Source organism: Lepidochelys olivacea (assembly GCF_965140295.1).
Source record: "Lepidochelys olivacea isolate rLepOli2 genome assembly, chromosome: 2".
Lineage (NCBI taxonomy): Eukaryota > Metazoa > Chordata > Testudines > Cheloniidae > Lepidochelys > Lepidochelys olivacea.
The window spans coordinates 119,846,272-119,918,360 of record NC_140412.1 but is presented as its reverse complement, the minus strand read 5'-3'; the positions used below and the strand labels follow the sequence as shown (position 1 = coordinate 119,918,360).

The 72,089-nt window shown below is 42.1% G+C and overlaps 1 protein-coding gene across 1 annotated transcript; it reads right to left on the bottom strand.

Annotated features, from left to right (window-relative positions):
- Nucleotides 1-23,313: 23,313 nt before the first annotated feature.
- On the bottom strand, nucleotides 23,314-53,213 carry PXDC1 (PX domain containing 1). The gene is made up of 5 exons (XM_084619084.1): nucleotides 52,950-53,213; nucleotides 39,010-39,101; nucleotides 36,560-36,677; nucleotides 32,028-32,139; nucleotides 23,314-24,989 (listed from the first exon to the last, which is right to left on the bottom strand). The coding sequence occupies exons 1-5, from the start codon at nucleotides 53,203-53,205 to the stop codon at nucleotides 24,872-24,874; spliced, it is 696 nt and encodes a 231-aa protein (XP_084475210.1). The 5' UTR covers nucleotides 53,206-53,213; the 3' UTR covers nucleotides 23,314-24,871.
- Between the last annotated feature and the right edge of the window lie 18,876 nt (nucleotides 53,214-72,089).

Here is a 72,089-nt window from a genome sequence, read left to right as displayed (position 1 = left end):
GATAATCATCATAGACTGCAAAAGTCCACATTCCTGACCAGCCCTTGTACTGGACAGGCAACTTGGCTGTAGGCAAATTGAAAGAGTTGGACTTGAAGGGTTGAATCGTCACTTGGATCTCTGGGTTGATTAAATTGGGGTCCACTAAGGAAGCATGGATAGCTGACACTTGTGCTCCGGTGTCCCTCCACGCGGTGACCTTCTTCCCACCCACACTCACAGTTTCCCTCCGCTCCAAAGGTATCTGGGAGGTATCTGGGCCTGTGGACCTCTGGTGTGATTCCGGTGCAATGAACTGTAATCTGTTGGGGTTCTTGGGGCAGTTGGCCTTTACATGCCCCAGCTCGTTACACTTAAAACATCGTCCAGCTGACGGGTCACTGGGGCGAGGAGGGTTGCTGGAGAACGGGGTGGTGGGACGATAAGGGGTCTGGAGGGTTCTTTGGGAGGTAGGTGGGGCTTTGGGCGGCCCCCGGTAATAGGGTGTGGTCTGGGGTGGTCCCTTCTGGTCTCCGCTCCAACTGCGACCAGTTTTCTTCTTCTCAGCCACCTCCACCCATCTGGCTCCAATCTCTCCTGCCTCAATTACAGTTTTGGGTTTCCCATCTAGGATGTATCTTTCTATTTCCTCAGGAACACCCTCTAAGAATTGTTCCATTTGCATTAGGAAGGGCAAATTTACTGGAGATTCAACACTTGCTCCTGATATCCAGGCATCCCAATGTTTTACAATGTGGTAGGCATGTCGGGTAAATGACATGTCTGGTTTCCACCTTAGGGCTCTGAACCTCCGACGAGACTGCTCGGGTGTTATCCCCATTCTGACTCTCGCCTTGGATTTAAACAGTTCATACTTGTTCATGTGTTCTTTAGGCATTTCAGCTGCCACCTCAGCTAAGGGTCCACTGAGCTGCGGCCTCAGCTCTACCATGTATTGGTCAGTAGAGATGTTGTACCCAAGGCAGGCCCTTTCGAAGTTTTCTAAGAAGGCCTCAGTATCATCACCTGCCTTGTAGGTGGGGAACTTTCTGGGATGGGAAGTGGTACCTGGAGAAGGATTGCTAGGGTTTGTTGGTATATTCTGCTGGGCCTTTATCCTCTCCATCTCCTCCACATGCTTCCTCTCTTTTTCCTTCTCCTCCTCCTTCAGCCGCATGAGTTCTATCTGTCTTTCATGTTCCCTTTGTTTTTCCTCAGCCTGAAATTTGGCTAATTCCAGCTGTAGTCGAGCTGAGGATTTGGCCATTCTAACCTCTCTGTTTTTAACTAACTTTACACCCGAGGTTTAGAAATAAACAAACAAAACTTGGCTGTAAAATTTTGCTGTGCTGGAATAGAATACCTATTCTCTGATAGTGATTGTCAGCCTACAGAAAAAGACAATTCCCTTGTCTCTGCTCTGGGCCCAAATTAAAGCAAAAAACCTCCAACTACTTGGAAAACTGCTTACCCAGCCCAAAGAAAAAAAAAATTTCTTTTCAAACCTGTGCTCCTTGTAAAACAAAAAAAAATCAAAATCCTAAAAAAAAAACCCTGCCACTTTTGTCTCCAGGCAAATGGGTAGAGCACACACCCCCTATTTACTTTTAGGAAGAAAAGAAAAAAAAAAAAAACCTCTGGGTTGGAAGACTGTGAATTTCCCTGCAGGAGTTAAGTACCCTGCCTCCAGGCAAGAAAACCTGCAATTCACAAGATAATCCCCTTTTGTCTCTGCTTGGCCACAAAGCAGAGAGAAACCAAGCTGCTTTCAGTTTCAAAGCTGCCTTCTGGACTTCCTAAAAATTCCTTTTTAAAATCTGTATTTCTAGTTCAAAAAATCTCAACTGGATCTCAAAATGATTTCAGGTTAATCCCACCGCTGCCACCATGTCACGGTTCCTCCCCCACTCTGAACTCTAGGGTACAGATGTGGGGACCTGCATGAAAAACCTCCTAAGCTTATCTTTACCAGCTTAGGTCAAAACTTCCCCAAGGTACAAAATATTACCCCCGTTATCCTTGGAATGGCCGCTACCACCACCAAACTAATACTGGTTACTGGGGAAGAGCTGTTTGGACGCGTCCTTCCCCCCAAAATACTTCCCAAAACCTTGCACCCCACTTCCTGGACAAGGTTTGGTAAAAAGCCTCACCAATTTGCCTAGGTGACTACAGACCCAGACCCTTGGATCTTAAGAACAATGAACAATCCTCCCAACACTTGCACCCCCCCTTTCCTGGGAAATGTTGGATAAAAAGCCTCACCAATTTGCATAGGTGACCACAAACCCAAACCCTTGGATCTGAGAACAATGAAAAAGCATTCAGTGTTTTACAAGAAGACTTTTAATAAAAAATAGAAGTAAATAGAAATAAAGAAATTCCCCCTGTAAAATCAGGATGGTAGATATCTTACAGGGTAATTAGATTAAAAAACATAGAGAACCCCTCTAGGCAAAACCTTAAGTTACAAAAAAGATACACAGACAGAAATAGTTATTCTATTCAGCACAATTCTTTTCTCAGCCATTTAAAGAAATCATAATCTAACACATACCTAGCTAGATTACTTACTAAAAGTTCTAAGACTCCATTCCTGTTCTGTCCCCGGCCAAGACGACTACAGACAGACACAGAAACCCTTTGTTTCTCTCCCTCCTCCCAGCTTTTGAAAGTATCTTGTCTCCTCATTGGTCATTTTGGTCAGGTGCCAGCGAGGTTACCTTTAGCTTCTTAACCCTTTACAGGTGAGAGGAGCTTTCCCCTGGCCAGGAGGGATTTCAAAGGGGTTTACCCTTCCCTTTATATTTATGACAGGGCTTGATTGTTCAGCAGCTGAAGAGATGCATTAAACCGCAGCCTAATCGAAACACTGAGATTGGCAAAAAAAAATAATTTATAATTTAATAGCCAGACACGCAGGCAGGGGTGGCACCGGGAAAGGCTTGCAGAGGCAATAGCCACCCCAAATTTTGCCTCAGCCACCCCTCCACTGGGAAGCTACATCTCCCAGAGCAAAGATCAAACATTAAGCAGAAGTAAGTGTGACATGGTACGGCATTGTCACCTTTACTTCTGCAATACTGCAATGCTGCTGGTGGTGGCACTGCCTACAGATCTGGGTGCCTGGCTAGCAGCCACTGCTCTCTGGCTGTCCAGCTATGAAGGCAGTGCCTGCCCCCAGCAGCAGTGCAGAAGTGAGAGTGGCAGTGGGTTGCGAAGTCTGGTGTGAACAGAGATATTGAAAACATTTCTTTGTTGTCCCCCCCGTATTAAACAGTAGCTATTTAAAAAATTTTTGCTTATAAAAATAATTTGATAAAAATGTGTTTTAGTCAATTTAAAAGTGGTGAGAAAAGGTAAATTCATTTTAAACAATAGGGTGGTAAATTTAGCACTTAAAATAGTGGTAAATATAAAAATGTGTTTTTAATTTATAACGGGATTTCACTCAGAGGCTTGCCATGTGAAAGGGGCCGCCAACATAAAAAGTTTGAGAACCACTGGGTTAAGCATACATTTTTTTTCTGTCTGCATGTTTTATCCTCACTAGATAAGAAATAAGTTTCATGGTTACAGAGGAGATAAGGTTTAGCTTTTCCCTACCAAGACTCTGGGAACTCAGTCATAAGTAGGCTTGGCAAAATTAAATTTTATATATTGCAACAGATAATACTGATGATTATCTTTGAGCATTTTTTTTATTTTTAACGATTAAAGCTTTCATAGCTGTGCAAAGTTATGGGCTTTAAACTTTTATTTTTATCCATTTAGATTTTCACAGTTGTGGGAAATTATGGGGCGTAGGCTATGAGGGGGATCAGACAATTATTTAGTTGTTGAGATTCAAAAGGTTAAAGCTCTATAACCCATTAAAATACAAACTGTCAACATAGATATCAAAGTATACAAAGTAAATATCCTTAAATCAAACTCTAATGAGTTCTCAAAAGCACATTTGTCTATCTGTAAATGGATCTATTATCAATGGAATTATTGTTTCATCGGTTTGTGTGTGTATAGTGAAATTGATGTTTACAGACATTTTACTAATAAAAATCTATTCCTTCCAAGCCTAGTCAAATGATAGAAAGGTCAATATGTTTTTCTGAAGCTCATTAGTTTGGGTAACATATGTTTTTTCAGGCACAGAAATACAGAGAAGAAACAAATTACAAATTCTAAAATATATATGCCTGCTTCACAACACATCAAGCTGTAAATCTGAAATATCTTACTTATTGCTGATAAAGATGCTTGAAAATTTTAGAATTTTGTGAAAAGTGGCCTTTTATTGAAATACAAATCTTTGTGCAGATTTTTTTAGCTTTGTTTTTCTGATACTCTTTATAAAAAATAAAAAAGACAATTTTTGTTAATATTCTGCATTTTTCAGTGTATTGTTCATTCTCCCCTTCCTACCTACCTTTCTTCCCCATTTTTTCCTCAACCCTCCTCCTGCCCCTCCCTCCATACACACACCTTTCTCACTGATAAAATGGAGGAGGGGAAAGTGCAGGGGGAAAGAAGAAAAAATAGAAAACATTGGAAACATTCAAAACTAAAAATTTGATTAAAAAGTTCATGAAAAGGTTTAAAGAAACAAAAAATTGTCTGTTTACAGAACCTGTAGAGTAAAAATGTCCTTGAAATGTTATGCTATTTAAAAAGAAAATCAGCTAGATCTGATGACTGTCCTATGCCAGATTCCTATAAGTGCTACTTCCAGTATTTTAAAGCAAGAAATCTGAACACAAATTTCATTATTCCCTATTTTTGGAACATTCTAAGTCCCATACATTTGAAAGTCATTGCTAGGTAAGGCCCCCAGGACATGCCAGAGGAGCTCTTCTATATTCTATTAAGGCTCCATCCAGGCTAGAAAAAAAAGTATATTTTTAATCATAATTTATTATTTGTATTACCATAGCAGCTAGGAGTACTAGTCATGGACCAGTACGTCACTGTGCTAGGCATAGTGCAAACAGAACAAAAAGGCAGTCCCTGCTCCAAAGAATTTATAATCTGGGGCCTGGCCTATACCTGAAGTTAGGTTGACATAGCTAAAGCACCCACAGATATGAAAATTTACCCCACTGAGCACTGCAGTTAAACTGATCTAACCCCCATATAGGTGCAGCTGGCTCAGTGGAAGAATTCTTCCATCCTGCCACTCAGGGAGGTAGATTACCTACAGTGATGGAAAAACCCCTTCTTTCAGGCATCTCTTTGGGGTGGAGAGGCCATCACTTAAACCAACTGAAGACAAAATGGAGGGGTTTTCAGGGCCTTTTATATTCTTTCTCTTGTGGGTGGAAACCCCTTTGTTCTCCTGTGCAAAATCACAGCAACAAGATGGAGTTTGTAGCCACCTGGGCAAGTCACATGTCTATGAATGATTCAGCTTTTTGCAGTCCAACGCCATTGTTTACATGTTAGTTTGAACATTCCCAGGAAAGCTCAGATGTGGATTGGCATGTCCCAAAGTCCATTGTCAGTTAAGTGTTTCTTGATTGGGCACTTACTGAGAATAGTCCTTTCTCAAGAAGCTGACCAAATGCTTTACTGAGGCTACTTAGCATCAAACACATTGAGATACATTGAGGTACATAGCCAATATTCATAACTTCAAATACAAAAATGATACACACATACAGACAGCATAATCATAACCAGCAAACTACAACCTTTCCATAGACACCCCACTTGCCCTCCTCTGCACCAGACCCGGTGCAACCATAGGACCCTGGTTGCAACAATGATCTATATGGTCACAGTTCATGTCAATAAAGACACAGGCAGAACAAGGGAGGAGTAATGGCATCTTTGTCTAGTGTGCCCTAATGAAACAGGGCTGTTGTAGTTTGCTCACCATAAGCCAAAATTCTGCACTCTCTGTTACACTGGCACAACCCTATTGCATGAGTGCAACAGAGAGAGCAGAAGTTGGCCCCATAACTGTAGGGCTAGCTCAGAGTATTTTGAGCCACTGAACAAAGTTGTGATCAAATCCAAAACCTTTTAATATTCCCTACTGTGCTTTATGGTAACAATAGGGGGGACAGCTGTAGAGACAATAATTTCTAGAACTACACAAAATAAATTGTTCTAGTGATCCAGAAAGTTTGCTTGCTCCTTTTGAATTAACAAAGCTAGCTATATGTGTTTGTAAACTATTACTGTAGTATCTAGTTGTGGTATAGTAATTGGAGGTACCTGACTGGTGTTATCCAATTGCATATAAAATTCAGAAGGCATCCATCTTCCATTTAAGCAATTAAGGCATCATAAATTTGATGCCTAATCTGTGAATTAATTTCCCATTGTTTCCCCTTTCCCTCATTCGCTTGGAATTATCTACTGGTGAAAAGTCTATGCTATCAGGAGTTGAGATAGATTCTCATATGTATCAATCAGTATAAAATCGTGAATCTGGCTCTCCCAATCTCAGTCTTATCAAAGGTAATAAACCCATCTTTTCTGTCTATCAGAGCCGCAGAACTGCTTTGTAATTCCCTCTTGACTCACTGAGCTATATATTTGTCTGTCTTGTTGCTTAGTTCACAAAAATTCTGTCTGGCTCTATGGAAAATAAAGTGTGTTTTCCAAGTCAACATTTCAGACAGCTTAAGTCAAGGCATGGCAAATTCATTAGGTACTACTATAGTACCTATTCTTCTGTGCCCCTACTGTAGTCCATGTACGTCTTTCACAAACGTGTTTATATTCATTAGCAACCAGCCTTTTCTCTCTTTAGTTGCATAACTAATGGCCCACGCACATCCCCTGCTCACAGCCTTCATCCTTCATCATTTCTCAGATTGTTGAGCATGAGGGAGCAAATCTCATTCTGTTTACTAATTCTAGAATCTTTTACGGCACGGAAGAGACTAGTTCAGATTCTTTAAGTGGCTGGGTTCTATCCATGTTTTCTCCTTCCCTTGATTAGTATGAAGCCCAGCTACCATCACTGGTACATAGCCCAGCACCAGGGTCTTACAAATACTTTCCATCTGCATTTCAATAGTGAAAGAAGATAAATGGTTAACTCTGGAAACAGAATTATTTATGCACAGGACCAGTACAGTATAGGCAATAATAGTGCAAATTCCATCATAAGGCCCCCAATAGACTACCTTCAAGGTAGGTAGTGGAAGGACTACCTACAAAGGAGCACCTCTATGCCCTTCCTCCTGGAACTACCACATTCACTCCATAGCCTCACTGAGGATATTGCCAATAGGATTTTATTTTGTGCCATTCCGCAAAACGTGGAGAATTGGCCAGTAAACAATTAACTGAAACCACCCACCTATTTTACAGAGGCCTCTAAAGAGCTATCCAAAGAAAATGCCTTTAGGTCTCTACTGACCGGAGTTGGATTCAAACTAGAAGCGGAAGCAAACTTCTTTTAACCTATCACCAGTCTCAAGCCATCTAGACTGAATATTTCTAGAAATATATCTGTAAGTTTCATCTTTTCATTCGGAAACCCATAACCATGTTAATTCTTCATATTCATCAAGGTCATGCCAATATTCTCTCTCTTTTGAGTTCTAGAGCCATTAAATTCTCCAAACCAAACTAACCGTGATTAGTCTTGTGCTACATTTATACATTTGAAGCATTGGCCGAGTGCACTGGTTCTTTAGGTATAGCTGAGGAAGCTTCCGATATAATATTAAAGTTCATATTCCCTGTTACTGTACCAGCTAATAGTTGGGGGAGATTAGGTAGAAGGACAAGCAAAGCCTACACATCATAAACAAAAGTTGTGATGGTTACATAAAAACAAAAAATCACAAGCGACCAACCCCAGGAAAGTATAAGAGGAGCTTACTCTCATTTTAAGACTTGTGCTTTCTTAAGTACTGTACGTAGTAAAGTAAATATTTTCTGATTAGTGCTCTATAAATACAAGGCATAGATCAAATAAAAACCCGCCCAAAAATATCTGGAAAAAAATTATATGGAACTAACACGATGCTTGCAAACCATCGTGGTATTCACATGATATCCCTCCCCCGCCAAAGCCTTTATTTGTCGAATCTATTTAGATTGCTAACTCTTCAGGGCAGAGACTGTCTCCCACTGTGTGTTTGTACAGTTCCCAGTACAATGAGGCCTTTGATCATGGTTGTGGCCTCTAGGCGCTACTGGACTACAATTAATAATAAAATAATGTGTATAAGTGCCATTTATACCCATTCTAATGCCGCTTTACAGTGCCAGAGCACTGCAGCATTTAGGGGCCTTAGTGTAAATGAAAATCATGCCCTCAACATTGAAGCAAGTCCTGGATATTTCCAAACATAAACAAACAGGAAAAAGTCACAGAATCATGAAGCATATTATCAGCCACTCCCTTCCCAAAAAACTCAACATCAAAAAATAGTGATAAGCATTTTTCATCTGAGAAATACGGAAATGGAGTTGGAGGTGAGAGGCACATACAACACTCATTTCAATGATGTTCAGAACATTGGTTGTGGGCTAAGTTCCCTCTAAGCTTTGCAGCCGCACAGCAGGCTATCAAGGGCTGTGCAGGCGCGCAGCGGGGAGAGGCGCCTCTCCCCCAGCCCCAGAGCTGCAGTGGACTAGTATAGCAGTTTATTTCTGAAATCTTTAATGTGGGAGGTCCACTATCTCTATTTAAACCTTCATCCATAAACCAACAAAATTCAAAACCCCAGTCACACCAATTCTGCTGGGATGTTAACCATTTGTGTTAAACAGCCTGATCTGACTTTTGGACATTGCCAATGTGAAGAAACACAAATACACCCTCAAAGTGACGAAAATGAGTCATCACATCACATCGAGGAAATTAAGGTTACCATACATCTGGGTTTTCCCAGATATGACCTCTGTTTAGGTCCTCCGATCTCTGTGCTGGTGCATTTTTGAAATAAGAACAAATGTCTGTGATTTTGAGCTGGGTGGTCAGAGAGTGGTGGGTGCTGGCCAGCCACCTCTGAAGGCAGTACGGCCGCCCGCAGCAGTGCGGAAGTAAGGGTGGCATGGTATGGTATTGCCACCCCTACTTCTGAGCTGCTGCTGGTGGCCGCGCTGCCTTCAGAACTGGGCAACTGGAGAGCTGTACCCATCCTTCCCCCCCACCCACTTCCTCTCCCCTCAACAGTGTCTTCTATTTGGGAACTTGAAATATGGTAACCCTATAGAGGATATCCTCTGAACTCTGCTTCTTTTGTACTCACAATCCTTCCCTTTTCCTCCTCCATCCCTCAGCTGCCACGTCAGTCTCCTTTTTCACTTTCTTCTCTATATCTGAAGAATAAAGCCTGGAACACTGAATTTAGAATATGACATCATTCACCAACTTCCTTGAAGTTAAGGCCTGTTAGACAAAAAAGCTGTCCTCCAAATTTGTGAAGTTCCAATATGTTTTCATTTTGACACCATGGCCTCTGTTAAATTTAATTATTTGTTCCTGGGGCTATAAAAAAAGGGAGGGTGGGTTTCAAAATAAGTGTGGCTTCTATTACATTTAATTACTTCTGCCTGTGGCTTGCATGGTAAAGGTGCAGCTACTAAACTAGAGGCAATGACTAATTGAGGGTGACTTTTAAACTCAGCTTTACCGCATGTAAATTAGACCAGTTGTTTGGAGACCACTAGCACGTTGGTGGAATTTTAGCGGGTTATGACATGGCTCTTGTCATAAAAATAAATGGAAGGGTAAAACCCCTTAAAAATCTCTCCTGGCCAGAGGAAAAATCCTCTCACCTGTAAAGGGTTAAGAAGCAAAAGGTAACCTTGCTGGCACCCGACCAAAATGACCAATGAGGAGACAAGATACTTTCAAAGGCTGGGAGGAGGGAGAAAAACAAAGGGTCTGTGATGCTTTTGCCAGAGACAGAACAGGAATGGAGTCTTGGAACTTAGTAAGTAATCTAGCTAGGTATGTGTTAGATTATGATTTCTTTAAATGGTTGAGAAAATAGCTGTGCTGAATAGAATGAATATTCCTGTCTGTGTGTCTTTTTTGTAACTTAAGGTTTTGCCTAGAGGGATTCTCTATGTTTGAATCTAATTACCCTGTAAGGTATCTACCATCCTGATTTTACAGAGGTGATTCCTTTACTTCTATTAAAAGTCTTCTTGTAAGGAAACGGAATGCTTTTTCATTGTTCTAAGATCCAAGGGTTTGGGTCTGTGGTCACCTATGCAAATTGGTGAGGATTATTACCAAACCTTCCCCAGGAAGTGGGGTGCAGCGGTTGGGAGGATTTTGGGGGGGAAAGATGTGTCCAAGTTACGTTTTTTGAGGAACCCAGATAAAGTTTGGTGGTGGCAATGGAAATCCAAGGGCAAAGGGTAAAATAATTTGTACCTTGGGGAAGTTTTAACCTAAGCTGGTAAAAGTAAGCTTAGGAGGTTTTCATGCAGGTCCCCACATCTGTACCCTAGAGTTCAGAGTGGGGAAGGAACCTTGACAGCTCTAAAAAAAAAAGCGGGCTCAGTCCTGCAAGGTGCTGAGCCCCCTTATAAGGCACCCTTAACTGCCATTGGAGTTGAGGGAGCTCAGCATGTTCCAGGCCTGATAGATACACTGTTGCTGTAGCACAGTAAGGCTGTGTCATTACCCTGAAACAGCTGCCCAGGGAGGTGCAGAGGAAGTCTTAACCTGGTCCATGAAGATTCAAGCAGATACCGTGAAAGCCTTTGGAATCTAATCCTGCATTCACTGCAGTTCACTTGCATACACTCCCCTATTGTTTGTGACATATTTATTAAAGATGATTTTAATGGATTGGCCACAAATTATTTTGAGTCAATCAGCTGGTATCCACTGCAATATCTTTTACGAGAGCCTGGGGATTATCTAATGGCAACAGTGGGCTTACACTAAAGGGAATTAAGCAACTGTATCTCCATATAATGAGATGGAGACCTAACCCCCTATACTGCCTGTCAGCAAGATCTGTACACAGGATCCTTCACAACATGTTGCACGCAGTGGAGGTTTGGTTCATTTCCTTTTTTAAAAGGCACACTTGGTAATTATAAAAGATGCTGAAGTGACCCCCTTGGAGACGGCAATCCTGTATTTTTCTCTTACACACACACACACACACCAGCAGCAATGGTTGTCTTAGTGCCTCAACCAACTGTTCTCAGCCCTGTTCTAGAGGGACCATTTATGGCAGCAAAGCAGTAATTGAAGGTATGTCTGCACTTAAACTGCTACAATGGCACAGCTGCACTGCTTTAGCGCTTCAGTGTAGACACTACCTATGCCAATGGGAGGGATGCTCCTGTCACGGTAGGTAACCTACCTCCCTGAGAGATGGTAGTTAGGTCAATGGAAGAATTCTTCCATCAACCTAGCACTGTCTACAATGTGGATAGGTCAGCATAGCTATGATTCTCAGGGGTGTGAAAAATCCACATCCTTGAGAAACAGAGCTATATCAAAGTAAATTTCTAGTGTAGACCTCAGACTCAAGGACTATTCAGAGTTCTTGGTCTCCCTACAGCTTGTGATGTGGGTTCTTGTCTTGTTAGACTGGAACCATCAGCTCATTTCATTTATGCCACTGAATGCCCATCAGTAGAACTTCAGGCCACTACTGAGCTGATAAGATTTCAATAGGCACCTTAGAGCATGTCTACTCTGCAAGTGAAGGTGCTATTGTAGCCAGATAGGTATACTCATGCCCATGCTAGCTTTAATCTAACTAGTATAGGTAACAAAAGCAGTGTAGACATGCTGGCACGGGCTTCAGCATGGGCTGGCAACCCAAGTACATACCCAGGCTCCGTGGACTGCTTGCACTCAGGCTATGCTACAATCACAACTTCACTTGCAGTGTAGACATACTAAGGTGCCTGCTGAAATCTCAGCAGCTCAGTAATGACCTAAGGTTCTCCTTTCTGATGGGTATTCAATGGCATTAGGGAAATGAGCTGATGGTTCAAGCTCTAACAAGACAAAAAGGGAATGAGCTCAAGCCCCAGGGCTGGCCCACAACATTTTGACACCTGAGGCGGGGAGCTGAAATGATGCCCCCATGTCCCCTTGCTTGGGCCAAAACTTTGAAAGGTCTCAATTCTGCCTTCTTCCTGTTCTACTCCTCTCATGGTACTGCTCTGCTACCTACCCCAATAAAGAAGAACTAACAACTTAAAATGCCTTGTTCAAAAATGTTAAGTAACACTTAACTTTCAAACACCTGAACAACAAATGTAACTTTTCTTGTCTGCATAGTAAACACTGGCATTTTTATCTGTTTGAATAATCAAAGTGGTGCTTTCCATGCCTTCTTGGTTGCAAAGATTTGAACTGCTTCCTGAAGGTCCCCAGTCTGGGCAAGCTCATGCTCTATTGAGATGGTTGCAAGGCCGACCAGCCTCTCCTGTGTCATTGTGGAGCGTAGATGTGTTTTTATTAACCTCGGCTTGGAGAAGCTGTGTTCTCCACTGGCAACTGTTTCAGGAAGTGTTAGAAGTATGCGCAGAGCAACAAAAGCATTTGGAAAGAGGGTGTCCATCTTATTTGTGCACATATATTCCAGAACAGCCTTTGGAGTTGATCCTGCTGAAATGTATCTTGAAAGGGCTTTCAGTTTATCACCTAAATCACTCGCATCAATATCGCACATGTCATCATGTGTCAACACTGTCTCTAGTGCCCTGCATTGCTGGTGTAGGTCTTCTTCAGGTATAGTGAGGAGTTTGGGAATATCATACAACATCCGAGATATACTGCTGTGTTCCTTGAGCTGCATGAAACATCCTTCAACTGACTGCATTGCACAATCTAGCACCTGGTTAAAGAATTCAATTTTGAATTGTTGTTTGGAGTCTTTTATGGGATTATCTTGTGCCTCAAAATCAAAATGTCTTCTTCTTTGGTGACTCTTGTATTCTTGAACGGGTGGGAAAATAGCTTCAGTGTGAAGTTCCTCAGCCAACTTCTGTGCACTCTTCAGAACGTTTTGAAATCCCTCTAGGTATGACTTTGGTTTGTCCAGTTGTTCCATTGCTCCAGATATATCAAGGTCAACACCTTGGAGTCTCTTGCTTACAACATTTATTTCAGACAGTATGTCATGCCAGAACACTAAGCCACACAGAAATGTGAAGTTGTGTATGTTTCTGGTGATTCCATTTCCCTCTGCCACTGTTCTCCCACGAACAGTTCCTGTCATAACATTATCCTCCATAATGGCAACTATGGCATCATCTATCTTCCCAATTTGGTGTTTTATAGGCTTTATCGCCTCCACTCGACTTTCCCATCGTGTGGCACTCAGTGGTTTCAGTGTCAGAGAGAATGTTCCCAGATGTTGTTTCAAAATTTGCCATTGATGAGTTGGTGCAGAGAAAAATACATAGATGCTTTGAATTACATTAAAAAATTCAGCAGCCTCACTAGAAGCTGATGCTGCATCACTGACCACCAAGTTCAATGAATGAGAACTGCACGGGACAAAAAAAGCTTGAGGGCTTAACTCTCGGATCTGTGTCTGCACTCCTCTGTTCTTTCCTCTCATGTTGGCACCATTATCGTAGCCCTGACCTCTCATGTCAGCTATCGCAATTCCCGTATCTTCCAGCTTTTTAAGAAGCACATTTGTCATACTAGCTCCTGTAGTATCATCAATGTCAATAAATTCTAGAAAATGCTCTGACAGTCACCATTGCAGGGACATTTTCACTAGGTTCTGTTGTTGTTGCAAAACACACCATTAAAGTCATTTGTTCCATAAGGCTGATGTCAGGTGTGCAGTCCAGAATAACAGAGTAATATCTTGCTGACTTCAGATCTGCCACAATCTTCTGTTTGACTTTTGTTGCCAGTAACTGTATGATCTCGTTTTGAATGGTTTTTCCAAGGTAGTGGTGTGTGTACATTTCTTGGGTGGTGACTCTTCTTAAATGCTCCTGGAGTACAGCATCAAACTCAGCCATCAGCTCCACAATTTTAAGGAAGTTCCATTGTTTGGCACATACAGCTGATCTGATGTGCCACGCAGTGCTAGGCTCTCAACACTCAATTGAAAGGGACAAGTAAACAGGCTAGTAGCAGGGCCTGAGTGAGGGAAGATATCGGCATCTTAAGGGCCTAACTGGCTCCTACTACTTCAGTTGACTGCCTGTTCTCCTCAAGTGGGTTCAGGGAAGCAGCAGGAAACAGGAAGCTCCTTGAGAAGCTGGTGTTTATCAGTCCAGGCTCCTGGGGGTGCTAGAGAGGTACATAAGCGGCTCCTCCTCCTCTCTCTCCCTGCAGGTCCTGCTGCTTTCTGTTATTCCCTCTCACCTTTTCTCCTGCTTGCCTGTTATGTCTCTTGTGTCCTCCTTCCTCCAGCACAGCACTCCACCATCTCTGTGCATCTAGAGCAGAGAGAATACATATGCACCAGCAGCAGACACAATAATCTACACTCTGGGTCCGAGTGGTGCCCCCCCACAGTCTGGCACCTGAGGCAGCTGCCTCAGTTCGCCTCATGGTAAGGTCAGCCCTGTCAAGCCCACCCGATCCCCTAGGCTTGAGCTTGGGTGGCTCACCTGAGCCTCCAGTGAAGTGGCAATGTCCTTACAGCTATTTTTAGCGCACCTGCTTGAGCCACACTAGCACAAGTCTGTTTACCCAAGCTGGGAGGCTCACACTCCTCTGCAGTGTAACCGTACTCTTAAAGATCAAGGAATCTCCTTTACCAATCTTGACCTGAGTCAGGTCCCTCAAGGGGGGAGGGGGGGAAATAGCTCAGTGGTTTGAGCCTTGGCCTGCTAAACCCAGGGTTGTGAGTTTCAATCCTTGAGGGGGCCATTTAGGGATTGGAGCAAAAATTTGGGGATTGGTCCTTCTTTGAGCAGGGGGTTGGACTAGATGACCTCCTGAGGTCCCTTCCAACCCTGATATTCTATGATTCTATGATTTCTACAGTAGTAGCTTTTGCAAAAGGAGTGACCTTCTCAATTTAGTAGCTGGGTTTCCAGCCAACAAGTCCTATTTTACAGTTTGCGAGTTGATCCATCTGTGAAATGGAGATAATAGTAATTCCCTACCTCACAGGGATGTTGTGGGGATAAATACATTATGGATTGTGAGGTGCTCTGATACTATGATAATGTGGATTCTGGGGCTATCAAACAGACAGATCAGTGGGGTTTTGTTCAGAGACCCAAAAACTGCCAACCCACACATAATTATATGATAAGTATTTCCATTTAGTTCACAAGACCTCACAATTACCATAAACTTTTAGCGGAATGTGATTTCCATTACTGTTACGCACGGACACTTATGTGTAATACCATTTTAATATATTTCTTCCCTTTGCGTAAATCCCTAAATGTATGTCTTAGCTGAAATTGTTAAATATGACAAGAACGATTATACAAACAAGAGACAATTGTTCTAGAGCACTGAAGCTCTGAATACTCAATGTGCAGTCAAACTTTGGAACAACACATCTGTGTGCAAATATTTCCCTTAGAATGCCGTTAAACTGATAAAAGAAACTTGGGTCTGACCAATAACAATATCTGAGTAATCTGGGGGGGGTGGGAAGGGGATATTGTACTTCATCACTGTAATACTTACATTAAAAAAGAAAAATGATCATGAGGATTATAGGTAGGTATGTAACACAGGAGTAAACATTTATCTTAGGAATTAGAAAATAGAATTTTAAAAAAATCTGCTGTTGCTCTATGAACTATTGCAGATATAAATGAGAAATCAGGAATCATAATGAAAGACTGGACTGCAGGAGACATTTAAACATGCTGCTTATAATAATTAATAATGATAAAAGGGTTAGTGGACAATATCTGGTGCTGAATGGCCTTCTTCTCTTTCCTTACTTCCTTAAGATTTTTGACAATATTCAAATGTCAGCTTGTTTAATAACTGGGGGGGAAACACTTCAAACCCCCAAGAAATGAATCCTTTGTTCCTGATCCAACCACTAGACTATATTGAATACTGTTTTATTCTTCTCATGGCAGTAACTGTTTAGCCCACTATTTTTGCGCAGTGTTCCAAAGTAATAGACATAAAGAAACAGTTATTCCAAAAGAGACTCCTCTCTCCCCCCACCCCCAATAAAGAAAAAAAGAAATCAGGACAATGGGATTTTAGAACTGTATCAAGTCAACTATTTAAGCAGCATTAAAACAGATCTGAGCAAAGACTTAGGAACAAGAGACCACATGTGGACTTAGGGTCCTAATTCAAAGCACTTCAGAATGTGCTTGAAATCCTGGCCCCAATTAAGTCAACAGCAAAATTCTCACTGACTTAATTGCGGGCCAGGATTTCACCAAAGGTTTTTATTTAATTTAATAGGAAAACAAAGAACAGAAGAGTATAATATACCTTGTGTATATTCAAATTTTAATATGCCCCATAATTTTCATTTTTCAACATACTGTCAGTCCAATCATTCATAACTAAAATAGTCTGCAGAAGTTGTTGGAGGAAGCCAGACCCTGTGGTAGCTAGGCAAAGGACAGCGAGGCTTTAGACAGCCAAGAACGTATGGGAGGTGATTTAGGATTATGGAAGGAGTTTTGGGATAAAAGCATTGCCTGGATGTTCCTGCCAAAACCAGAAGTTAACAAACAGTGCTGAAAAATACATTTTCATCATTAGACTTCAGAATACACACCCCCACAGAAAAGAATGGGAGCAGCAGACCCACCTGCAGGGGTATTTCCTGGCTTCCTGCAGACACCACTACATTGGATACACTTGGAAGGTTTTCTTCTCAATTTTAAAAGCTGGAAATGTAAATTTGTTTTTGTTTAAAAGAAAAATATTGATTTAGGAGCAGAATTGTACAATAAAGGGAGGATTCCAGGGCTGTGGACTACATGGGCTCTGCTTATGTTTGTGTGCTGTAGTGAAAAAATTTAATACATTTCCAAAAACGTAGGAGAAAAAAAATCTAGTTTTTTAGTTACTCAAGGGACTTGAAAGTGGAAATACAAGAAAAGAAAGAAAAGAATTACACACACAAAATAATCAAAAGGAAAAACTGTTCCTACCTTAAGTACATAAGCAAAGGATTGCAGGGAATGTTTCCACCAAATGATTTTAAAATTGCTTTCCTAACAACAGCCACAGAAAACCTCAACGTGTTATGTACAAAGACTTCCTTAAGGCACAGTGCTCATCATTAAATCAATCTCTGTGCTCCTTCTTCACATGAAAGCTTTTTTAATTAGTGAAATCCAGCTCTATGAAGTGAAATCAAAGTCCCAGAAGCGCTTCACTGGATTTCCACTCAGTGTGACGCTTCACCATAAGCAATCGGGTTATGCTATGTATTTATCACTTTGAATTGCAGCAATTAACACCTACCAGATACATGTTAAATGTTGTACTCCAAGGCCTTACCTTCACTAAAGGGAAAAAAAGACGGATTTTTAATATGTTACAATCCTAGACAAAGCATGCTGTACTTTTAAATGTGTTGGCTGGCCAGGATAAACCCTAAACTTTCCCCTAAGATTTATTTTATCATCTAAGACCTTATATACACACACAAGTCATGCAAGTATAAAGCTAAGGTGTGAATTTAAACTGATGCCATTATCTATATAGTCAGATTGCAGGAATGTCACCCTGTGCATAACTCAGAAGTCTAAAATGTTTGTAAAGTCCATGAGAAGCAATGGAAGCAACTACAAGCATGCCTGAGAGCTTGTTTTAAGTATCACCAGGTTGAGTCATCACTGGGTTTCACAGTCTGTTACTATCCAATTTTTAAGTTCTCAGCCAGTTTTGACTTTATTAATTACACCTGTGTGGTGTTCAGCTACAGTAAGGCATCTATCTATGCCATGCCCAGAGTCCTAGACCCAGTGTGATATCAACAGTCACTCAATCAATCACATTCACAACCCATACTCTACAGCTAATTTACATGCAACAATTTCACTGGTGACGTGAGGGAGGCTGCATGGATGGAGGATTACTTGGCCCAATCTCCACAGATATGCACTCAACTGCCATCCACAAAATAACACAACCAGCATACACAATGACCCCAAACATACAGAGCTCCTCACAGCAGTACACACCCCTCATTCATCATATGCACAAATGAACACAACCCCCCTAGACACAAATCATCACAACCACCCACATACCACCACCAGCAGCACACACATTAGCCCCAAACATCACCTGGAAGCCTAGCCTGGCTGTTGAGTTACTGTGAAGGGATGGAAACAGCTACAAACAGTTGAGATATATTTTTGTTGGGAATATCACCAGGATTGGACTTCACTGAGATATGCGGTCTGTTACAATCCCATTTTTAAATTCGTAGTCATTTTTGGCTTTTTTTACATACAACTTTATGAATTACAGCCATCCAACAGCACAGGCTTTCAGTTACTAGTACAGGAAAAACTGCCCATATGAACACTCATTTCTGGTAGAAGAGTGCCTTTCTGGTTTAGTTTATAGCACTTCAGAAGGGGTTTAATTTATCTAGGTGTTTATACCAGAATAAGAGGGCATATCTACGCGGGGACACTCATAAAACTTAAACAGGATTAAACCCGTGTGAGTGCTCTCAACCCCAAATAACACGGTTTAATGTGCTTCAGCTAGTGCACTTTAAATTCACTCCTTTAGTTAATCTGGTTTAACTTTCCTGATTTTCCCCATGTAGACATTCCCAGTGTCTACGTGGGAGTCACACCTCCATGAATGGACCAGTGTAACTGGTAAAAGCATTCACATGTAGACAAGCCCAAGATGTGTTAGCTGACAACTTCCTTTTGCACACTAGGATTTAAACACGTGTTAAAAAGACACCTTTTTTCCCTTATGAAGACATGGCCCAAGTGGATTATCATTTTCCCACCACCTGTTTAGCAGATGCAAAGAAGGAAGGAGGAGCGAGGTTCCCTCTGGCATGGTCTACATTTAAAAACTTTTATAGGCATAGCTATGTCAGGGATGTGAAAAAACCACACCCCCAGGCAACACAGCTCTGCTGACAAAACCCCCAGTGTAGATGCAGCTATGCTGACAGAAAAGTGCTTCTGCTGACATAGCTCATGTCATATGGGGAGGTGGTGCTTCTACACCAACAGAAAAACCATGTCTGTTGGCATACACTAAGGGGCTATGCTGGTTTAGGCTCCATAGTATAGACATAGCCTTTGTTCCATGGGCCTTGTTTACATTGGCCTCCATCTCTGCCATCAGTGAGCAACCAGTGATGTAGCTGCACTGGTGCAAAACCTAATGTGGGCAAGGAGAGCCACAGTTTGCACTTAAGGAGCTCAGCCTGGTTTCAAGCAGGAGTAAGCGCCACCTCACAAATAGTGGTTGTGTCCGCCTGTGCTAAGGGTTGCAGAGAGGCAGTTACACCATTGCCTGGCCACCCATGGATGAAACCAGGTCGTATCCCAGTGTAGACAAGGTTCAAGGAGGAATTTTTCAAACTCATTGCAGCTCTTCTCGGGTGGGAATGAATGAAAATATGGAAGCTTCTGGAAGACTGCTAGCTGCCAGCGCTCCCTGCAACTGTAGGAGAGGAAAGAAATCCCTGCTTCCTCTCCTGAGAAAAGAGGAAGGGGGTTATTTTGTCATGTATTCCCTTTTCCTACTAAAAGATTTTTTCCTGAAATAAGTCAACTTTGTTATCAAGGGGTTCCAGTGTGATTGCAAAAGCGTAAGTTTAAGATAACTAATTTCCTATTCCTTAATGTGCTGCTATTTCACAAAAGGAGGAGTCTCGAAAAAACACAGAAGATCAGAAATAGATAGGCAAAATCACTAAAGTCATAGCTTCACTTTGCGCTTTGCAGGCACATTCTTTCAATGGAATAATAAGTTCCAAGGGATGAAACAACCCTAGCCCCAGTCAATGTGGTTGAGGAACCCATCAGCTCCTGCTTTGCCCAACCTGACTGATTGCTGCCAGTTTATCTAATTTGCTTCTTGACATTCAATATTAGAGATTGAAAACCTGGGTCCCTTCTGCTTTCACTTATACTGTGTAATTTCATTGATCTCAATGGAGGTATTCCTGATTTGTTCCAGTATGAGTGGCCCAACTCCTCAGCTACAACTCAGGGACACACAGTGAAGCTGGTGTACATGCACAAAGAAGGCTTTTGTGATCCCCATAATCTTGACTGTATGCCAAGCTAGTCCCCTAACATAATTTAGAGCAGCATTAAGGCTACTCTAAATTGCATTGGCTGCCAGTGGCCCCAAATGTCCCATGTGGAAACCAGGGAACAGAAGGGAATTACACTTTTCTTCTACCCATTATTGCAGCAGTGGCAAAGGAGTTGCTGCATCAGCTCTGTGCAATCAGTGGATCTCCCTGCTATGGTAGGCCAATCCTTTTATGGCCAGCAACCAGGTTTTGAAATGCTTTGCTTTGCAGTGCAGGATCTGGGTCCCTGAGTAAAGACTCAGGTCCTCTGACTCAAGCAATATGCATTTGTATTTACAGGTTACATTTAGATCAAGTGCCACAGATCTGTGTGGTGGATCTAAAGTCTCAACACTGCTAATGACCCATGTGTGTCGATACAATGCCACATGATGGAATTTCTGTTTATATAGCTGATGTTCCTGCTCCCTGGCTTATATCATCTAAAGGCTTGTCTACATGTAGCAGTAATGCAAACTATAGGGGAGTTATTTCCAAAACGCACTAATGTGTTTCACATTAATTGGCTCAATTCCCCACTGATTCTGTCTGTACTGGGCATGCTCCCGGGGACCTGCAATTGCAGCTCTGGGCTGCACCTGAACTGAGAGCAGGGATTCTGTGACTCTTGTGCTCTCAGTGAGCTCCCTGCTGGCTCCCAGGCATCTTGGATGAGGCAGACGCATGTGGAACAAGGAGTCTGGGAGGGGAGACTGAGACTGGACATTGGTGGGTGGGGAGGACTCTGGGACTGGCTGGGTCAGGAGACTGAGAGCCAGTAAGCAGGGAGGAATTAGTTTTGTTGAGGAGCCAGGTGGGGAAGACTGGGACTGAGAACCACAGAGGCAGGGAGAAGGAGGTGATGGGAAGATCAATTTGATGAGGATCTGGGTTGCAGGGCAAGAACAGGGACTGGCGAGGCAAACAAATTGGGATGAGACACCTAAGGAGTAGAGACTAGCTAAGTGAGAAGAATGGGACTGGAGCGAGGAACCAGGGTGGGGAAGAGGGGTCCCACTTCAGGGGAATGGGCAGAAGAATCTATGCCCACTAAAGCATACTCATTTTTAGATCCTGGAACAGAACATAATATTCCTGAGTCTCACCATTCCTCTGCTGTCAGCAAATACCTTGAAACCCACTGGCAGTGCCCCATCCTCCTCTAGTGCTAGTCCACATAGCAGTAGTAGGTTGTCATCCTCTATCAGTTAGTGTTAGGTCAACTGCCACAGATCTGCGTGGTAGATCTAAAGTCTCAACCCTGCTGATGACCCGTCTGTGCCAATACAATGCCACATGATGGAATTTCTGTTTTTTCACTTTGCTTTTTCAAAACAAAAACAAAAACAACCTAGATTGTGCGCATGCACGCACACCCCACACAAAACTACACCACCACAAAATCAATCATAGGACTGGAAGGGACCCCGAGAGGTCATCTAGTCCAGGCTCCTGCACTCATGGCAGGACAATATTATCTAGACCATTCCTGACAGGTGTTTGTCTAACCTGTTCTTAAAAATCTCCAATGATGGAGATTCCACAACCTCCCAAGGCAATTTAGTCCAGGGCTTAACCACTCTGACAGTTAGGAATTTTTTCCTAATGTCCAACCTAAACCTCCCTTGCTGCAATTTAAGCCCATTACTTCTTGTCCTATCCTCAGAGGTTAAGAAGAACAATTTTTCTCCCTCCTCCTTGTAACAACCTTTTATGTGCATCCTTTCTCTTCCTGCAGTGTCCTGCCTCATTCACTACACACCTTCCAACTTCTGCAACAAATAAAGCAAAAGTCCTACAGAAAACAATCTCCTTTACTAGACAGCCCGGATTCAGCTCCAGTGCAGGCCCAGTGCAGCCTGAATGAGGTAGGGGTCCTGTGGGAAAATAGTATGTGACCATGTAATTAAAGACTGAATTATAACACATACATGCTCAGGGGACGAATTAAGGCTGCACCAGCAAACTTTTGAGGGCTTGACTTTGGAACCTTCATAAGATCCTTTTAATGTAGTGTTTTGTGTGTGTAATAGAGTATACACGTAACATTATCTGACTGTGTGGCGGTGAACACTCCTACACACCTCATACTATTACTTGATTTTTACTTAGCCCTAGATCCATTTTGAATTTTAAAAGTGGACATAGTCATGATTAATATTTTATCCTTTTCCAAATTTAAGTTTGGTATAGGGACTAAGGCCTCATCTACATGAGAAAGTTGCATCTATTTAACTAAAGGGGTTATTTCATAAAGTGTAGTCACACAGCCTTTTGCACCAATTTAAATAGTTTTAAAGAACAGTTATCTGAAACCAGTGCAACTTCTATTTATGAACTAAACCTTAATCTCACAGATTTAATAAAACGACCCACCCACAACATCTTCTCTCCTGTCTGCAGCTTGACCTGTTTCCTCATTATGAAAGAGGTCACTTGCTTTTAAACTCAGTGATAATAATACATAGCTTTAATATAACTTTTTATCCATACATCTTAAATTACTTTACAAAAAGTAGGTAAGTATCACTAGATAACATTTACAAGAATACTTATGTCTTAGGGGATGTCAGTGGGGCGTAGGCACTTGTAAAATGGAGATAGCAGGCAGAATTTTCAAATGGGGAAACTGAGGCACAGGGCAGTGAAGTATAGTTGCCCAAGGTCCCATAGCAGGTTAGTAACAGAGCAAGGAACATGACTCAGATCTCCCAATTCCCGGTCCACCAGTGCCCCTTCCATTAGATAATGCGGCTACCCAGTAATAATCAGCTGGAAGCATAGACTGAAGAACTGTAGTTAGTGGGCAAAGAAAATAAATCTAGTTCAAGAACACGAAAAAAGGAAGTTTCCTATTACATTCCAGTTTAAGGAACTCCTCCACCCCGAGAAACTATAGATGCCAGATTTGATCTCATTTTCACCTGTATAAATCCCAAGCAGCTCCACAGAAGGCAGTGGTGTTAATCCATGTTTGTACAGAAGTGAGATCAGTACCCAGCCCTGTAGCTTTCACTTGGGTATTAATTATATCTGCAGCATGAGAACACAAGCAGCACAGAAAAAGCAGCAATTACTTAACCTGTTTCCAAAATTATTGGAGGAAAAAGCAGAGACTCAGGTCTCAGAGACTTACTCTCCATGAAAAATAAATGGAAGTCAACACTTTAAATGGAAGTTATCATACTTAAGGTGAGTAATTTTATTTCATTAAATATATATTTTAAAAACATACTGTGTAAAGGAATTAGGATTCTCAATAATTTATTATGTACATTAGCAAATTCTGTTTACTGTTATTATACACAGAGCACTGAAGAGTATACCGGAGAGGAGCTGTGCCAAGTTCTTCAGGACCAAGGCAAAGCCATTGTGCAGATAACCAGCTCAAAATGCACTCTTCTCAGTTCATATCTCTTTAAATTAATTCTGGCCATTACTACACTAAATGCTTGACGAAAGGTCAGGGCCTGATCATGCAGGGTGTTGAGCTCATATTGGGAGTGCAGGGTGCTCAGCAATTTACAAGATTGAGCTCTAAGAGAGGTTAATGTTGTACTACTCAGTAGTAAAGAGCCTTTGGGGTCTGATTCTGCTCTCTCTGACACTGGAGTAACTCCACTGAGGTGAATAGAATTTCATTGGTATGAAACCAGTGTAGGCAAGATCAGAATCAGGCCCATTGGGTCTATGGGAGTGGGTTAAGCAGACTATCTGAGCTGCGGTGGTTTCTTTTTTCTTGTCCTCGTAAGATACATTGCAGTTTATCTTTAATTCTCAGTCCCAACAGGGCTTAAATCTCCCCACTCCCTGGAAAGTAATACACAAAGGTAATTATCCATCTTGTGTAAACAACTGCAAGCACTGCTCAGATTTCCTGGTCCAAGAGAAAAACCAGATCCAAGTGCCTGGCATACATTGACCATTCTTAGCAAGGCAGTTCAGCCTTCCTATCAGCTTTCCAGAACTCTGATGTAATTCAAGGTACCTCAGCATTATAAGCTTTCCATTGCCATGCCAGTTTGCTCTCCTATTTCAGGAAAGGAAAGGAAAGAAGTCAGCTCTCGGATGATTAAACAACACCCAAGGATTAACAGAGGTAAAGTAATCAGATTGTGCATTGGTTTCCTGTAGGCACTCTATGGTATTTGTAACATTATACGTAAGGCACCTGTCATCTCACAGCTGAACAGACAACAAACTATGGGGCCTGTCTTAAGTGACCACATAAAGGGACTGACAAATGTTGATAGCTTAACAGAGGTGGTCTTCTAATAAAGGTGGAGTGGAAGTGTACTCGGTACATCTGGGGATATTTTGTGGTGACGTTTTAAGACAGGAAGCTGCTAATATGGGTAGTCTTTTGTACAAGTTGCATTGTATACCAGTGACCACCGGTGCCAAACGACAGCACGATTGCTTATGGTTTTGTCAGTGTAGTGGTTGCCATGGCCTTTGCCAAGATGATTTCCTTGGATCCAAGTAGCCCAAAGATCTTGCTACATTCCTTTCAGGGAAAAAGGAGTTTGTTGAAGCAGTTACTTCCTTGCAAGGTACCTCCTTGAGTCACAATGAAGGGCTAGGCTGCAAAATCAGTTTCATGGCATATCTGCAGCAACTTCTCTGCTGTTTTTAATCACACAGCTTTATTCATAGAAGAGCAAGGGGATAGCAGAGTCTATGAGCAAAGAAATCAGTTGGATGCTAGCTGACTGGGTCCCTGGAAAGCCTCAGTCCAAAATATCCGTCTCAAATGGGACCAGGTGGTAATATGTCAAGTTGGTGACATAGGCTGCTGGATCATCAGTGTCTTCTAGCTCTGAAGTAAACTCACTAACACTTTCAAACCTAAAATTAAAAAAAAAAAAGTCAAATCACTTACACAGCATGGGACAAAGGAGTGGAGGACAAAGGAAAGAATGAACATAAATTGTGGAAAGAGAGGTAAAACAACTGAAGACTGAATCCAGGAAACAATGAGGAAAGATACTTGCTAGCGAACCATGTGGAAACAAGACCGCAAACAAGAATGCTTTCTTGAGCTTTATCTCCAGCTAATGTTGCTTGCCCACCTTTCAGGGCAATGTTTTGAGTAAGTATTACCAACTAGGCTTAGTTCACATCAGACCTGAGTAACAGTAGAAGTATTTCTAATGCTTTATTGCAGCTTTATCTTTGTGCAGACTACTTTGTAAGAGAATGATCCTCCCAGGAATCCGCCCCTTCTTCCAGTACCTCAGCGCTTCATCCTAATGAAGCAGCGCTTTGTTTTTCAGAATGCTCCACCAAGGAAGGCCCATAAGGACTACTGGTGTCTCACAGATCACAGTCTGTGAACCGCTGACAGACTGTAATCATGCTTCTTTGATACACTGACCAAAGTAGTACAGCATCTACCGCCAGTTTCAGAATCATTTAGTGTTACAGGACTAGAGAGATTCCCCCCGACACCACCTCCCACCTCCCAGTTAACGGTAGGCCTGTGTCTTTCTAAACCATGGAAATGAATGGAGGGAGGATCAGTTTGTTTTCAGTAAAATAAGATGGTTATCTTCTTAAAAACATGCCCTGAATGAAAAACCAGACCAAACCTCATAAGATAGCATGGTATCCATATGGAGGCAGTAAGTTATCCATCTCATTAGCTAACAGTGTTTATTAAAAATTATTACCACAAGGATGAGCACCCTAATATGATAGTTGCCACCTATGGCAGTTGTCATCATAGTACTTGATGACACTGTGTATTTGTGATACATTGTTAGTGTGGCATATGAAAGTTGGCCTAGGTCAAAAACAGTAGCCAAGTCATTCTCAAGAATTCTTTTCTCCATGCCTCCCCTACTGCCAACCAACCACAGGAAGGCTCTGTTCCCAGGAAGTCAATGTTCTATCAGGCAATGTCAAAGATCTAGGAGAGGAGTTGCTTAAATTTTACTAGCCAAGAGAAGTTCAAACTATGGTATGTTAATGACTGCAAGTGGAGCACTTAAGAAGAACCTCTAGAGTTAATCCTACTGAACCACACTCTCATATGTGAGTGAACCATCTCTCTCTCTTCTAGGTTAAAACATGCTGGTGATGAAGGAAGGAAGGAAGCTAGCAAGCAAGCACTAGAAAAATGAGTCATGCAATTGAGGCCCAAATCCTCTCATTTCATTCTCACAGCCTTTGGCAGCTATTTCAAATGCTTCTGTTCTGAGAACACAGAGGACAGAGTCTGAATGGAATCTGCTTTTGTTTTGGTCTGAAAATGGAGATATAATCCTTTCCTTTTATATACAATGCTTTGCATTTGGCTTTTGCAACAAGTCAGAATAAGGAACTAAACTATGACAGAATGACTGCAATTTCTTGATGAGTCAGTGTATCCCTCTCTAATGCCTACAGCCTGACTGCCATCCCCTACTCACACAAGGTTTTAGTAAACCTAGTTTAGCTGGACCAGAATAAAAAATGATCCTATTCTCAGTTTCTCTTCCTTTGACATTTTCTGCACCATCTTCATGCTGCTGCATTATGGGACCTGCCTCGCTTGGCATGGAGCCAATATTAATATTTTCCGACATCTTGTTAGACATCATCGAATTCTCTGAAGAGAGACCAAACAGATGAAGCCTTAAATAGTTCAGTGTAAAGCTGGGTCATCACATTCATCTGAACTGATTAGACTGCTGCAGCTGAGTAACATAACTACAGTCATCCCAGCAACTTTACCACAGATTGCCATTAGGGCACGCTATTCCAGAGATGAACCAAAAAGAGCTGGGGCAAAGTAATGGCAGTCAAAAGCTTCCAACCCTACATGCAATTTCTCCATCAAACTCTTTCTTTTGGTTTCAGAAGCTTCACAAGTCATTGGCAGGAATATTTTAAACACGCCATAGCATTCTGATACCAGGCTTCTATCTACTTTCCATGGTCTTATGTTCAGGGTGAAAAAACTAGAAAAGCAGGAGACAGGTCTGTTAAGATTCTATCTTTCCCCCATCAGTATCTCTCCTGAAGAACAGATGACACTTCTGTTTAAAGTGGGACATATACCCTAGACTCTGCAATATTTTAAAATCTTCATGTGAAGCTGAACTCAGTTAAGGAGACTGCATCAGACAGCACTGCAGTAGGATATTTAACATGCTTCTGAGACGTTACAAACAAGTCATTTTCCCAAGTGAGAGTTTCTGAAACAATAGTTCTTCAGACTATTAATTACATGCAGATTCCTTCCTCTGTCCTCACTAATTATTCCCTAGTTCCTCAAAAGATACGTCCTCACAAAGGGCCTAATTCTCCTCTCATTGTACACACTGATGCAAAATGGGTAATTTCTCTCCTTATAATACGATTGCACCAGTGTAAATCATGGGTAAGTGAGAGGAGAATCAGGGACAGTGTGCTGCTGGTGAAGAAAGTATTAGCTGATTCTCCTCTCATAATCTACATGATTGTAAACCAAGAATAACTCCACAGAAGTCAATGAAGTAACACTAGTGTAAAATTGGTGGGAGAAGAGAGCCTGGTCCCATGTATCAGCCCGCATAAGATCAGTATCTGTATAGTGCCTCTGCTCTCTCTGGGTAGATCTTAAAGGTCAGTGATAGCATTTTCTTTTCCTGATAGTAAATGGTAGGATTTTACATTTCTGGCAATGTTCTATTCCCAACATTAGTATTTCAGCACAGCTCTCTATTTAACTTATTTGCATTCACTTACATAAAAATCCCCTATCCAGAGCTCTACATGCTAATAACACTACAGTAGGGTTGTCCTTAAAAATGCACATCTTCTATTACAGTGGATTTTTACTAGAAAGCAGCATGGCCAACTCCACAGTTTTCACCACCTGCTGCTGGCAGAAAGGGTCCAAATAACCCTTGTAAGATAAGGCTCATGTACAGCAAACCAGTGACTAAAGCAAAACCAGCGACTAAATTATGATGAGTAGAAGATGTCTATTTAGCACTTTTTCCTCTCAAAAGATTACAAACTATACACAAGGGGATCATTTCTGCCACCTCTGGGATGGAACACAGTCGTTTCACAGCATACTGCAACAGTACAACACATTTCAGGACAGGATGTGAAGAATACAGCTAAGTGAAATTCTAAATCTGAATCCTTTCCAGGCCATCCAAGGTCACACAGGGCACAAAACAGGCTCTAAAATTACAGGGGAAATTAAAGGGGCAGAATACAGTTACTCAAACTGGCATTTGGCCAGAACACCAGCACTAACTCTCCTGCTTACAAAAGTGCTACAACATCTTTAATGAAGCATGATCAGGATTTCCATTTTATGGATCTTACAAAACACAGCACCACTCACGATCTAATGCCTCTGAATGTTGGACACTGGTTCAATAAAGACTTATAGGAAAGAGTGCCATCTACTGAATCTCCAGTACCACTTTCTGAAGCATGTAGGTATTCTGTGCAAATTTTCTATCCAAGTTCAAAGCTAGCCAAGCCCTATTTAGCTTACAATATCTTAGAGTTGCTGAAGAAAAATGTGGATCTACAAGTTTTCATTTCAGGTGAGACTAGTCAGCCAAACAGGAATTAGCTCTTATTTCAGACAGAAAGCACCAATCCAGTCAATTCAACTGTACACAGACTGCAAATGGATTCCATAACACTCCAAAAAAATGTATACTTTTACTGAAGATTATCAACCTACATTTACATCTGCAATATAGGAAATCTTCACTAACTCTGCCTTTGATAAAACCACATCTTACACAAGTGATTGGCTATAAAATACAACGGCAAGAAGGACCTCAATTCAGCCTAAGAACAGCACACGTATAGATTTTCAGTTATTAACTTCTGAACCGTTCCCTGCAAGAGAAAACAAGCTACCTCTGAATTTAGAATATGAATGGGTAAAGACATCCTGTTTCATTCGCTTATTTATTTCACCACAGTTCGTCTGAAAACCCTGCATCTGTTATATATTTCACAGATTTTAAGGCCAGAAGGGCCTGTTATGATCATCCAGTCAGACCTCACGCATACCACAGGCCACTGCATTACACCATCTGATCCCCTGTTGTAGCCTAACAACTTTTGGCTGGGCTAGAGCATATTTTTAAATCAAGACTGGATGTCTTTCTAAAAGAATCTAAGTGATGGAAAAATCTATCATGTCCCTTGGTAACCTGTTCCAATGGTTAATTACCCTCACAATTAAAAATGTATGTCTGCTTTCCAGTTTCAGCTTTGATGACTTCAGCTTCCAGACACTGGATCTTTTTACGCCTACTTCCAGCCATTGGATTATGGCCCTATATGTGCTACAGTTCAAACTATGTTATCAAGGATCAAAGTTTGAAACAAGGAGCAAGATCCTGGCCACATTAAAGTCAATGGCAAAATTCCCATTGATTAAAACAGGGGCCCTCAACATCCTTTAAACCCTTTAGCAAACTGATACAGATCACATTCTAAATGCAGTTTAGAAAAGACCTTAAGTTTGGAAACCAAGCTTCTGTCCATTTGATCCATGACGTTTTTCCTCCCTTGTTTTCCTTGGTTTTTACTGGCTTGACTAATGGGTAGCTCAGTGTTTTTCACTGCAAATATTTAAAATGCTTGAATACACTGTTACCTCCATCTAGTTGAAGCTATTAAAGTGAAACATCAATCAGTTGGCATGACAGAACTTTACAGGAGTGCATTTCCATAAAAATTAATCTGTCAACATACTCATCGACTCAAACTCTATTTGAAAACTTTATCCCCAAAGTGCCTACAATGCAGACCCAAAGGGGGAGCAATAACAAATAAGAAGGTATATTTTAGTCACTGAGTAATAAATTGCTTGCCTCCTAGGAGGATTTCGCCTCTCTACGGATCCTTCACTTTTCCACACACTGGATTCAATCCAGCTCTCACCAAAGACAAAGTGTAACAGGCCAGTGTCCGCTCTTGTTCTGAGATCCCACACAAACAGCTTGGGATGCTTTCTGTCTGCTAGCACCTCCTGAGTTTTATTGATATTACCTCCACCAAACCACCATCACAATCCTGTGCAGCAACTTTCTCTGCAGTTTCCTCTAGTCCTCAGCCCTTTCTCTAGGGAGCGCTCTCACCACCCCAACCTCTTGCTTCCTCTGAATTCTGCTAGCGGCCTCCCTTGCACTTCCTTTCCATGCTTTTTAACTACCCTCTCAGCTAATAGGATAATTAGCCCCTTAGCCCATCAGTCCTCCCATCCCCCAGTTTGATTAGATAATTAAATACTCCACTCCTCCAGCAGGCCTCTTCTGGGGTAACTAATTAAAGCTCAGTGATCAGAGTGCTGGGTCAGCTACTAGTTCTCAGCATTCTGTCGCACACATCAGACCCTTGGTACCAATCACCCTTGAGGCCCCATGTTGCATCCACAGTTTTTCCACCAGAAGAGGGCCAGTCTCCTTTAGGTCACAAAACCGGGTGACTGGGCAACAAAATGGCAGATGAAATTTAATGTTGATAAAGGCAAAGTAATGCACATTGGAAAACATAATCCTAACTATACATATACAATGATAGGGTCTAAATTAGCTGTTACCACTCAAGAAAGAGATCTTTGAGTCATTGTGGACAGTTCTCTGAAATCATCCACTCAATGTGCAGCGACAGTCAAAAAAGTGAACAGAATGTTGGGAATCATCAAGAAAGGGATAGATAATAAGACAGAAAATATCAGATTGCCTCTTTATAAATCCATGGTACACCCACACCTTGAATACTGCATGCAGATATGGTCGCCCCATCTCAAAAAAGATATACTGGAATTGGAAAAGGTTCAGAAAAGAGCAACAAAAATGATTAGGGGTATAGAATGGCTTCCGTATGAGGAGAGATTAATAAGACTCGGACTTTTCAGCTTGGAAAAGAGGTGACTAAGGGGGGATATAATAGAGGTCTATAAAATCATGAGTGGTATAGAGAAAGTAAACAAGGAAGTTGTTATTTACTCCTTCTCATAATGCAAGAACAAGGGGTCACCAAATGAAATTAATAGGTAGCAGGTTTAAAACAAACACAAGAAAGTATTTTTTCACGCAATGCACTGTCAACCTCTGGAACTCCTTGCCAAAGGGTGTTGTGAAGGCAAATACTATAACGGGATTCAAAAGGGAGCTAGATAGATTCATGGAAGATAGGTCCATCAATGGCTATTAGCTAGGATGGGCAGGAATGGTGTCCCTAGCCTCTGTTTGCCAGAAGCTGGGATTGGGTGACAGGGCATGGATCACTTGATGATAACCTGTCTGTTCATTCCCTTTGGGGCACCTGCCATTGGCCACTGTCAAAGGACAGGATACTGGGCTTGATGGACCTTTGGTCTGACCCAGTATGGCCGTGCTTATGTTCTTATGACACTCCATTGGGAGTCTATTGATTTTTATGACTGCTGCAATGGGCCGTTAGGGTACGTCTGCACTGCAGCTATGAGCGAGCCTCCCAGCCCAGGTGGACAGACTTGTGCCAGTGGAGCTCATGCGAGTATGCCAAATATAGTTGTGTAGATGTTGCAGCACGGCATAGGCTCAAGCTAGCCACCCAAGCTCAGGCCTACCTTGCTCCCTGAGTCCGAGCTCGAGTGGGGAGCCCGAGCCGCTGCCGGCACTGAAACGTCCACACAGCTATTTTTAGCATAGTAGGTTACGCCCTGCTAGCACAAGTCTGTCTACCCAGGCTGGGAGGCTCACTCCCAGCTGCAGCATAGACAGACCCTTACAGCCCAGCCAAACTAACCAACCTTTAATCAGCTAGACGGGCAATTTTACCAACACAGGTCTTCGCACAGCACTGGGTTTGTCTGGGCATTAAAATGTTGTTAGGAGAAGGTTACAATTAATTTAAAGACCCCAATACTCAGGAACAATGTATACTTACAAGTGCTCTGCTGAATCTACATCCAGGTGCTTGTCTTTTCCGTTTGGTATACTGTGGTCAATAACTATTGTTTCAGTGTTTGCTAAACAAAATCCATTAGAACGCATGATTTCTGTGGGGAGAAGGGAAGAAAGAGGTAAAATGCTGAAAGTCTGAGATGGATCCAGAAAAGGGGGGGAGGGCGACAAGGCAGGGATAGGGTGGATGTGCATCACACAAAGCTGACATTACTGCAAACAGGACACACTGAAGTGTCAGTGAATATCTGTGCAAGCTAAATTAAAAGAAAAAGTCTTTTTATTATTTTGTAGCTTATTGATGAGCTGGGCTCATTTGCTGACTTCATAGCCACTTGAGCAACATCTGAGCAATTTTACTTGTGATCAGTCCTACTGAACTCATGTGCTTGAATATTTGCAGTTCAGAACCCTAATGTGAGAATATTTAGCAAATCTTCCCATCTGGGAGAAGGCCAAATTCTGCTCCCATTAAAGCCTGTGGCAAAATTCCCACTGACTTCAATGGAGTGGCATCTGCTCCATAAGGTTATAGTCCAACAGTATCTTGATTGTATTCTTCCCAGACATCAAGTTATCATAATTAAACAAAAAGATAAAGAAAAGAAATAATTACAACTCTAAATCAACAGCAACCTTGAAAGTAAGTTAGACAATAGGTTTTCCAACAGCAATTTTCCTTGGGCCCACTTCTCTATTGCCTTGAGCCTTGTGCAGTCATTACGTCTCTGCAAATGCTACCAGCTCAGAATGGCTGAATTCTACAGTCATTTTTTATAGGTCGGAGGGTCTGACACAATCCCCATTGAAATCAGTGGACAGACACCTATTGACTTTATGGGGCACTAGATTCGGCTCTCAGTGAATACACAAAGTTATGATATCATAAATACTTAGCAAGCTCACTGCAGCAAGCTTACACTTTTGGGGCCTGAATGCCATTGACTTCAATCAAGATTAGGCCCAACACTTGCAACTCAAATGAGTGGAAGGGTGGGGGCTAAGCCAAGAGGGAAGAAAGAACATGATAAAAGGGAGAGACGTTTGATTCAGGGCCAGTGGCGCAATGGATAACGCATCTGACTACGGATCAGAAGATTGTAGGTTCGACTCCTGCCTGGCTCGGTGTTCTTTGGGGGGAGGGATAGGTCAGTGGTTTGAGCATTGGCCTGCTAAACCCAGGGTTGCGAGCTCAATCCTTGAGGGGGCCATTTAGGGATCTGGGGCAAAAATTGGGGATTGGTCCTGCTTTGAGCAGGGGGTTGGACTAGATGACCTCCCGAGGTCTCTTCCAACTCTGATATTCTATGATTCTATGATCATGAATTAACACTCCTACATCTAACAATAAGTTAACTAAACTTCAAAGTTAAAGCTCTCAGGCAGGGAGTGAAGAAACATACCTGCATTTACTTTATAAATTCTGCATGAAACCAAGTTACAATTCGGGGGCAAATTTGCAACTGGTATACATGGATACAGCAGCATTGCCTTTAATGGTTTCTTACCCATTTACATCAGAGATTTTAGCCCCATGTTCATTAGAACACCTTTCATTCACTGGGAGCAGCAAAAGTACACTGGGGCTGGCACATCCTTGGAGTCTCCTCTCACTTGCACTCATTTCATACTGCCACTGACTTCAATAGATCTTTTTCCTGATATACACGAAATTAAGAGGAGAACCAGGCCCTGTTTGTTAGTTTTGAGCATTATCTGCAGGAACAACAAGAGAACTATCCCGCTGTTGAAAGGGTGGTGGGGTGGGTCTGGACACAAAAGGTTTGCATCTTGAACCCAAAGTGTTTGCCACCCTGTGATACCGACCGACCTTAGATGTGAAAAGACCTGAGGTTTAAATTTTTTACAATAAAGGTACATTTTTGCATTCAGACTAACACTCATGTGCCTCTATGTTTATGTGGAAAAATTATTCTCTGACTTCTGGTCCATTTTGTATTGCACCCAAGTTGAACAGGATGTATCTGTGAGAGGTTTTACACTGAATCCCTCCAGAATCCCACTTCAGCCGTGACTCCCTGTCAAACACTGTTCAGTAGACTGAGATGCAAAGTCAAGGATCAGACTCTGCTTTCATCTGGTGAGTTTTGTTTGGTTCAAATATTTTAATCTGGAGTGGACTGTGCTGGACACAGTTGGTTTTCTTTTAGTGACTACAAAATATTTTTGCAGCATACTCAGAGGTTACAAGTCACCTAGAGAGTTGTATTATATCCAATGTAAAGCAAGCCCAGCATGTCACAGTTTTTTCCGAGTGTCCTTGACATGACCTAAGAATATTACAGCATTACCCCTGCAGTATGAAGCATTTTAGAAGTTAACCTTTAGTGCCATCTGCTGGAACCATCAACTCAACAATGCAGTCATTTCACTGTGCAAAATTCAGACTAGGGTTGTATCAACTAAACAGCGGATTCTGGGCTTTATTTTGAAATTCTTTATAACAGCCAGTCAGTACATAAGACTGAATACCACAGAGTGCTTTTGGATACCCAGACAGAGAGGAAAAAACAAATCAAGTCAGGTGTGATTATAAACTGTAGGAGTTAATTTGGGATTTAAAAACGTATTCTTGTTCAGGTCCCATTGTTTCCACAGCTCCTCTACACAGAATCTACTCACTGCTCGTCCAGGTTTCACTCTTTGTTTTTGAGCATTCATACATGAGAATTAAGGTGGTGGTCTCCACACAATTCTTTACCAACCATTAAAAATATCAGTGACCCGCATTTTCTTGTCACACCAGTTTGATGTAACTTCAGTGACTTCCACAAAGTTATGCTTGATTTACACCAGTGTAAGAAGGAGCAGCAGCAGAACTAGTAGCTGCCATCTTATTGCACTCTTAGAGCTGCAACAGAATGGTGCCCAGACTGTTGCTTAATGACCACATTCCATCTGCTTCTGGACCCATCATGTCACGTGTGCAGAGATGCACACAGACCAAGTTGTTAAGTAGTTGCCTTTCACTACATTTTTCTTCAGAGAACAAAACAAGCCTTAAACTCTACAAAAACAAAAAAGTTGATTCTCCAGTGTTTAACCAGTTCAGCTCCAATGGAGTTATACTTGATTTATCCCAGTATAAGTGTCAAGGGAATCAGGCCCAGTATGTCAATTTCCAGTATTTTAAACTGCAATTTTTCCTAGACTTTCTTTTAAAGTATATTGTTTAAGAGCACTTTGTTTCACATTATATATTCTTAAAGCTAGAGTCTGCCACCCTTATTGACACCGAGTAGCAACTTACTCTGCAAGTAGTCCCATTGAATATGCTCTTTAGTGTATTTTCAGAGAACATTTTCAGGTATATAGAAACAAAATAAATGGCATATAGTCAACACATCATGCATTTAAGTGGGTGACCGATGCAAAAACTGTGCACAGAAATGGTAGATGTAATTTCTAATTAACTTATACATAACCTGTCTATAAATTCACACCTTTGCCATTAGAACTGGCCTAGAAGTCTTTATCACAGTTTGTTCTGTACCTCAGTAAAATGACTAAAAAAAAGATCCTGAACACGCTAAATTTTGCAACGTTATATAAAGAATAAATGACTGATTTTCTGTGTTTGCATTTACTCCCTCTTGGGATACATTTGCACATGTCATGTATCAATATAGGAAAAACCCACTTTTTTTTTTGTTTATCTTAATGAAGATACCCACCTCTACCTGACTCACATTCTGGTCAAGGAGGATTACGTACAGTAAGTTTATTCACGCCCTTCCCCTCTCCCCAAGCATATAAGTAGATACCTGAAGAGACAGACACACAAATCCTCCACTGAGAAGGAGACTGAATTTGTACATGGAAGCCAAATAGGGCATGGAATCACTGTTCTGCACTTACGTCTGCTCTTGTGTTTCATTTAATTTCTTTGATGCTCTTCACCATCGTTTATACAGATGGGTTTGTTGTTAAATTTCTCAGGCATGCTTTATATTAAGGGTACATTTATAAATCATTTATAAAGGGTTAATAAACTCTAACAAATGATTACTCCTAACCATGGCATATAATCATCTACAAAATCTTCTACTGTACTGATGTAGTTACAACTATCTGTAAGATTATTACTCCTGTCTTTCACATCTATTCATCATGTATTAATCCTTCTTAAAATATTTATAAATAAACCCTTAGTACAAAATGTGACCATTTTGCATGTTATAAAAATATACTTTATTTAGTTCATGTCCTTTCAGTTCTTCCATTGCAGTGCAACAGTATGGACAGCACAAGGACACGGCCTTCTCAAGGAATGGCTAATGGACTCCAAGCAGCACAAAGAAGAATCTGAAGATCGTATAATGCCCATAGCGTGTTTGCTCTTATGATATTCTATACATTGGAAGGCAAGAGCATGGGGAAAGTGAGGGAGGAAGTGTTTCTTTTGAAATGTTGAGGAGGGAGGGAGTGAAAGAACAGACAAATATTTTCATTTAATAATTCTTGTATGCATTCTAGCGAGCTAATAATTCTTACCTGATATTTTAACCGGACTCTGAAAGCTTGGTTGAATTTTATGAACATTGTCATTTTTTAACACTTGATCTAATGGAGATCTTTCAAAGAAGGTAAGGACAACTTCAGATCTAGAATACTGAAAAAGAACCAAAGAAATATATATTTTCAAAGTTTAATTCCCAGACTCATGGCTTGGTTTGTTTATCCTGTTATCCCCTACCTCCCACCTGTTACTGGGCCAAATCTTGAGAAATGCTCAATACATGCAATTCCTGTTGACAACATACAACTCCCACTGACTACATTAGGCATTCCAGATGCCCAGTGCTCTCAGGGTTTGTCTAATAAATTATGATTACTTCATAGGTGGGGTTTTTTTGTTTTTTGTTACTTGTCCATCAGTCATTTTCTAGGCACTTTGCATAAAAAACAAACTTATAACAAACTTATTTGTCTAGTGGGGGAGGGTGGGGGGGAACCCTCTTACACTGAACTCATCTGGACATGCCAAAAAACTCATGAAGTCTGCAACTCCTCTCGCTTACACTCCTTTTCACTAGTGTAAATCCACTGACTTCTGTGGAGTATATCTTGCTCTACACAAGAACAAGTAACCAACCAGGTCTATGATCTGCAGATTTCAAAATGACCACCCATTCACATTGGTTATCAGTCACCATGGTCGCCAATTACTCAAGTAGTTTTCTTCCCCAGTGAGCGCTTTGTTTGCTCATGAGTTAAGTTTCCTTGGTAAAGACACTGACACTGCAGACATGACTACACACTTTGTAAGTATCTGAGACACTGAAATACAGCAATATGACTGTCAGGCAGAATGATCACGCCTGGCACATGGTCTATTGCAGGGGTTCTCAAACTGGGGGTCGGGACCCCTCAGGGGGTCGCGAGGTTATTACCTGGGGGGTTGCGAGCTGTCAACCTCCACCCCGAACCCCGCTTGCCTCCAGCATTTATAATGGTGGTAAATATATTTAAAAGTGTGTTTAAAATTTATTAGGGGGGTCGCACTCAGAGGCTTGCTGTGTGAAAGGGGTCACCAGTAAAAAAGTTTGAGACCCACTAGTCTATTGGCTACACAGTCATATCATAGGACCTTGGTTGAAAATATAAAATAAAAATACGTTGTATTTCCATGCTGCATTCCATTTGAAGAACTCAAAGCACTTAAAATGAATAACATCGCTCGGTACCCCAGCAAAGTATCATCATCCCCATTTTATTGATGGGGAAACTGAGGCACACATGTTCAATGACTTCCCCATTTATACAGCAAAGCCAGTGCCACGACCAAGAATGCAACTCATATCTCCCAACTCCTGCATGTGTGGTTGAACTTCAAGAGCAACTGCTCTTTCACAAGATCGTCCCAAGGATCTTTAAGTGGTTTGCATACATTAATCAAGCCTCAACATAGCCTTGTCATGGAGATAAATGTTATAATACCTTTTGTACAGATGGGCAACCCAAGGGCCAGAGAGGTTAAGTGACTTGTCCAATTTAAAAAGGGGACTGAATCTAGGGTCCAGATAACATTAAAAGGAAGGCATTCAGAAGCCTGGGGTAGCAGGGGCGAGACTACAAATAATACCCATTATTACTATTATTATTATTCATTGAGCACCTTCAGCGTGCCTCGTGCAACAAAAACAGGGAAATACGCAGTCCCTGCTTGACTGAGCTTACAATCTACAGCCCCAATCCTGCAATCAGAAAACACAGAGGTAGACCCTTGTGCCATACAGAGCCCCACTGAAATCAGTGGGGGTCTGCTCATGTGGATCTAATTACAAGATTGGGCACTCAATTCAACACACAATGCAGGTCAGATATATTACCCTGAAAGACAAGGAGATGATAGTCATGGCAATGCTCAGGTCACTTTGGAATAAATGTTATGTACCAGAACATTACTTGGATCACTGGTTCTCAACCTGCCGGCCGCTTGTGGTCCAAACAGCACACAGCTGCAGCCCATGTGACAGCCTTAGGACCATACAGGTAGTGTGTATATATATTGTGTGGATGCGGCCCTCATAACACATAGAGAGCTGCATATGTGGCCCACAATAGTAAATAGGTTCAGAACCACTGACTTAGATGGATTAACTCTGACAGGCTCCAGAGAAGAACTTGTGTTGAAATGAGGGATGTACCTGACTGTAGAGAGGGTGATAGTTTGGTGCACTAGGAAAAGCAGGGTCTTCTGGGGAAAAGAAGGATACCAGTTGGGCTGCTTAGGAGCAAAGGCAGCAGGGGTAGAAACAAGGGGTAGGAGACTATGAGGGTTGAGATACAGGGAGGGAGGGATGATATCATGCAGGATCGTGAACAGCCCCTTTTGCCTCTGCAAAAGCTCAAACAGCCCCATGCCTTCCCATCTAAATGAAGAGGGCAAATCAGACCCGGTGGATAGTAAAGTTCAGTAAGGTGGTACTTAGCATACTTACTTTCCAAGGCATATTTATAATAATCTTCAGAAGCTTCTCCACTTCATTGAGCCTGGCTTCTATATCACGGGCCTCTTTTATTGTGATTAGTCCTAGAAACAAAGTAAACACATTGTAAGCGAGAATGAAAATACAAAACATGCATGTGGACGTCTATATGTGGCAGACAGATCTAGGTTACTCATGAATATGTGGAAAGACATCAAACAGCATGCCTAATTGATACACATCTTTTACCTCAGGAGATGATGACCCATTGTCCAGAAGTAGCTCCCCTAACTTCATGTCAGAGCGTTGCTGTGTTGGAACACAGAGAGGGATATTAAATCAAAAAACCCCAAATCCTCTTTCTGAAGCCATGATCCATCCTCATTTGTCAACGAAGAGTGGAAAAGAAAGTACTCACACAGGAGAAGAGGAAAGAATCAAACACAAGCTAAACAAAGCTCTTTGAGAGCTACCTCATATTTCTTGAACATAATATGGTACAGGAGCAATAGTCAAAGGAAGATTTTTCAAAACCCTATCCGTAAACAGCTAGACTACAGGACAAGGGGATTTTGCTACAACTGTCATGATAATCATCCACCATGAACGTTATCACACAGCCATAGAAACGATCAAGATGGAAAAAGACACGTTAGGTCCTCTACACCATCGTAATATCCAGTCAGTGCAATATATTTAGAGTGCTTTGTCTCTAGTTTTAAATGTCTCAGAATAAGAGGCTTCCATCATAATACTTGAGAGATTTTTTTCACAACCTAACAGACCTCATTGTTGGGAAATGAGGAAGTCCTACAGGCTGTGCAGAAAAAAATCCAGCAAACTGAAACCTAAGTCAATCTTTGAAAAGCAGACAACAAAAATATGTAAAATAGTTTGAGGTAGAACCCTGCCCTTGAGCACTCTGACAATTTTTGTGGTTTTACACTTATATGTTCATGTTTTAAAAAAAAGTTTTAATCTCCTTGTTGCTGTGTGAAAGACCCGTACAAGACTGTCAAACACACAAAACTAACAAACTGGAGACAAAAATATAGAAAAATTTCCCCTCCATTTTCCTTCCAATCTCTGTCTGGCATTGATATCTTAGGCAGTGGCTCCACTACAGAGCTTACAGCGGTGCAGCTGTGCCGCTGCTGCACTGCTAGTGTGGACACTCTAATCTGACAGGAGAGAGCTCTCCCAATTACTCTAGCCCCTGCAAGCGGCAGTCGCTACGTTGGCAGGAGAAGCTCTCCCGCCTACACAGCACTGTCCAAACTGGCCCTTAGATCAGTGTAACTTACATCGCACGGGGGGTGGCTTATTCACACCCCGAGCGACATAAGTTATACCGACGTAAGTAGCAGTGTGTACATAGCCTTATTTTAGGTGTTGCTCGTAGCACTGGCGCATACATAACTTCCATGCAGAAGTGTGACTTTAGGCTGGCAATGGTCCTTAGAGTACGGCGTTTGTTAAAAAAAAAAAGTTACAGACTATCTCAACAGCACTACTCCTGGCAACGGGCCCCAAATTTACATCATCCACGGCAGATCAGAGGATTACCAAGGATGGAGCAACAGGATGTTGGACGTGTTGTCACATTCTGCTATATTCTATACAAATCCATTAGGCACACTGTCATTTCTCCTATTTCTTCCATGCTCAAGGAAGGAAGAGGTTCCTTACCCAGAGCCCGAGTCAACTCCCACTGAAATCAATGTGAGTATTTCTATGGACTTTAAAGGGAGTTGGATTGGGCCTAAAGAAAGTAGACACAGCAAAACCAACAGCCCTTAATACTCGGGTGCTCAGAATCTTGATCTAGCTCTGAATTTTGTAACTAATAGGCACCTACAGAGATTCCATCTTGTCACAATGTAGGTGAATAAGGCTATTGAGAAGTTGGACCAACATATAGATATAGCCTCATTTTCTAAGTCTTTCTAGTTGCTTGGTAGCCCCTTTTGCCAGCTGTTTATTCCAGGCCAGCCCCACCTGTGCTTTGACATGGGGCCAAAGATTCTATATGCAAAGTGGCACTGCAGTGTTTGCCTGGCTTTCACTATGAATAAGTAGGTAAGTAAGTAAATCCATGTATTAGTGACATCATAGCAAGATTTTCTAAAGCCTTCATGATCCATCGCTAATTTCAAGGGTTGAGCAGCTGACCTTTCAGTGATCTGCCATATACTATCCATCCATCATTGCCTTACTGGTCGTCCCCCAATATAATGACCCACCACCATTTGTTCCATAATAACTTTCTCAGGTTATTTCCATCTCTATGCCTAACGTGACCAAGTACATAAGTTTGCATCTGTTGATTTCCAATAGCAGGATCTGCTTCTCTCCAATAATATTTCTAACATAGGCATTCATCTTTTTTTCCTGACAGACATACAGCATTATATAAAAACGTTGTGCAAATCCTTGAACACAATGGAACTACTTGCACGAGAATAGACTATTTGTGTAAATAAAGGTTTGCAGGATTGGGCTCCAGTGTTGCAAATTCAAGACACTGACACACCTCCTAATCTTCCAAAAGAGATGGCTGGCAGGAATCAGTACTTAGAGAAGCATATTTGTCCAGGCAAGAGCTCTCTCTGTCTACAATGGCCTATTCTTTCATCAGAAATGGCAGGTGAGATTTTTAGTCTCTGGCACTTCACAGGCCACCCAGTAGGGGGTTCTATAGCTCCATGCGTCCACCAAGATTTTTCATCATAAGCAAGAGATTTCACCTCTAGTACATGTTTCTAACCTCTAGATCTTGGAAAAGAATCAGCTACAGACCAAATACAAAAAACAAAAACCTACTAGAAAACTGGAACAGAAGCTTTACAGCTTTTAGCACAATAAAAACATTTTTATTAAAACCTTAAACAACTTAACAGAAGAAAAGAAGCAGAGTGGGGAGGAAGGAGATTAAGAGTGATGAGAGGGAGCAAAAACTCCGACCCTTTTGCTTTTCTACCGAAAGCCTGCAAGAGCCATCCATGCTCACTCGTTACCTCTGAAAATAATGCTTCTTCTCAGTGACTGACAAGTGTCAATTTGTGGTCAGACTGCATGATTAGCACACGAGTCTGATTTTAGGATCATGCAAATCTGCACTGCCACAGAGAGAGCTCCAGGACAGGCTTTGCCTACATGCATGAATAAGAACTATATATGCATGAATAAATTGCTATGAACGTTCTCACTGACTACAAACATGCAGCCTGAAGCTGCTGATCTTATACGATTAGTCACTATGAATTCAGCTCGGTACAGGCCTCTCTGCTTTCTGCATCTAGATTCTAAATATGTGGAAAATACCCAATTGGTTTTACATATAAACTGAAGCCAGCATAATTTCATTTGTAATATTTGCACACATTATATAATTTTAAAAATTAACAGGTACAAGACATGCCATAGTACTTTCAGTAACTGTAGGCCACGATCCTGCAATTTATGGGACTGCTCACATGCATAAGAGTTTGCAGGATCAGCCCACCCAATGAAGTCAGCAGGAGCTGCGGGACTCAGCACCTTGCAGAATCAAACCCTTTCGATGCTTGGTAACAGACTCTTGTCTGAATCCTGCAACCCTTACTCACACAAGCACCTGGATTAATGTCAGTGGGAGAACTTAGAAGAATGAAGGCTCCAGGATAAAGGGCAAATTCTACAACCCTTACCCAGGCAAAGACTCCTTATTCATATGACCAATTTCACCAACTTCAGAGAGGGTTGCAGGATTTCACCCAAGTCTTCCATTTACATTGCTAACACAGACTTGGAAACCTTGTTCAGACTGAAGTCCTTAAATAAAGGAAAATAAATCAGAAGAATATGCCTTGTAGCTTGGAACCCAACTGTACTATTTTTCACTTGTTCAGTCATGCATACGTAGGTTAGCTGAGAGCTGGGAAATATCCCAGTGAGGTCACGGAGAAATGTTGCTCACACTCCTTTTCTTCTGCTGCAGTCTGACTTCTAATTGAAAGCATGTGCTGGATCCTCCCTGGAAACTTTGCTGTGCTGTCTTATTATGTGTACTATGCTTGGACAAATAACTATCAATTCAAGTGATTTAAACGCTGTAAACACCCATCTTTATCGTTTTTAAGCTAAACTGGATTTCCATGGGTTTCCATGGGCTTCTTCTGCCCTACCACAAAACCTTCAGTTATATACAAATGTTACTGAAATGTGAATAATTATGTTTTAATGTCCATACACCTAATCTTGCACACTGCTGAACTTTTATGTAACACACATACATAGCAAAGCACTTATTTGATTCATTTGCATGTTTTTTAACTGATAGGGGGTTGGGGGAGGAATTTCACTCAATGGTGCATAGCTCACTATATCACACACAGTGTTGATGAGAAATGTACATAATGAGTCACTTATAAAAAGATCGACTGACTTCCAAGGCAAAATAGCTACATACATACATAAGAGCTATAAGTCTCACACACCATCCCTCGATAATGCCATGAATAGGTCTTTGCTTTTCCAAAAATGTAGCTATGTTTAAGTTGGCATTGTCTCAGACAGGTCCCAAATCCTGTTTATCTTACTCGCAAGATTACCTCTATTGACTCTAATGGGACTAACACATGGGTAAGGGGCGAAGGGACTGGCATAGAGATCCTCCCCTTCCGCTCTTAAGTTTAACTCACTAACCATGGAACCTTATTGGAGCACGGAGGTCAAAGCAAGTGTACGCTTTCTGCAAAGTGTGTGAGACGTTGTACTGTGATTACTATTACATACAGTAACTCCCCACTTAACGTTGTAGTTATGTTCCTGAAAAATGCGACTTTAAGCGAAACGATGTTAAGTGAATCCAATTACCCCATAGGAATGAATGTAAATAGGGGGGTTAGGTTCCAGGGACATTTTTTTTTGCCATACAGTACAGTACTATAGTTGGGAGGTGCCCCCGCCCTACCCCACGCAGGCACAGCCCACTGGCACTGGAGACAATGAGGCAGTAAAGGAGGCTGAAGGTGCTGTAGGCTAGGAGAAGCACTTTGCGCAGCAGCAGTGGCAGCTTCCCCTACTCTGCAAGCACCAGGGATGGGGGGCTCAACCCTCGGCCCGCTCACTCCACCCCTTCCCCCAAGCACCCACCCTTAACCTGCCTCTTCTTCCGCCCTCCCCCTTTACTCCGCACGCCACGTCCTCACTCCTTCCCCCTCCCTCCCCTGCCTCCTGCCCACAGCAATCAGCTGGCTTTTGGCGTTCAGGAGGGAGGAGCAAGGACACGGTGCGCAGGCTCCCCCTCCCTCCCCTGCCTCCTGAACACCGCAAACCAGCTGATTGCCGCAGGCAGGAGGCAGCGGAGGGAGGGGGGCACGCCGTGTCCTTGCTCCTCCCCCCTCCCTCCTGCCCGCGGCAATCAGCTGGCTTGTGACGTTCAGTGGACAGGAGGGTGGGGGGAGGAGCGAGGACTTAGCACGCAGCCTCCCCCCTCCCTCCTGCCTGCAGCAATCAGCTGGTTTGCGGAGTTCGGGAGGCAGCGGAAGGAGGGGAAGCCTGCGCGCTGAGTCCTCGCTCCTCCCCCTCTCTCTCCTGAACACCGCAAGCCAGCTGATTGCTGCAGGCAGGAGGCGAGGGGAGGAGGGGGAAGGCGCTGATCTGCGGGGTCTACCAGCAGGCGGGAGGTGCTGTGGGTGGGGGTGTAAGGGAGCTGATAGGGCAGCTGCCAGCTGTGGACAAAGCAGACAGCCAAACGACGTTATAGTGAAGTATTGCACAACTTTAAATGGAGCATGTTCTGTAATTGAGCAGGGACATAAGATTGAAACAACATTAAGCAAGAGGACGTTAAGTGGGGAGTTACTGTATTATACCCCACAGCGTATATGAAAAAATAAATCAGATTGTACCTTCCTCTCCTCGACCTAGACTGCCATCTCCCACGGGAAAACCCACAGGAGGGAGCAAGGTAAACGAAGAGGTGGACAATCCTATGAAGTACACCTGGCAAAGTTTTCCTTTATGGAAGGGGATTGAGGAACCACAAATTTTAGAGATAGAGCCCCCTCCCAATTGCATAAAGGGCAATTAGATCTTACAAATCTCTACAGAAAGTCTTTTGCATAGACACAGGAGCTGTCTTGCAGAGATGACTGCTGGCTACTACTCTACTCTTCCCTCTAACCTCAGAAAGCATGGCCCAGCAAGAGACTCGAGCGCTCCTCCCCACCTGCCGGGCATGCATTAGCAGCCTCAGAGAAAGATAAGACAGTCTACAGCTGTTATTTCCACCCCTCCTCCCCATTTCTGCACAGAATTATACAGGATCTGCAGGGATGACACAAGAACAAAGGGACATTCAAAGACATTAAAAGGTAGGAAATTCAAAACGGATAAAAGGCAATACATTTTCACACAAGAAGCAATTAAGCTGTGAAACTGATTGTCATAGGAAATAATTGAGGCCAAGAACATATCAAGATTTAAAAAAAAGGCAGGTGGGGCAGATTGGGAATTTATATGGATAACCAAAAATAGCCAGAGTTGTCATAATTAAAGATAATAAAAATGCTGGAAGGGATATTAAACTTCATGCTTCAGGGTTTAAAATAATCTCTAATTTTAGAGATCAGGATGAAACCTATGTGGAGGGCAGATTATCCCACACTGGCCTACTGCAGATTTTTTACACCATCCACTGAAGCAGCTGGTTCTAGCCACTGTTGCAGACAGGATCCTGGACTAAATGGACAGCTAGTCTGATTCAGCGTGGGAAATCCTATCAGGGGTTCTCGCAACAAATTTTTGGTGGCCTCACAATGCGGCCACCACCTCTCACTGTGGCCACACTTACACTTTCCCCCTAAAATACTTAATTAACTTTAGGAAAAACAATTAAATATGCACAAATTCACATCCAAATCATTGTAATGTATATTTGTAGGATTTTTTTGGCAGACTCAGTAACAAAAATAATGTGGTCTCCCCTTTCGCCCCCCATTCCCATCCAGGGCATAGAGGGTCCTGGGGCTTGCTGTGAATACTTGTATATTTGTTAATATCACAGCACACTTAGTAGCTACCTGGGAGGCTATGAAAAGTGATAAGTGATATTAATAAACATACAAGTATCACTTTTCACAGATAGCTAGTAAGTCTGCTGTGAAAAGTGATATTTGCATGTTTGTTAATATCACTTTTCTCAGCAAGACCCAGGACCCATTAAGCCCTGGGTGGGGAGGCCAAAGGGGGAGGCAGCAGGGGCCAGAGGCGATGGTGGTCAAGGACTCCCTTGCTCCTGCAGCATTGTACCCCACCTCTCTCCAGAGGCGGTGCAGGGTGGCGCATCCAGGAGCAACAAGGAGGGAGGGGGAGGGGCCGATGCATCCCCTCTTCCCCGTCACCACCCAGGAGACTGTTGTGGCTGCACAAAAAGACCCTGGTGGCTGCATGCAGCCACGATGGCTGCATTTGCGAAACTGGCTGCATTTGAGAAATGTTGTCCTATGTTCTTATGAGAGCAGCACCTCCCCTGTGACACCTAGTCTTCAGTTCTGCCACGCTATCCCTGCAGGGGCCCGTGGATGGTGTCACAAAGGAGGCACTCTTCCCCACTATTCTCAGGGGGCTGGGGAAATCCACACACGTAGGGTTCAGTCCATGCATTAATTCTGGAGAAAATAATCCAGGTTTTAGAGATCACCTCTGCGCTCCAAGGGTTTCATTTTCATGTGATGTCACCAACATTGCTCATTCTGGGCATGTTTATTGGGGAGGAGCTGGCAAGCTGTGCTGGGAGCTGGATGTTGGCAGTATGAAAAAAAACATTGTTTTAAATTGGTTACATTCTGAACAGAGCTCTTGTCTGGGGGCATTAGGGCCAGATTTGTAAAGGTATTTAGCATTATGCAGTGATAGTTAGGTCCTTAGTGAGATTTTCAAAATTTTCATCTTTAGGCAGATAAATACCTGTAAAAATCTGGGCCTTTGTGCACAAATTGAATCCTGATACAAGAGGTTTCTTATTTTAAGATCTATAGCTCAGACTATGCAGAGGTAAGTTACAGCACCTAACAGTATTCCTTTCAAACAACAGCCTGACAAATTCCCCAAAACAGGAATTGAAGAGTAAAAAAGTTTTTTTTTTGTTTCATTCTGTATTTAACATAACTGTTTATGCACACATGTAGAGCCCAAGGAGGTTAAAGGCAGAGAAGTCTGGTCTCTCAACTCATTGGCTTTTTACATACATTCATACCAACATTATCATTATTATGATAGTGCCTACAAACACCAGTCTAGGTGCTCAGGACTTCACTGTCACAAGCAAAGAGAATAGCCCCAGCCCCAGTGATCTTGCAGACAGGGTGTCAGATAAGATACTTGGTATAAGACAGAACACAAAAGACAAAATGAAGTGAGGAAAACTGACCGAAGGAAGAGGAAATGAAAGGAACACGGCATTAAAGGAAGGAAGGAAAATGGCATTAAAATGGAAGTCTCTGCTATCACTCTTAGCACTGAATTCATACAAACTCAGAAACTCAGCATGGAACATGGACCAAAAAACCCCCAAACTGACAAATTTTATTAATTCATCATGTACTCCAGATTTTTGGATGGCTTTATTATGAAAGTAGCAAGTTTTATTAATCTTATAACATTACAGATGAACCATTAATTTTTGCCATCACTGGACCATGCTGTTGAATGTTTTGGTGAACATCAGCTGGTTTCAATGGATTTACGTATAACCAAGTAAAACTTGTTTCAGAGTAACAGCCGTGTTAATCTGTATCCGCAAAAAGAAAAGGAGGACTTGGGGCACCTTAGAGACTAACCAATTTATTTGAGCATAAGCTTTCGTGAGCTACAGCTCATTTCATCAGATGTAAAGGAGACTGAGAAGAAAATGAAAAAATGTGTCCTTTCACTGAAGGTCCTTAGCAATAGTATGCAACCAATGCCATCCTGAAAGAGCTGAATCTAAAGGCCATTAAGGCAAATAAAAAAACTGAATTTCAGTTGGACTACATTGCTAGAAGCCTGAAAATGGAAATCTGTTCCCTTTTGTCCACCAGACTGAACGAACTCTGTTAATGAACTATTGACATTGTCAACAGTGACATGGGGCACAATAGATGCAGTGTATTTATCCGTATTGTCACAGTACTGTAACAGCTGCTGTCTTTGGAAACTGCTAAATTGCCTCTGTAGAGCTCCCTTCACACATACATTAAACTCCCAGATGGTCTTGTAAACAGTGTATAAGAGAGCACACATTACCCATAACCTATTGTGTTCAGAAAGTGCAGCAAAATGTGACAGTCTGCTAGTGTGTGTAATCCAGATCATGCAGCCCTCAGTCTTTCCTGGTGCACTGCTGATGTGACACAGAAGCAGCTGAGCATCTCTTTTCCATTCACTCCTGCTTTTGGCCTGATGTAACAGGGAAGGAAGGCAGAGATGATCCAGCATGAAACAGAAGTTCTGTGTCAGGAGATAATGTGGAGGACGATGGGAGAGCTCTGATATGCCACAGCTAATTAATTATCAGTGACACCAACATTCTTGTGAAGGACAGAGAAACACGTGAGGAGGAAGAGAGGAAACAGAAAGTAGGCCAAGCAAAGTGAGACATGAGGGGGATAAAAAGCCTGGGAAAGACTGACGAAGAAAGGAAGAGAAAAATCCGACTAGATAGGGCAGGGGTGGGGGAGGAAGCAGCCGGAAGAGAAGCAATCTGAAAAGAGAAATACAGCAGAACAGCCCTATGAGACAGAAGAGACTGTGTGTATTCAGAGTGTGTGTGATTCTCTATGTTTTTTAATCTAATTACCCTGTAAGGTATCTACCATCCTGAGTTTACAGGGGTGATTCCTTTACTTCTATTTACTTCTATTTCTATTAAAAGTCTTCTTGTAAGAAAACTGAATGCTTTTTCATTGTTCTCAGATCCAAGGGTTTGGGTCTGTGGTCACCTATGCAAATTGGTGAGGATTTTTACTAAACCTTTCCCAGGAAGTGGGGTGCAAGGGTTGGGAGGATTTTGGGGGGAAAGATGTGTCCAAACTATGTTTCCCAGTAAACCCAGTTAGAGTTTGGTGGTGGCAGTGGATATTCCAAGGATAAAATTAATTTGTACCTTGGGGAAGTTTTAACCCAAGCTGGTAAAAGTAAGCTTAGGAGGTTTTCATGCAGGTCCCCACATCTATACCCTAGAGTTCAGAGTAGGGGAGGAACCTTGACAACATGTAAAAAACTTCAGAAGGCAAAACACTGAGCTTTGGTCTACACTTCAAATTTGTGTCAGTACAACTATCTTGCTCAGGTGTGTGGATTTTCCTGTCAATATAGCTACTGCCTCTTGAGGAAATGGAGTACCTATGCCGATATAAGTAGCAACTTCACTAAGCACTGCAGCAGCTCCACCTTTGCTGCTGCAAATCTGTAAGTGTAAACAGGCCCTGAGCTGCAGAACTCTAATCTCAAACAAGCCACAATCAGCTTGCAATCCCCTCTTAAAGATTTCAAATATGTATTTCTTCAGTATTCTCTCCACCTCTTTTTTTAGTATTCCTAGAGCAACAGTAGCCAACATGGGTCTGTTTTTTTTCCCATTACCTTATTTTTGCATAAGCATCATTAATGCTGTGCAGTTCTGGAAATAGTGGATTGGGAGGGGGATTCACTAAAATTTGCTGGTACTGTGCAAAAAGGAACATACCAGCACAGAATATTAGCTTTGTTTTGAACCCACAAGTAATTACAGTCCCACAAAAGGAGTGGTCTACCATCTCTTTCTAAAACTTCTGCAACTGAAAAGTGGAAAAAAATTTTAGCCTACAAAATTAATAACCATTTTTAAGATCAAACTACTTTAGCTCAAATTTTAGGTGTCTGCTTCTTGAAAATATCCCTTGACTTTCATACAACGTAATTTGACAAAATGTATATAAATGATAGGATAATCTAATTCTTCTGATGCTACTTAAATGTACCTATGGTAACCAAAAGTACTTCCCGTTCCTGCTATGCAATGCAAATTTGACTCACAATGCTTTCACTGCTTCCATAAAGATTAAAGATGCAAATAATACTCTGCCTGACACTTTTGGAAAAGCTAGGATCAACAGTATATCTGACTCAGTGCTAATGCCTAGAAACTGTGTGACTTTCTACTGGGTGAAATATATTGAAAATTATGGAAAAATGTGATTCTTCTTTAAAATGCTACATGCAGAAACCTGAGATCCAAAAAGTGTATCTAAAATGGGGTCATACCCCCTATCTGTACCAAATATATTATAAAATCCCCTGCTTATATCCAAAGCATCATTTAGTTAAAGAAGATTTGACTGTATGTGTGGCCAAATGTGCACAAGTCCTGATGAATAAATATGAAATACAGACTGTACAGAGAAATGCAGTGATACTTCATTACCGCAAAGTCATTTTTCACAGAATTTCATTTTAAGAAGTGGGTTCACTATAACTGGAATTATCAGCTACATACTACAAATACTCAGAAACAATTCAGGACTTTGATTTTATCACATTCCCATGTTTCACTGTTAGGGTTACCATATCTGAACATTTAAAAAAGAGGACATTCTGGGCGGTGGGGGGTGGGACTATTTGCTTGCACCCCCGCCCCCCGGGCCCACCCCAACTCCACCCCTTCCCCGCCCCCATTCCAACCCCTACCCCAAAATCCCCGCCCCAACTCCGCCCCCTCCCCGCCCCACTGGACCCCTTCCCCCAAATCCCCGCCCCCGCCCTGCCTCCTCCCCTGAGCGCACCACGTTCCCCCTCCTCCCTCCCAGCTTCACAAAACAACTGTTAACTGGGAGCTAGGGGGAAAAGCGGGCACTCTCTCAAGTGATCAACATTCACTCTTTCTTGAATGATCAACTCTTCTTTGGGGAAAAATAATAATGGCAAAATCCCGGACGTTTTTAGATATTTAAAAATTCCTCCCGGACGGCAATTTAAAAACCAAAAAGCCAGACATGTCCAGGAAAATACAGACGTATGGTAATCCTATTCACTGTAAGTAGTTTCCATCATTAGCCAAAGAAAGTACAGTTCTTGAGATTTAAAAGATCTTAACCCCCAAATCATAGAATTGTCAGCATTAAAAATAATGTAGGGAGATAGAAGCTCTCAATGACTGTGGTATTAGGGCTTAATTCTTCCACCCCCTCCTCATGCATATCATTCACTGTGGAAGCCTACTGAAATAAGGGTGACAATTTATATGGGAAAGATTGCTCACAGAAGTGAGGGCTGCAGGACCCAGGCCTTGCACAGGAATTAAATCTGATGTGCTAAAGAGGTTTACTCTTCCCTTACTATTCATCAGTTATAGTTCATGCTATATGGGATGACCAAGGAGGGGCATCAGTATTCCAGTGCGAGTGAAAAAGCACAAACGGGGCCTCTGAAACATGTAATTAAGGCCTAATATTTTGCAAGAGTGATCACTGATTTGGAGGGCCTCACTTGATACCTGATTTTTAGAGGTGCTGAGCACTCACAGCTCCAGCTCTAGTCAGTAGGGCCTATAGGTGCTCAGCACCACTGAAAATCGGGCCCAAAGTACGTTAAGTTGAGTACCCAAATCAGTAGGCCTTAGAATTGGCAGCCAGCTCAAGGGTTTTCAGATTTTACACAGCAAGGTTCCCCACTTGACTGCAGGGGGCACTCAGTGCCTAGACTGTCAGGTAGCATTCCTTCCTCCCTCAGTGTTAGCTGAGAAAGGATGAGGAGGGAAAACAAGATGAACTAAAATGAGCAACTCTACATTTTCAGAAACAGAAAGAGAAGCGATTTCCCATGAACCTAGGATATAGCACAGGAATCAGGGAAGTGGGGGGGAGAAGAATATATTCCAGATATTTTTAACAGGACAAAATGACAACACAAATAGATGGAGACCTGCCTGGCAGGAGTAAAGAAAGCAGGAGACTTGACTGACTGACAGAGCCTGCAAGACATATTTCACTTTGAATTACTCTAGAAAAAATATTTTTTACCACCTTAGCTTGGGGAAAACTCTGTGATGCTACCTCCAACCGCAAGGACCATGTCTTTTCTCACACAGGTCAGAATCAGAAGTAACCCCATTGAAGTCAGTAGAACTACACTGGTACAAAGGAGCAGAGAATCAACCCTCAGAATTTAACTCTCCATCACCCTGCACTGGGGCTCAGCATAGGATGGTTAAAGAGAGACAGCAGCAGCAAACTTCCATGTTCTCATGGGAAAATATACACAAAGTCTGGACTTTTCCCTCTATTATTAGCCCTGTAAGTCTGCTCTATGGACTGTGCTTACAAATGGGAAATACACATTTGCTCACTTTTCAACACCAGTGCTTCCCCATCCCACTCCCCCCCCCCCCCGAAAAGCCCCCGCATCCCTCAAAGTGTCTTGGGCAAGGGTGGGAGGTGTTAAATCAGTGTGGATGGAGCAGTAAACATAGATTATGTCAATTAGGATCACTTGGACCCAGAGCGGGATGGGACAGGGTTCTAAGAACTCTCTCTACAATGACGTCCACAGGGTGCATCCGAATTTGGGACTTGTGCGTATGATGACTGAGTTCGGTTTCCCAGCAATCCGGGCCAAACCTCTGGCGCAGATTCTCTCCACTGCCTTGTCTGAAGGGTCACCAGTCTGACTGAGCCAAGCGGTATTTCACAGGCACGGTACAAGGCTGTAACTTACACAGTGGAGAATCCAGCCCGTTAGCTGGCGTTTAACCCTTTCCTCCCCACCTCAGTTCTGCCGCCCTTCAATCGCTCCGCGAAAGCCACTCAAACCCACACAGCCAACAACAGAGCCTGACTCTCCCCAGCAACTGAGTTACCTCTCCCCACCCTCTCCAGGGTGTGTACCCACATACGCCCCGAGCCAGGAGCAGGGTCTTAGGCAATAGGAAGGAAGCCAGAAGCTGCCCAAACCTTGGAGCAGGGGGGACTGTGACAGCTCGGGGCGATCCTCCGGGAAGGAGTCCAGCAGCCTCCTGAAGAGGCGGCCCAGGTCCGAGTAGCTCCGGTGCAAGTAGAGAACGTTCCTGTCCGACCACTCGGTGCGGATCTCGAAGAACTCCTCCTCGTCCCCGCGCCGACTGATGATGAGTCTCCGGATGCCGTTCACCCAGCAGCCCCTCACGTACATGTTCACCAGAGAGGTGCCCTCAAACACGGCCGAGGCCATCCTGCCGCTGCCCGCACATACCCCGGCGGGGAGCAGCCTCCTCCAGCTGCTGGGGAACCGACGGGTGGCTGGGGGGAGGGTTGCAAATCAAGGGGGGGTGGGGGTGCGATCCGCAAAAAGCACGGGTTGAGTCTCCTCCTGCGCTGGAGGGAGGTCCCAGCCCTGCCCTCTTCCCGCTGCAGCTGTGCTGCGTGTCACACGCCCGGCGGGCAGCGGCTCGGCGCGGGGACCCCGACGGGCAGGAACTTTTCCCGACTTCCTTGCACTTTGCAGGGCGCCGGGGTAACGACACAAACAGCTCCCTCTGGCTCCCAGCTTGGCCAAGGGGGGCAGCGCCCTTTGCAGCCCGATCCCGGGCACTCCCTGCGCACTCAGCTCTGGCTTCGCCCGGGCCCTTTCCCCACGCAGCAGATCGAGGAGGCCCTCCAGGCAGACACCCACCCCCTGTGCCTCCGGCCGACTCCTCCGCGCCCCGGGACTCAGCCTCCGCTCCCCCGGCCTTGGCTTCCTCTCTCCGGATCCCGCGGGGGATGGACAGCGGGGGCGGGATGCTTCCCGCCCGCTTCCCTGGGGATGGCTGGTCGGAGGCTCCCGTCGGCTGGCTCCTCTGGGGCAGCGGAGGAGTTTTGTCTCTCCCGCGGCCCTGCAGCAGGCAGAGGCTGAAGCCCCCCCCCCGCTGCCTTCTCTCGCAAAGGGACTCGAGGGCAGGGTTATTGCAACGCGATCGCCCCGCCTGGGCGGCTGCTCTGCGCGCTCCGGCCGGGGCAGCTCCCCCCTGCTCGGTGGCGCTGCTGATCCCGGCTCGCTGGGGAGGGGTCAGTGCAAAGCCCCGGCCAGCGGAGCCTCCTCCTGAGCTGCGCTTGCCAGGCTCCCCCTCCGCAGCAGCAGCAGCGGAGAGCCCGTAGCCAGCCCCCGCCCCATCCTCAGCGCCGAGCAGGGTCCCAGCCGAGGGACAGGGGCCTGCGCCTCGGGGTGATCTCACAGACAGCCACGGAGCGGACGAGGAATTTCTCTCCCTCTCTCCCACTGCCCCGAGAAGTTTTTCTTACAGCCCCAGCGGCTGGGAAGAGACCGCTCTCCCCAGCCCCAGCCCCAGGCTCTGGCTGCTGCATTAGCTTCCAGCCTACACGTGGTTTAAAAGGCAGAACCCGCTGCTCTGGTGAGCTGCCTTTCGCAGCGGGAGTGCCGGCGGCTCTGGAGATGAGTGCCTGCCACATCGAGCCTCCCCCTCCCACGCAAGATTAGCTACAGCAGGACCTGCACTCGTGGCGTGTTACTGAGGAAAGGGCGAGACTAGAAGCACATACGTGGTTCGGGATTACAGAGGCAAAGCAGGGGGAAACCTAGCAAGCTCGCTGGTGCTTTCCACCAATCTGGCCTTACCTCTTTGCCCCCGAGGGCCAGCAGCACCCCTGACTGAGCCTGCAAAAGCATTGCGCGCGTTCTTGCCAACATACAGTACAATTTGCTTCACCCCCACCCTAAGCAGATCTCATTCAGGAAGAATCAATGCTGGGGCTATTCCATCCCACTGGATAGCTGGGAGACTGTAAGGTCTATCAGGCAAGAGACCTATCTGCCACAACTAGAGAGGTGTCTATGATAAGGGAGAGGGGTGTGTGTGTTTGTTGTTCTAGTTGTTTGAAACACCTGTGAATCTGAATAGTAAGTGGTACTTCCCAGACCCATAGTAAATAAAGGCACAAAACCAGAAGTGTTTGGTTGGGAGTACCTGCACCTCGATGAAGAATTTTTGGTCTTTGGCAAGGGAGTTCTGCTCGCTTACAGCTCACCAGCTCTGACAGAGCAGAAGTGCAGTTAGGGAAGGGTGGGCACTTTCCCTGGACCCTACAGTGGCAAGGAGAGAGGTGCTTTCTTTGGAAGACCTAAGGTTCCCACATTAACTTGCTACTGTACTCAGTAGCACATTTAGAGCTGGTTTGCTGATGTGATAAACTCCTAAGGTTCCTCAGACCAGGATTGCAGCCAACAGACCAACAGCTGAGGATGCAAGGGGAGGGCAGATACAAGGAGTTACCAGAGCTGTGGAACAGAAACCTATAGGAATGGAGGGATAGCTACTCTGAGGGCATTGCAGCTGAATCAGCGTGGGTGGGATGGTTGTGTAGCTTTTTCATATGAAAGGTACTGCAGATTGCATTGTTGTTTACCTTTATTGCAGATATTGCTGAATTTTAAAACCCTTTAAATAAAGAACAGGTGAAAAAGATGGTTGACACTTTGTAAACTAGATGAAGCCTTGAGTAAGCAAAACCCTCTCAATTTTAAACTTGTTGGTAGGAATTGCTGATAAGTCACTACATCATTCTGATGCTTCAAGACACACAACAGAAGAATTTTAATCCTTTTCCCAGGGACACACACACAAACTGCCCACACTCTATTGACTCAACTTCTTTATCAGTACAGCTGCGTTGAATCCATTTTAAAGCACAAGAGAACATCAGAGAAAAAAGCAAACCACAACTGAACCATATTTCCCCAAGTTGCTTTTTATTCAAGATTATATTGATTTTTTAAAAAATCTGGACTAATAATACCCAAATTCCTTAAGATTGAACTGGATCCTGCCCCAGTCAAATTAAATTGCCAACAAACTGACCTCCATAAAAAAGCAGGATTGGGCCTAAGTCTCACAAATAGAAGTAAACCAGATAAGCAATTCAGCAATCTACATACACATTTCACACATTGCTACCACAGCAGACAGTGCAGTGTGTGGTAAAGGCCCACCCACTTCTCCTTGGCTCACCACAAAAAGATTCTGTTATCACTGACAGACAAGACCTCTCTTCTGTATTCGTTATTAGCTGTTAGGAATAGTCAATGTGTTTTCAAGGAAAAGGGATTGATGTGAACTTTTTTAGTGAGGGAAGAACTTAACACAGTTCTTTTTGTTGAAAGAGGGCTTTTGTCATCTCTTCTCTTGTTCCAGTACATGGTGGTCTCCCAAGTTCTTCAATGTAAAAACAAAACAAGAAGAGAAGGCATTTTATTTTCTAATAGTCACTGTGGTAACCCAAGAGGAAAAAAAAAAAACTCAGCACATATCCTAAGGAAGTGAAGGCAACTGTGCATCACACTCATTTTTAAGATGTCAGCCTTGTGTTGTTTCTAAATATAGCAGCCGAAGCACTTTTTGAACACTATTTGTTTAATTGTATTTTTTTCATTACAATACTGACTGTGACTGATTTTTGCCCATTGCTGTGTTCTCCCAACTCTTGCTGAAATCAACTTGAAGGAGCCCGGTACCATACAGACTGAAATTCTCTTATATTTCAGGCCTGGTGCTGAGTGTCCTCATTCCTATGGGGCATTCAGCATCTCACAGGTTTGAGCCCTTTTGATTTTTCATTTGTACAATTCACTTTTCTCTCCTTCAGTTACACAGCCCCACCCCCTCCCTCTCCTTCCCAGTTTAATTAAAGTGCTCAAAGCAATTGAGAACATACATTTCACAAGAAAACTTGTGTGCATGTTACTGCCTGCTTATGAAAAATGATCCAATGCCAAAAATTTCAAACTTAGATTCCTAAAGTTAAGTCACATTTAGGCATATATATTATATACAAATACATCTTATTTTTAGAAGTGCTGAAAATGGGATTACTTGCATGCCTAAAATTAACTATGTATATAACTATATGCAGGATCAGCCCCTTACACCTCCAGTGAGTGATTATATAGTATTGTACCAGAAAAGTTATTTAATTCACTAAATATTAGAGCTGTCAAGCAATAAAAAAAATTCACTGCAATTAATCGTGCTTAAAAAAATTAATCGCGATTAATCGCACTGTTAAGCGATAATAGAATACCATTTGTTTAAATATTTCTGAATGTTTTCTACATTTTCAAATATATTGATTTCAATTACAACACAGAATACAAAGTGAACAGTGCTCACTTTATAATTATTTTTATTACAAGTATTTGCACTGTAAAAAAACAAAAGAAATAGTATTTTTCAATTCACCTAATGCAAGTACTGTAGTGAAATCTCTTGATCATGAAAGTTGAACTTACAAATGTAGAATTATGTGCAAAAAATGCATTTAAAAATAAAACAATGTAAAATATTAGAGCCTGTAAGTCCACTCAGTCCTACTTCTTGTTCAGCCAATCACTCAAACAAGTTTGTTTACATTTGCAGGAGACACTGCTACTCGATTCTTGATTACAATGTCACCTGAAAGTGAGAACAGGCAGTTCTCATGGCACTGTTGTAGCCGGTGTCGCAAGGTATTTATGTGCCAGATGCACTAAAGATTCATATGTCCCTTCATGGTTCAACCACGTGTCCATGCTGATGACGGGTTCTGCTCAATAACAACCCAAAGCAGTGCTTGGACTGATGCATGTTCATTTTCATTATCTGAGAGTCAGATGCCACCAGCAAAAGGTTGATTTTCTTTTTTGGTGGTTCGTGTTCTGTAGTTTCTGCATCAGAATGTTACTCCTTTAAGATTTTTGAAAGCATGCTCCACACCTCATCCCTCTCAGATTTTGGAACGCGCTTCAGATTCTTACACCTTGGGTCAAGTGCTGTAGCTATCTTTAGAAATCTCACATTGGTACCTTCTTTGCACTTCGTCAAATCTGCTGTGAAAGTGTTCTTAAAATCAATAATATGTGCTGCGTCATCATCCAAGATTGCTATAACATGAAATATATGGCAGAATGCAGGTAAAATAGAGCAGGGTCATACAATTCTCCCCCTCGGTCACAAATTTAATTAATGCATTATTTTTTTAACAAGTGTCATCAGCATGGAAGCATGTCCTCTGGAATGGTGGCCGAAGCATGAAGGGGCATACAAATGTTTAGGTTATCTGGCATGTAAAGACCTTGAAATGCCAGCTACAAAAGTGCCATGCAAATGCTTGTTCTCACTTTCTGGTGACATTGTAAATAAGAAGAGGGCAGCATTATCTCCTATAAAGGTAAACAAACTTGTTTGTCTTAGCAGTTGGCTGAACAGGAAGAAGGACTGAGTGGACTTGTAGGCTCTGAAGTTTTACATTATTTTGTTTTTGAGTGCAGTTATGTAACAAAAAAAATCTACATGCATTTCATGACAAAGAGATTGCACTACAGTACTTGTATGAGGTGAATTGAAAAATGCTATTTCTTTTATCATTTTTACAGTGCAAATATTTATAATAATAATAATATAATATACACTTTGATTTCAATTACAATACAGAATACAATATATATGAAAATGTAGAAAAACATCCAAAATACTTAATACATTTCAATTGGTATTCTATTGTTCAACAGTGCGATTAAAACTGCAATTAATCGCGATTCATTTTTTTAAACGCGATTCATTTTTTTGAGTTAATTGCGTGAGTTAGCTGCATTTAATTGACAGCCCTACTAAATATAAAAGAGACATGACTTAAGTATAAACTGTGGTGCAGCTTTAAAATGGAATTGATTGTTTCTTTCAATGAAAGATTACTTCATAATAATCAAATGTTGTTTGCATCCATAAAAATTTAGTGGAAAAATGCTCTCACACAAAAAAATTATTTGCAGTAGAACAGCAGTATGTCTAGGAGGAAAATAGGTTGGCACCGTGGGCCATAAAATTGATTTGCAATAAACAAGTATAACCACAAGGGATATGCATCTTGCAAATGAAAATTGTTCCATTTGTTTTTTCACACTTTTGTTTTCTACTATTAAATTTGCATGGATAGTACACGTTTAAAAAAGTAGATAGAGGGTGGTTATTTGCATTCATTTAGTTCATTTATATGCAGCATAATCACAGTCAGTGGAGAAACATCTATGACACAGTGGAGAGTTGGAAATATGTATCTGATTTTTTTTAAAGGAAGGGCCTTTATTAAGATACATTTTTATCCCTTTCCTGGTAAGTGGCTTTTTATATGAATTGTGTAGGATGGTTATTATCCATACTTAAGGGAGGAGAGATTGTTTTGGTGGCACATAGATATCTTAGCAAATAAAGATGCCATGTGAGTGTGTATTTTACGCTATGAGGTTTTTGAAGTGATCTGATTGTCTTGTTACAATCGTATTTCTTAAATGCATGCTGGCTCCCAGCCACTTAAATTCTTTAGATTTGTGCCTCAGAGTTTTTCAGCCTAGCAAACCATAACTTTCACTAACACGTGATATTAAAGAAAGGAATGCTTTCCAGCAGGAATGAAATCAGCTAAAAATACATACACAGTGCCTACAGTCTGTTTCTCTGCTTGCTGAAATAACCCAAACCCTATAAAGCCTACCTTTGTGGAAAACTGACCTTCAGTTCTTAGACTGAAGCACACACAACAATTAATGTACATAAGGTGTCGATCTCAGAACTCTGTTCTATAGTATTATTGTGACCTGTTCCATAATAGCATCATAATGAGTGCAATAAAGACACAAATAGAGGAGAGATGGAGGGTTCTACAATAAGAGATAACATACAAATTTTTATTTTATCTTCTTTTGCCATCTTCCTTCTTTTCTCTAAAGTGCAGCAAATGTTAAACACTTTGAAATCCAGGTTACCAACAGGATGAAACTTGTTCATGCAAATATTTGATGAATACAATGTTCACTATAATAAACAGTTCAACAACACTCTAGTGATAAACCAAAAGGGGAAATTAACATCTTTATTTCTCGTCATAAACACAATGACCTGGTTTTAACAGGTTTTCACAGGAAGCGCAGTCTGTTGGAGAGAAGTTGGAGTCCATTGCTACTATGAGAATTCTGAGAGCAGGTTGTTCTCCTGCCTTATATCTGGAGTATGTACCAGTGGCTGGGCAATGGGACTTGGACTCAGGAGGCCTTGGTTCTAATCCTGGTACTGTTGCTGGGTGACCTCGGACATGTAATTTCACTACTTTGTGCCTCAGTTTCCTCATCTTGTAAAATGGGGATAATGATACTTCTCTTTCTTTGTTAAACACTTGGAAAGCCAAGAGATAAATGTCAATGAATAGCTGTTGCAATTACCACTAAATAACAGAAATAATTAAAAAATTTAAAGGAAAAAAAAAGAAGAAACTGACCTGATGATGCAGCAACCCAGGCCCGTGAGGTCACCTGACAGGAGATATTTAGCACCTTGTAGATTCCTCCCTAAAGTAACAAGATGGCCAGTCCAGATACCATGGATGAAGAACCAGGTGGAATTTACAGGCTTGGGCTGGCTGGGTTTTTAAATGGAAGAGGTAAAAGACTTAGAGGGGAAAGCTAGCTGCTGGTTGCGTTGTTTTGCTCTTTTGCCAGTGGTATTGGAATAAATGAACTGTATTCTATTTCTCCTGTTGAAGAATCCCAACCAGGCATTTGCAAAGCAGTGGGGGAGGAAACTTTATTCACTTACGTAGAAAGTAAAGAGAAGATAATGAGGTTTAAACAGCATCCCAGGCCCTGCTAACACCTGCAGACAACGTGGAGTGGGGTCTCCCATTCAATTCTTCCTTGTTAGATCCCTCCTATTAGAACTCATTTGCATCTGTAATTCACAGTAACTCCTCATCTTGTAGTCTTCAGGGAATTATTATTCCCAAGACAAGATCTTCCCTCTGAAACATTTTGGTGGAAGGCAGCCCTGGATTAAATGGGCTAGTGACTAAAATATCCTTTCATTCTACTAAAGGGTGGTCCGTGTGCTTGAGGGATGAATGCACAGCCAGAACTCTGTTGGAATTCTGTATTCTTGCTGTGTTCTCCTATCACCCCGGCTCTGATCCTGTGAGATGCTGAGTGCCCTTAACTCCCACTGAAGTCAATGGGAGTGGAGGGCATGCCGTACCTAGGCAGCACTGGACTATTCATAATATAAATGTTGCACACTTTATAGCATGTTTTCTGGGTAAAAACTGGTTGAAAGTTTCCCTCAGCATTGACACTGAATTTGATTTAACAGCAGAGCCTGAAATTCTTTCCATTAAAAAATGTATTGTAAATGCTCAAGGATCTGTAACCACGTTTGAAAGCTAGATATATTCATGCCAAAGGGTAAGCTAGCTTCATCTAGCTAAAGAACATGGCTAGTTGAAACAATTTTACCCTTTATTAGCCCATACGAAAAAGGTTGTATACTAAGTATATCTTTAATGTGTTTCAGGCATAGTATAGTAAAGTATAGTAGAAATGTATTAAATCAACCTGCAGTATACTAAAAATATGAATGTAAAAATACGAAAGATGGAATGGAGATAAATTATTCAGGTTTTCAGCCTAATATCTATTAATTTGGACACAAAGATATATGTGCTAAAATTAAGCACAGTTTATAGTTATTTCTTTTGTGGCCTAATAATAACAACCTGTTATGTGGCACTTTTTTTCAGTAGATCTCGAAGAGCTTTACAAAGGCAGACAAGTATTCTGATTTTACAGCTAGGGAGGATGATGCACAGACCAGTGAAGTGATTTGTCTAAGATTCCACAAGAAAGAGCAGCTTGAATGTAAATTGAAATCTCTTCGCTATTTGGCAAGTAGCATTTTATAAAATTTAAAATCTTATTGTTTCAGAAGGGAAACTACATTATTAATACCTGAAATTACTAAAATCAGTGTATGTGCAACTGTATTATATGCCTACCCTAAAGAAGAATTCATCTATCAATGTGGTTTATCGACTTTGAGATTCAAAAGCTGCTTTAATTTCCGTCTAATTTTTCCTTTTCTAAGTCTAAGCTAATATACTACAACTTGGAAGGTTAATGATTGCTCTGTGGGTCATTTTGGGGCTAATGATGTTGAAATTGAAATAAATGTAATCTTTGCTCTCCCTCCACTACATTAGGCCCAGGATTAGCCTCTCTCTTTTAGGCCCTGATCCTGCAAAATGTTCAGCACTCTGGCCAAATACTTAAGCACATGCTTAACTTAAGCAAGTGCCTACATGCTTTGCTGGATCAGGATCAGACTGCTCAACATCTTGCAAGATGAAGCCCTTAAGTATCTGCACAGACCAAGAAAGCATTTCACAAAATGCAGACCCCATGCACCCAAAACGCCCATTAAAATTAAGGGGAGCCTTGGATCTGAAAGAAATGCAGGATGGAATCCTTGGAGTGAAAAGCAATGGCTACCAAATTGTATTGATGTGCATAACTGCATCTGCAATGTGTGTCTAGTCTACATTTACTACTTCAGCTACATCAAGTCAAAACAAGCATAGATGAGTTGATATGTCTGCATAGCTTAATTACAGATGTAAACAATGACTGCCATGACAGACGCTAGAGCAATAAGCTAAGTAAATACATGAGGTATTTCAGTATAATTGTAATATACAACAGCACTACAGTATCAGGAATTAAGTTTGAGCCCATCATACCCTTGGTCGTTCAGTCGGTGCATGACAACCGAGTTGTCCGCTTTTATGAAACTCCCTCCACCTCCAGGATGAGCCACAGTCTCCCCCATTTTTAGTTATATGGGTTTCAAAGCAGAGACTTTTAGCGGCGAACAGGGTTCCAAGCCATGCTTTTGTTTTGGAGGTTCCTGAGAGTATAGCTGCTAAAGGATCAGGGTGGGCGTTCCATTACTTCTACTTCCTTCCCCCAAAGCACACACCTACTGTTGATGTTCTTATGTAGTTTTATAGTCCCTTTCATGCCCTAGGAAGCCTTTCTGGGTTGGGGGAGGAGGGAATGAGTGAGCTACAAATGAAGTATGAATAATACACAGAGCTATTTTCCTTTTTCTTCTGTATTGATAAGTGTTCTATTTTTCTAACTCTTCCCAGGAGCAAGACAGAAACCATTCCCCACCCCCTCCTTTTTTTTTCCCCCTTCCAGAAAGGGGCTTGTAGTGAATCTCTGTTGTTACCTATTATGCTCTATTCCTCTGTGCTATTTAGCATCACTGCTGTGTGCATGCATGCATGTGAGTAGTTCTTTCATGGTATGAGTATAGACATTTCTTTTGGGGCTCTTTTAAGTCAATTACTATGTTTCTTTTATTAAGTTTTTTTTTCCAGGAGCCTGCCATACAGTTAAAGGAGTATAATATTTTGGTCTCTAATGTTCCCTTCCACCCCTTATTGTCATATATATATTGTGACAAAGTTCCTGCGCTACCTTGGTGGGTCTTGCACTTATTGGCAGATTTGCTCACCTTGGAGCTTCACGGCAGCCCTCAGCTTGGCCATTTTTCTGAATTCACAGTCCAGGTCAACTCGTCCTGGAGTTGGGAGGATTTGGGGGGAACCCGGGCCCGCCCTCTACTCTGGGTTCCAGCCCAGGGCCCTGTGGAATGCAGCTGTCTAGAGTGCCTCCTGGAACAACTGTGCGACAGCCACAACTCCCTGGACTACTTCCCCATGGCCTCCTCCCACCCCTTCTTTATCCTCATCATAGGATCTTCCTCCTGGTGTCTGACAATGCTTGTACACCTCAGCCCTCCAACAGTCGCGTTCTCACTCTCAGCTCCTCACACGCACACCACAAACTGAAGTGAGCTCCTTTTTAAAACCCAGGTGCCCTGATTAGCCTGCCTTAATTGATTCCAGCAACTTCTTGATTGGCTGCAGGTGTTCTAATCAGCCTGTCTTAATTGTCTCCAGAAGGTTCCTGATTGATCTGGAACCTTCCCTGTTATCTTACCCAGGGAAAAGGGACCTACGTAGCCTGGGGCTAATATATCTGCCTTTTATTACGCTCCTGTAGCTATCTGGCCTGAGCCTGTCACAATATGAAAAAAGCCATGACAGATCATGTAATATCTTTTTGTTTATTCACATGGGGCAAGATCTTGTGAGGTGCTGAGCACTCATGTACCACTGAGTTTCTGTATCATGCATTTGTTATGAAACTAATAAAACACCTAAAACCTATTAGGGAATGCCGGGTGGATGCTCATTTGACCAGTAGAAAGCTACTGCTTGTTTCCTTATGTGAAGCCAAGTACGTTACTTCAACCAAGGGTTTAATTTGTGCCATAACTGAACACTACATAAGGCCATTAAAAGATCTTGGATAACTAAGTGAGCAATACACAGTGGTTGCAATGCAGCTGAGCCTTGGAAGAAGACAGTTTTCCCCATAGCTAATTTTTAAAAAGCCTTAGGGGCCTGGCCCTATAGCTGTTCCATGCATGAACCTTAACAGGATTCAGCCCTTAGTTTACTTTAAAGACACTAGCACCTACCACCTGTGGGAGTTGAATCACAGTATCTGCAGATTCTAACCCTTGTTTTTCTTTTGATTTTCCTTTTTACAAGTTTCTATAGATTTGACTCATGCATTACATGTGATCATACCTGGTACATGTGAAGGTGGACTGCACAATTTGCCCTGTGGCTTCTTCTTTATTCTGAATTCCTCTTAGACAGCCACTCCCTAGAAATGGCAATTGCAAGACATGTTGATTCGGAGGTTTGTGTCTACAGTAGGGTTTTTTCCATAGCACTTAACCGCTGTTTCTCCAGTTTTAGAGCTGCACTTGTGGTACCCACAGTGATACATGCTGATATAGATAGGACTCCAGACATTCACCAGCATTTTAGATACTCTGTCATCTAACCCTACTCAGTTCTGATCTACACAACACAGTAGTTAAAATGCCTTGTCTACACAAGCTAACTCTCCATTGCTGCGAGTGATGGGGTTCAACCAGAGGTAGCAACAGAGGGAAATTTTAGGGGAAAAAAAGTCTGAGTGTACAATTTGGCACACTGGAAAATGAGGGACTCTCTCTCTTTCTGCCCTCCACAAGAAGCCATATTTAATATGGTTCATACTAATACATTTTGAATAATATGGACCTGATTTTCAACTCACTTACGCTAGTGTTATGTTAGTATAACTCTGCTTCTATTTCACTGGAGTTATTTTCTCCGTTCACACTAGTGCAAAGAAGAGAAGAATCTGGCCCTATCTGCCTAGCTATCTACATATGGCATAACAATTTTACAACTGCATTTAAAGATGTGCTCCGTAATGGATCTCTAAGTTGTAATATGACTGGACTGGCTTTAGAGGTAGGCAAACAGCATTAGCATTAACTGTGCTTTAAAATGATTATTCAGCCCATACGATTAAGGAAATAGAAAGCATCTTGTAGAAACCCTCCAGTCACACTGTGCACCAGAGAAAGGAGTAGGCACAATCTGGCCCCAAGTTAGACCAATTTAAAAGACTGTAGTGACCACAGACATCACGTGGGTCCACAGCTGGGTCCTTTCCCCATAGGCAAGACTAAAGTACATTATACCATGGGACCCTGATCAATAAATGTTGCAGTAGAAGTGGGCTCATGATGTTACTAAGTAGCATCACAGGCTGAAGTGGTTGATTGCTGCTGCACAAAGATGCTGTTACTCAAGGTTTGCTATTTTGTTTTTTACGTAATAAATATTGTATTTATGGCCCCATTACTAGCTTGTCCAGAACCATCACTCTACAAGCCTAATCCAGTCAGCAACCAATGACAATCACCTCTTTTGCTTCTGTGAAATTCAGGTTAGACAAGTCATATTGTCAGTAATTATTAGTATGATTAGTTTCCAGTAGCAGCCACAATATGCTCATTATTCAATGTCAATGATTGATGCTCCTATTTAATACAATTCAGTACCACGTGTACGTCTTCCTTGAATTCCCTTTACTCAAAGAAACGCTGCGGGGTAGTCTAGGTACCAAATTTATGTTTTGTTTCAAAAAAAACCACCATAGCTTTTTCAAAGAACTAATAGTAACATTTTCATTAAAATATATTCTTTGAGTCTAATTATTTCCCTCCAGTGTTTGCCACCCAAACACTGCAGCAGCATCCTAGTGCATGAGAACCCCCCAAATGAAACTGACCTGAAACTATAAACAAAAGAGAAGGTGAACTATTCCAGAGGGTCCTGAATGATGTTGCTGTGTGACCTCTCCCATGGAGAGCAGCATTTCCAACAATGTGCAATGGCCATTGCCATTCAGATTGCAGCATGGGTGGTGAACCAACGCTGCCTTTTCTCCGACCTCTGTCTCAGAACATTCCCTGTGAGACTGGTGGCCTGTCTGCAGTGGGGACTTTTGCACCAGTGTAGCTATGCTGATGTAGTTTCACCAGTGCAAATCCCCGTAGTTTTGTGCATGCATGTAAAGCCAGGCTTCAGTGGGATTACTCACAGGTTTAAAGCAAAGCATGTGCGTAAGTACTTGCAGGATCATCAGAACCTTAGGGTGAAATCCTGGCTTCACTGAAGTCACTGGGAGTTCTGCCACTGACTTCAATGGAGCCAGGATTTCACCTTTCGTCTTTTCCTTTCCAAAGCTGAGGTGGGAAGGAAAGATAGAACCAGCAGTGCAGATGAAAAAGAGAAAGATAAGAGGGCTGGGGTGGGTGTAAATGAAATGGAAGGAGTGACAATTAAAAGCTTATAAAGCATGTCAGCTTTGTTTGTTTATTTAAATGCACAGTGAAACAATTCTAGGGCCTTTCAGTCTTCAGTTCTGAAAGGAAACATGAAGCACAGTTCAACTGGCAAGAAATATAGGCTGCCTGCTTGTGGAGACCCAGTCAGGTCATGGGATTTAGGATTGAAGATGATTGAGAACAGAGCATGCCTCCACCTGTCTCAGCAAGTGGTAATGGCTGGGTGGAGGGGCAGAGTGCTCATTTTTTGTTTTTGCAGCAACCTTATTTATTAGTGCTACATTCTGAAGGGAAGCAAATTAAGCTATTGAGTGACTTTTCTGTTTAGACTGGACAGATTCCTGTTTTGTGTTCTGAAAATTACCTTCGAATTAGTCAAGAATGTATGCATTTGATAGTCAGCTTCTTGTAACACAGCAATCTGACTAAAACAAGCGAGATACTTTAACTTCTTTTGTTCCACAATTTCCATTTAACCTCCCCCCCACCTCCTCCCCCTCGAAGTAATTCCACAGTTTCCTGTCAAAAAGATCCAACCTAAATCCCAGGAGACTTCTTCCTTCTTGTCTGGAACAAAACCGAAGACAACAAGGGTTGGCTAGAGTCAAAGCTGTATCTGAAAATTGTTAAAATGCATGTTTGTGTTGTACTATGCTACTGAGAAGTTTCAACACATAATAATAGCACATAACTATAGCATGCTAGTGTATTAGTTATTCGAAGTGCTGTAAGAACAGCAACTAATTAATCATTTACCTCCTCTGCAGAGTGTCACAAGAACTCTCTTTTTTAAGAACAGATGAACAAAATGGGCTACAGAGAGGTTAAAAGATTTACCAGAGTCCGCACAGCAAATAAGTGTCAGCCATGACTAGAAATCAAGAACCAATTATTCTCAGTATCATTATTTTTAACCTTAATGTCAGTTCCAAGGAGTAAAGATGGGATAAGGACCCTGGGGAAGGAAGGGGGGAATTGACCATAGGTTTCTAGATTTTTAGTAATGTTAAGTCATAATAATCAGTTTAATGTTATCAGTTTCTTTTGGTGTACGTCCAAAATATGTTTAACCTGGGTGCCTGAAGCTAGCCTCCTAAATGGAGCTGGTCAGAAATTTTCTGATGAAACTAAGTTTCATTGGAAAATGCCAATTTGCTGGACTGAAATATTTTATCAAAACTATTGCAGATTTGACAAAACTTTCACCAAAACACAAGCATATTTCCATTGGGAATCTTCTGGTGTTTCACAGTCCATAGCTTAGTGACAGAGAGCCTGCCAGCCTCCAGAGTCCTGTTCTCCAAGCTTCCAGACTCAAGGCTAGCCTGGAAGTCAAATCCCTGGTATACCTAAATCCAGGGCAGTCCACCTGGCCTTGAGTCCAGCCCTGGGCATCCCAGCAGGTGCTGCATGAAATTGGCATTCTTGTCAATTTCACTCAGCAGCTGCTGGTTCTCCAGAGAAAATTTCATTTTGGAAACACCATGTGCTCAGTATTTCTGAAACTAATTTTTTTTTCAGTTTCTCATTTCAGTAAGAAAAGTCAAAAAAATTTCAGTTCAAACCAAACTAATTTTTTCTTCTGAATATTTGGGTCTGTCCCGAACCAAAAAAAAAAAATCAATTCCTCTCTCAACTCTACTCTTGAATCCCTAGTTAGACATCTAAATGAAAGTCAATAGGAGTGTGGGTTTTCAGCATCTTTAAAAAAATTAAAAAGTCACATATTTATGTTCCTAGATAAGGATTTGAGAGCATAACTTAGCTACCCAGGTCTGAAGAATCAGGTCATAGATTAGTTATTCAATTGATTTTCTTGTCTTAGCTGTTTTTTATGAGGTTACTTGAATAATAAAAATCTGATTATTTTCAAGTCTAATTCTTTCTGAGCGCCTGCCCTTTGAAAATCAGGCCTGTTTAAAATGTCTCAGGTTGGATACTGAAAAGCTGAGCCATCCAAAATCATTAGTCACTTCTGAAAATTTAGGCACACACTGCCATATCCTGTACAAGAACACTTTTGGAATTGAAATTATTATTAAGAAAACTGATTGGAAGTTCCAGGTAGTTTTTAGCATGTTTAAGTTTTCATGCTGTGGCTCTATCTTGACAGATAGCTGGAGGTTCAATGTTTTCTAAAACAGAAAACCATGGTAGAGGTGTTGCGTGGAAGATGACAACCTTCATGTGCCCACCCTGTTAAGTGGGAAGCCATGACTACCATCATCAAACTGGTGACTGAACATGGACTGTTGACCTCTTAGTTAAAAGAGCAACAAAATAAGACTTTCATTTAGATGTGTAAAGGATACTCATATAAGTAAGGGTTTGCAGGCATTTTGAGCTTAACTACTGGCATTGTCAGCATGTGACTGATGAAATAATCTATTCCAGTTCACTATTTACTTTGGTCAGGAAAGCAAAATAGCTCAAACTTACCCAAACATCTCTCTTTCTAATTTGCTTTCATTTCCTTGTATGCAGTGGAACATGAAAGGAGATGTGGATTTGATGTTCAGTTCTTTGAGGTGACATTGAAATATCATTACTGTGATTTTTCTAACATCTAATCTGATTTCTCACTCTGAATCTGACATGTGATTTGTATCTTTTTTAATCTTTTTTAATCTTTTTTTTTTTTGGTTTATGAATTTGAGTTTGATTCAAGCTGGACTTGCAGCCTCATATCCTGTTTGTCTTCCGCTGACTTCCATGGATGTTGAATGCACAAGCCCCCTGAAAAACAGGTCACTTATTTACTCATCTCAGTATGAATTTAGATGCCTTCATTTAGGTAACATTAGTCTATATGACTTGGCCAAGATCACAGAGGAAGTCTGTGAAAGAACCAGGCATAGAACCCACATAGTCCTGTAAATCACAAGACTTTTCTTTCTTCCCTCTTCAGAATAATTCTATTTGTGAAAAATTAGTGGGCCAAATTCTGAAGTCCTTCCAAAGAGCCGGTTCTGATCTCAGCTTCACTGATGTAGAACTAAGCTGAGATCAGAATTCAGTGTCCCATTTTTCTTCAGTCCTTACTCAGGCAGCCTCCCATTAGTGTCAAAGAAGGAGTAAGAATATGTAAAAATTGAATAAGGACTTCAGGATTTAGCCCTCTATGAGTAACTAGAAGTTTTCTTGAAGTAATTTTTGCCTTATTAACAGCATCATCGTGTGCCGGTAAAGTAATGGTGGCTGTTACTACTACTACTATTTTACTATCAGAAAAGCAAACTGAAGTGATGTAGACTTCCTAAAGGATATCTGAATACTTAGATTGAAGAGGAGCAGCTGTGTTAGTCTGTATCCGCAAAAAGAACAGGAGGACTCGTGGCACCTTCGAGACGAACCAATTTATTTGAGCATAAGCTTTCATGAGCTACAGCTCACTTCATCAGATGCATTCCTTAGAAGCTCTCATTATATGTCTGCAGCCTCCTACAGAGATTATTATTAGAGAGCTCATTTTAAATAGAAACATTTTTCCCATCTAACTAGATCAATGAACAGGAAAGAGGACCATAAGGGATTAACACAAAGAGCATAGTACTGTCTATTATCTGTTCAGAATAGACCACTGATTTCTTTATTATATACAGAGGAGACCACCAAAAGTCAAAAGGCCTGATTCTGATTTCTTTTACACCAGTGTAAATAAAGTGTCAAACCATTAACAATTAAGCCAAGGGATTACACCAGGATAAAACTACTCTGAGGTCAGAATCAGTCCGCATTCAAGGCAGTTTTCTTGCCTGACCATGAAAAGCATCATGGGACCCAGTGGAAGTGGATAAAATCCTTCTTGCTGTACTGTGACTGCGTGGTTTTAGGAAGTAAGGGTGCTCTGAGTTCTCATGGCATACAATAGAACATATACGATGTCAGACTGTGCTCCACTATTTTTAAAACTACTTCAGAACTCATCATCTGATATTTAAATTGTGTCCTGACCAGAGATCAGGGAGTTTAGACTTCAGAATTAAGAAATCCTTTCCCTTAGCCTCACAAGTATTTGCAGCAGACCAAGAAATGGAGCATGTTATTAGATCTAAACTGCTGATTATTTGGGTTTTTAAAAATTGATGTTTGCCTGAAGACCATGCAAAAGTTCTGCACCCAGTTACAGATGTATAAATCCAGAGTAAATCCATTAGTCTCAGTGGGCCAGATTCTGCTCTTATTGATGTTTGGATGAAACTGGAATAAATAACTCCCTTGAAAATAATGGAATTACTTCAGGTTTTAAACCAGTGTAACTGGGGAGAATTTGTCCTTCTTAACCCTTTTATCCAGTGCCTCATTAGATACTGGTTTCAGAATAGCAGCCGTGTTAGTCTGTATTCGCAAAAAGAAAAGGAGGACTTGTGGTACCTTAGAGACTAACCAATTTATTTGAGCATAAGCTTTCGTGAGCTACAGTTCACTTCTGAATGCATCCGATGAAGTGAGCTATAGCTCACGGAAGCTTATGCTCAAATAAATTTGTTAGTCACTAAGGTGCCACACGTCCTCCTTTTCTTTTTTCATTATATACTGATGTTCAGGAGATAGGCCAATTCCTAAAAGCTTCTTCTCCTGTCTTTTCAAACTTGCCCTCCTAAACATTGACAGTTCACGTCAGGATTGGTGTGAAGCTGTACTGCCAGGCGGCATTCTGCATCAGCCAGGCTATGTGCCTCCCAGATGTCCCTGGTGTATGGGCAAGTGTTACTCTGAAACCTGAGTGGGGTTGTAACAGCTGTGTTAGTCTGTATTCACAAAAAGAAAAGGAGTACTTGTGGCACCTTAGAGACTAACCAATTTATTTGAGCAGGAGCTTTCGTGATACAGCTCACGAAAGCTCCTGCTCAAATAAATTGGTTAGTCTCTAAGGTGCCACAAGTACTCCTTTTCTTTTTACCCCCACTCAGGCATGCAGCCTGCTACCAACTGTGCATCAGTCCTGCCTCCTCTCCAACCCTCTCAGTTCCCTTTGAGATGCTCCGTGCTGCAAGGCGAATAGGGATGGAGCAATCCTTGCGCTCCAGTGAATGTTGGTACAGCAGTTCTTGCTGAAATGGGGTGAAGGGAAAGGTTCAATGCTCATTACTCACTGCATACCCAGGTAAGAGCCAGACAGCATCTTGTTCTCATGTAAAAATGCAATAAACCAGATACTAATAGTAAATCTTAATAATGTATTAATTCTTCTACAGTTCTAAAGAATGGACAATCTTGCAATCCATATTCACTTGATTCACTGCAAGCAAGGATAACCTGGGTGAGAAAGACTTGTAGTATTGGGCACCCTAGAAAGAAAGTCTTCATATTTTATTGCAGATTTCTAATCTAGAAAGAGATGGGGTATATGGCAGCTTCTAACGTAAAGAGTAAATTCTGTGCTGAAAATCATTTCATGCTTTGGATAAATAGAAAGTATACTGTTTCCACATTGACTCCGAATCCTGCATGGGGTAATACAGATCTAAATCCTTATTCCATTATCTCCATAGCTTAA

Coding starts and splice junctions, on each gene's coding strand:
- PXDC1 (XM_084619084.1), bottom strand. CDS start 53,205: ATGGCCTCGGCCGTGTTTGAGGGCACCTCTCTGGTGAACATGTACGTG. Junction 39,102..52,949: donor ACAGTCCCCCCTGCTCCAAG/GTTTGGGCAGCT, acceptor CTTTGTTTCTAG/GACTAATCACAATAAAAGAG. Junction 24,990..32,027: donor GTAGATTCAGCAGAGCACTT/GTAAGTATACAT, acceptor TTTTAATTTTAG/GTTTGAAAGTGTTAGTGAGT.